Here is a 72,089-nt window from a genome sequence, read left to right as displayed (position 1 = left end):
GTCTAAAACATCCCTTGTGGGGTGTCCAACTTGAGTCCAGGACAGGTCCCACAGTCTCTCACTTCAGGTAATGGGGTTGACTAAATCCTAGAGGGATTCTTGGCTTAACACCTACATACATGCTAGGTACACTTAGGGGCATTTAGTTAGGGAGGCATTGTAGGAGTACGCATCTTTTAGCATGTGTTTTATATATTCGTATGTATTCAGAATTATAGTAAGATGGTAGAACTATACCATCCATTTACCTTTATAGTACTGCTAATCATTTATATTTTACACTGCCTAGCGGTTGTTGCAGCTCATCTATTTTACATCAGAATAACAACTGTTCAATAAATTCCTATTGAAAACACCCAGCCTGTTTATTCTGTGTATTTCTCTGAGACAGACTAAGTACGCACGAGTGACTGAGCGAAAGGTAGTATATTGTTTCTACGGTCCTGAGGGATCAGGGATGTCATGTTCGATGGTTGCCAGGAACTATTCTTTCCTTGGTAAGAGGAGATTCTAGTGGCACTGTGAGCTAGTTGGTACAAAAGGCCAACACACCCAGTAGGAGTGATCAGAGTTCGTCTGACTCCAAACCTACAGTGTGTGTTGTCTAAACGCGCAGATCCTGTATACATTTTTAGGAACTACACGACATGGCACCACCAATGTTGGTTGGGTACTTATTTAACAGTAGAATCTGATTAGTTCAGTCGTGCTATTCTCAGAAATCCCTATTCACAAAACACCAGAGACGTCTGGAGTGGTTAGGCTAAAATCCGCCACAGCTGAGTAGGCGAAAATACTATTTATTAGCTATTGGTTAATCAAGCTTGAGGGACACAGTGTTCCTAAAATTGTGCAAAACACCTTACCTTAGTTCCCTTGGAACTTCTTCCATTAAACAATGAAGGAAGACGCAGATAAAGTGGGAGGAGTTGTGCAAAACATGCACCTCACAGATGACGAGGAAGATGCAAATGCAATTCAGATTGCAGAAAATCTTAGTAATGCAGTCATCCTGAAACTGCTTGCGCATGGTTTAACACCTAGTGGTCGCATAGTAGCTTTTTTGATTGTGTCACACGAATTATACAGAACAGAGGTATTTTTTTTGTGGGTTACATTCCCAGCAGCAAATGCAAGAACAAAAACATTTCACTTCTACACAGAAGGTGATGCACCAGTGGAAAATTGTCCGTATGAGGACATTGAGCTTCCGCTCACATACCAGGAACATTTATACTGATTTAAAGGTGCCCTCCCCATACAAGAAGAAGAGTGAGACTCGGCCCGCTTGGAGGAGAAGGGGCAACATGGTCAATATTAGCAGCCTACACACGACATCCTGACATCGAAACAATGCCAGGACCAGACTTACTCATACTTCACAAGGAATTAATAAAACTTTACAGAAACATGACGCAATACGTCATGAGGACACTTACGGCCCAGCCAGCGATGGTAACAACTAATACAGCTCACGTTCAAAACACAGCAACTAAAATTACACCACAAACAGTACATGGACTAATGGGTAAAATGCCCGGAAAACGTGAACAAATGCCATTCTGGATAGCTCAGAAAATAATACAGCTAGAAGCAGTATTCCCAAATACTAGCCCTTATGAAAAACACAGAATAATGACAATCTGCTTACCCATGGGAATAACACCACAGATAGAGGATTGTAACTCTTGAGGTACAGTTTTTGCTGCCATATATACCAGAACTCATGGTATACCGTCCTTAGAAGTAATGACAGATGTATTAAGACAAATACAAAATGAGTACAGAGCAGAACCTGCTATGAACTTGGGGATGAAGTTACTAGGTAACTATGCCCAGGTATCAGCCATAGTATTAGCAAATATTAAAGGGGAGGCAGTATCAGTAGCCATCTGCCAACGCCTAAGGGAGTTCAGTCCTTTACAATAGGAGCACAAACTACCCAAAATAATTGAAACTGCGTATACAGAGTTAGGCTGGGACTGTTTGGGTGAAAAAGCGTTAAAACCACAACTGATGGGTAGTCCCAAGAAGGAGACTTCCAAGCAGACATCTACTTCTTCTAAAAAGAAATAAGATAATAACAAAAAACTAAATGTTAAAGAAAACAGATCTCAGTCCAGAGGTAGATCTCCTCCACAGGAGCCCTCCGAAAGGACGTTATAACCTTAGGAATAGGGATAATATTAGGAAACCTGACAGGTATCAGGATCGGATACACTTTCCTCTCGTTCCTTTCAGGGTTCAAAGAAAACTCAGAGAGAGAAGGACGGTTAGACAGACAAGAAGAGCATACAAAGTCCAGAGACAAGCAACACGCTCAAGAATATACTTCCAAAAAAGGAGATAAAGCCAAACCAAAACCACAGCTCAAAGAGGAGAAGGTTGCAGGTCTAAAGATCAGACACGCCCAGAAGTCTGAGGACTCGACTACTGAACGGGGAAAGGGCTCTGACGATGCTAGACAGAGTGGCAGAAGTAACAATAGCTCATCAGAACCTGATGGAATTTCTGGTGACAGCAGACTTGAATGATTATATCATGGTGGAAACACCTGAGACTAGGGTAAGTGTCCCACACAAGGTATATGAAATTACACTCCGAGTCCAAATGGAGGGAGACAAATGCATGACAGTTACAAATCTCTTTTGGTAGAACCTAACGTTTGGCTATGACAGTTTGTTAGCTGAACAAGATTGGCCGCCAGCATTCGTCATTGATTGCCCTAGGGGAGAAAAGGTAATTTTACCAGCATTCTCTGACCATGTTCCCAAATATTTAAAATATACATATACGCGGGAGTGGGCGGTAGCCCAGGCAACAGCATTATACAAAAATCATGTTGAATGGGATGAGGATTCAACCCACCACATAGTTCCATTAAAAAATACTCCAACTGCACAAAGCAGTATCCAATAGAGCAAGAAGCTAAGAAACAGGTCAGGGAGATCTTAGATCAACTTGAATACCAAAGAGTTATTGAAACATGCACCTCTCAAATGAATAACCCTTTGTTTCCTGTATCGAAACCAGACAACACACATCATCTAGTTTTAGATTACAGACATTTAAACACTTGCACTAAGACGTTTGCAGTTCAAAATGCACACAGTGCCGCATTAATGAATAACATTGTGCGGAAAAAATACAAAACAGCACTAGATATCTCAAATGGATCTTTTTGCCAAAATATAGCACCTGAGAGCAAATATTTGACAGTATTCTCAGCGCTAGGGTGTCAGCATCAATTTTGCTGACTTCCCCAGGGGTATACGAACAGCACAGGGTTGTTTTCGGCTAGGGTAACTGAATTACTTCAAAATCTGGATGAAGAGGCATTGTCCTACGTAGATGATATTTATCTGACGGATGATGACCTGGAGGAACACTTGAACAGAGTAAACACCATAATTTTGGGATTTGCATCGGAAGGTTACAAATTCAACTGCCAAAATAGAGAATGCCCACCTTAATGTCCTTTTTTCTAGGATATGAGCTTTCAAGTGTAGGAAAAAGTCTAGCAGCTAACTTTTTGGAAAAATGACCGCTGCTCCAACCTCCAAAATCATATAAAAAAATTACAATCAATCCTGGGATTCCTGAACTTTAATGTAAATGTAAATGTCAAGGTACTTATAGAGCACACTGTCACCAGACGGACACCTTGCGGTGTCGCCTTTGCAGTTTCCTGGCGCTGATACTCATACTGCTGTGGAACCCCTCCTGGCTTTCCCTGTGAAGTGTCCACTCCTGGGCATCCCCAGGGCAAAGCCAGGCATCCTTAGCGCTGTTGGGGCCGGTGTGGAGGCTAAGCAAGCTATTGCCCAGAGTTGCAGCGTGGGGCCTGTGATTAGAATAGGCACCAAGGTGAGAATAGACAGGTCCGAGGAAATTGAGCCCGAGCCCTGCTGAGGCGGGAATCAAACCCTGGTCCCTGGCCAGAACTCTGCTTCAGGGTCTGCCGCTCTAACCATTGAGCCACACTCCTCCACTTTGGCAGAACATACATTTTAGATTACATGGAAAGAGTAAAATCTTTCTACGATTTAATAAAATCTGACTTTTCAGTTAGACAATGGACACAGGAACACACAGATACTCTTCGTTCCTCACAAGCTGACATGATAGCTACAAAACACTTACAGACACGCGTAAATGTGTGCAACCTAGTGATCTGTATAATTGCAGGTCATCTGGATACACCTATCTAACATATAATGAAGATGAGACAGTACCAATAGCTTACAAATCACATTTGTACACAAATGTGAGATGCGTTTTGCATCAACAGAAACAATTCTAACAGCTGTACAGACTGCTGTACTCAGATAAAAAAGCACTGGCTCAAGGGAAACATATAATAGTCATTACCCCAGTTCCAGCCTTAGAGGCTGCAACAAAGGCAAGCGTTCCCAACGCTAAAGCCTCACGTCCAAGATGGATACAATGGGCTAATTTTCTCACTGCAACAGATGTAGAATACAGGTACGACCCAAATCTAAAAACACAAGCATTTCTGCAATACGAACAAGAACATCCTCTACCTAATGAAATAATACCTCTAGATGAGTATGAATATATGAATTACACAGAAGGTTCTGCACAACCGGTCATAGAGAGCAAACAGCAATACAGGATGCATGCAGGATGGAAAGTTTCACCCGAAAAGCACAAATCACAGTCTCTAGGAGACTGCATGGCGCAGCTGGCAGAACTAAAAGCACTAATACCGGCACTGGTATATACGGATTGAGAATTCCCCATACTAATCATATGTGATTCCTTTTACTGTGTACAGTCATATAATAAATATTTACATCACTGGGGACAGAATGGGATTAAAGAGGCAAAAGGTGGCACAATTAAGCAAAAAATGCTATGGGAACAGGTAGTGGAGTTGAAAAACGAACTACCAACGGCTCACGTGATACACATATTGAGTCATCAATGTGATGGCGTTCACGTTGAAGGGAATTCATTGGCTGACGAAGCCGCAAAGGGGGCTATACACACGGCTTCTGTAGCTGCAATCACTCGTCCCAAAACGAGGATAGATGGTGAGATAATGGTTGCCGTTATTGCCACACGCAATAACTCAGCAGTACAGAAAAGATTTCAACTCAATTACTTCTACAAGTTAGATGCAAACAATGTTCCATTTGCTCAAATTCCTGGAGTGGGGGATAGAGTAATACCAAATATGGATCGTAGGTTAGGATTAATTCTAGCACTAAACGAGGGTAAAGGGTCTGCACATGCAGGAGTTACAGCAACTGTTTCTGTACTGAAACAGAGCTATTGGTGGCCAGGAATAAAAAAGCAGACTAAGGACTATGTCTTAAAATGCAACATGCAACATCTGTCAGCAGATGAAAGGCTCCACCATAACACGTCCAGTGCAAACACCATTATTAATATCAGACAAACAACTTGCATGTGTTTATTTGGACCACTGCGGCACCTTACAAACTGATGGAGCTTACAAGTATATCATGGTTGCAGTGGATTCCTGCTCTTGGTTCCTATGGGTGTGGCCCCAGCGCTCGGCTGACATTCGAACTGTTATAAAAAAATTGTGAGTCTTTATATGGACATACGAAATTGACACATTACTCTCTGACCGTGGCCCCGCGTTTAGCTCTAGGGCTTACAGAGAAGCCATGGGAAGTTTGGGTGAATCATTGCGGTACTCCTCTCCGTACCACACCGAGGGAAATTCGGTTGTGGAGAGGAAAAAACTGGACTTAAATCAGTCTTTAACAGCTAGAGTATTAGGCTTGGGTGGAAATTGGGTAAACATCTGTATGGAGTTCAAAGGCATTAAATAATCAGCCAAGAAGCTCTCTACGGAGGGGTCACTCCTTATGAGGTCCTACTTGGGACGAGAATGTGGGTACCTGATCTTGATTGCGAAGGCACAGTGGCGGATGATAAATCTTTTGACAGCTATAAACATTTGGCTGTTTTACAGGACCTGAAGGAATCCAGGGCACTGCAGAGTAATGTCCAGACGAAAAGGACCACCACTGGGGAAGTAAAAAGTGTCACAGCAAGACCTGTCTGGATCCCTAAAGTCGGGGATCTGGTCAGAGAGAAAATAGCAGACAAAACGAATTTGGGCCATCATACAGAAAGCCTGTACCTGTCCTGGCAGTTGAAGGAACAAGAACAGTACTTCTGCCACCTCTTGCAGGTAAAAAGGAGAAAAGATTGGCCTCAATTGACCTAATCAAACCACACTATGTGGCCGATACTGAACAGTAGGCCACGTGGACTACGGAGGAACAGACACCCTCCTCTCCTAACTATACAAGAATTCAAAAGAGAGAGACTCATCACGTTTGAAGGGTCACCTACACGGGATGAAGGACTAAACAACAATGTGATGGAACTAATTCCTCTTGAAACTAAAGTTCAAAATGAGAACTCAACAGATAGACAAATTTTAATTCGACCAAACACGGATATCTACATCAACATGCTAGAGTTTCCACAAAACCTGCGGAACTACCAAAAATTGATCGAACTGCATGTGGCTATTTCATTGACTTTCACACGTTTTTGTTGGATCCAAGTGAACCTGAAACGACGCTAGGCAAAAGAACTCGTTTACAGCAATTTAAAGATTTTATGTACTTTCTTAACAAAAAACTTACCTGGTATCACCTTGGGTGGAGCTCTGGGTATCTACAGGGATACTTTTCTTCCTTTTCGGGATAGGCCTAGTTATTGTATTTAGTATGCTTATTAATGGAACTTATCTTCCCTGCAGCACAAAAAGTGAATGTAATTCTGAAACTGTTATATGGCCCTTAGGGACATTGTCGACATTGCTGAGTTAGCATGAGCTTTGCTTCCATGATGCTGCTTTTGCGTACGTTACTACATGACTTTATTTTTGCAAGACTCTGTTTATGCCATTCCCATGAGAACCGTCTGCTTTTCATGTTCTCTGCTGCATTCTTGGAGTTTAGTCTGAACACGTTGTACAAGGTCGATAAACAATGCCCCTTGTTATTCTGTTCTGGTCAGTCCCCAACACCTAGACATAACATGCTAAACACAGCTGCAATGCTGGAGACTAGTGCTTTGATATTATGGGGATGCATGTTGTTTTAACACACACTTGGAGAAAGCCTTTACATGGAGAAGAGCTATGCTGTTCCTATGATGTAAACCTTACATTTAGGCTTTAAGGTATGGGGTCTGCTGCAAAGCCCAGAGATCTTCTTTTATATAAATAAACTTCTTCCAGTCAAGGGGAGGGTAGTTAGGCCTTATAGTCCTTTTTCCACTGTCTTTATAAAATGACTTCCCCCTTTGTATTCTATGGAATTGTAACAATGCTGATTGTTCTGAGTGTATGCATTTTGCTGCTGGGTGTGGCTTGTATACTGTATTGTAGAGCACAATAGTTAAAATAAGCATTTTGAACTATTACAGTGACTCTGCCAACTCCTAATGTGGACAAGTACGAGTGAGCAAGCGAAAGAGTATGTCTTGCTACAACGATTCCTGAGAGAGTCGGGAGTGTTGTGTTCTGAGTTGTCTAATCATTGTTATTGTTAATTTATTCTTATTAGCCGCACAGCTACCCAAGGGTTTCCTGGCGCCACCTGACAAGGCAAAGAAAGACAAAAAAGGCTCTAGAAGTTAAACAGCCAGGTTTTTAGGCCCTTGCGGTAGTTCACGTAACTGATTTCAGTCCGAAGTGCCCTCGGAAGGGAGTTCCACAACCGTGGGCCAAGATAAGAAAACGACCGGCCGCCCATCCGGGACAGTCTGATTCTTGGCACAATAAAATTAGCCTGTGAGGCTGAGCGTAACGTACGTGAGGGAAGATAGCGCTGTACTAAAGCTTTTAAATATTGTGGCGCTTTGCCACAGTTGATTCTAAACATATAGCTCAAGGCTTTGAACTTTAAACGGTTCTCAACCCTGAGCCAATGCAGATACCGAAGAGCGCCTGAGACAGAAGCACTTTTGGGGATCTTGCAAAGCTGCCTGGCCGCCTCATTTTGGACCAGTTGCAGCTTACGTACTTGCCTCCTTATTGGCTCCAAGATGAAGAATGTTGCCCTAATCCAGCCTAGATGTAATAAGAGCATGGACCACAGTATGTTGTGTAGATAATGGCATCATCCAAAGGATTTTTCTAAGCCATTTGAGGATGGTAAAGCAAGTGGACGACACTTTCACCGCTTGCTGCCTCATTGAAAGTTGTTCATCAATTATGACCCCCAGATTCCGAACCTGCCAACTGGGCAGAGGTAGAGCACCCATCTCAGATGGCCAATGTAGGGAGCCCCATAAATTATTTTCCCTGCCCAGTAGCAGCACCTTAGTCTTCTCTCCATTAAGTTTAAGCATGTTGGCTTGCATCCATCCTGCGAGGTTTCTCAACCCCACTTGGAGAGAGGAAGGATTAGATGTTCTGTCAGCTGATAGAGAGAAGACAATCTGGGTGTCATCGGCATAGGAGAAAAGGGAAAGCCCCGAATTTTTCCACAATAAGTGCTAGAGGCCTAACGTAGATATTAAATAACAGCGGCTCAAAATGGAGCCTTGGGGAACACCATATGGCAGAGGCCTAACGTAGATATTTAATAACAGCGGGCCCAAAATGGAGCCTTGGGGAACACCATATGGCTCAGAGTACGTTTTTGAGCTGGATGTAGGAGAAAAAACTTGGAAAATGCGATCCACCAAAAAGTCTTTTAGCCAGTTGAGTGCTACACCAGACACTCCAAGAGATTGCAACGCTTGCAGAAGCAGTGCATGAGAGACTGTGTCAAACGTGGCACTTAAATCGAGGAGTATAAGTGCCATGGTATCGCCATTGTCCACACGGTTTCGTATAATTTCCGTGACACCTAATAAGGTGGTCTCCGTAGAGAAACCTGGTCGAAAGCCCGACTGTGAACTATGTAGGAAATTATGTAATTCAAGAAAAATGACAGTTGAGTATTGACATGTTTTTCCAGTATTTTCGAAAAAGCCGGGAGCAGAGAGATAGGCCGGAAATTAGATAGTTGCGCCGGATCGGCATTAACTTGTTTTAAATGAGGGAGAACCATAGCATGTTTCCACATAGATGGTACCTTGGCTTCCATTAAGGAGGCATTAAGCAGCTCCATAATTAGCGTCAAAGATGAAGTTTCAAGTTTCTGGAGCACAGAAAGAGGGACAGGGTCCTTAGGGGAGCCAGACTTCAAGCTATTCAAAATTAGCGTGAAGGAGTTAATATCAAGGGTGCCCAAGTGATTAGATTGCTAATGGCTATCAAGGGCATTGTGGCCTGGGAGATAATACTTATGATAGGCTGATCGGGAGTCGTCGTATATTGTTGGCTATCCACTGGCTGGACTTGCTTCAGTGTAGCATAGATATTTTCTACTTTATTGAGAAAGAACTTGGCAAGCTCATCACATTGTAATACAGTGAGATCAGGAGATTTAGGCAGACACTTTGTGCCCGATAATTCTTTTACAAGTTTAAATAATACTTTGGCGTTATTTTGAACTTTAGTAATGGTGGATGTCACAAACTCAGCTCGCGCGGCTTTGCAAAGTGCATGATAATTTCTTTTTGCCAATGTATAGGCTAATTTAGTCTCAGGGGCATAGTTTTTTCTCCAGTGTCTCTCAGAGGCTTTACATTTACTTTTTTCTTCTTTTAGTCTCTCAGAAAACCAGGGGGCTGGAGGCCGGAGGTTTTTAATTTTTTTATACGAAAAAGGTAGGCAAACGTCAACCAAGTTGAGTAGCCAATTATGTATTTCATTCACATTAGCTGCCGAAATTGGGCTAGTAATTAGGGCATTTCCGGTTAAAATTTTATTAAAAGTATCCATGTTAAATTTGGCCCTGTTTCTAAAGTTTCCCTTATTACTAGGTGTAGTAGGAGCCGAGCTTAGAGAAGCTTTGCTAACACGAAAACACAACAGAAAATGATCAGACCAGAGGACAGGAAGAGCAGGAGAACAGTTAATATTAGGCAGTTAAGAGAAAATAGGGTCAAGTAAGTGGCCTGCTACATGAGTAGGATCCGAATTACATAACAACATATTCATAGCTGCTAGATCTGAAATGAGTATTGCACTTTTGGAGCATGCTGAGTCATCGAAATGCATGTTAAAATCCCCCAAAATGGTAAAATTGGCAGAATCCAAAAGATACGGGGCAACTAGGCCAGGAAAAGAGTCCGCCCATGCCCCAGCCGATCCCGGGGGGCGGTATAGCAAGATGCCAGAAAAAGTAACCTGAGGACTAATAGTGAGTTTAAATACTGCAGATTCGCAGCCACTAAAGGGAAAGTCTTCAAATTTACAAGTATAGCAATCTTTATAAATGATTGCAATACCACCACCCACTTTTATAATCCTATCTCTCCTAACTATTAAGTAATTAGGAGGTAAAGCGAACACAATGTCCGGTCCTGAACACTCCTGTAACCAAGTTTCCGTGAGGTAAATGGCGTCAGGGTGCTCATTGATCAAAAATGTCAGACTTGTGTTTGGGAAGTGATCGACAGTTTATGTTGTAAAATACATAATCATTTCCATAATTTTTGTGCGGGTTACTAAACGTCTTAGCCTGAGCCTTATGAGACCCTATAAGGGCGGCAGGTGAAGTATAGCCTTTATGATGGTCAATATTAATTATAGCACTGCAGCAAGGGCAGGTAGAAGGCAAGGATTCAGGGTATAAAAGCTCACACCCCGGGAGTATAGGACTTCTAAGTCTCAGCAACTGCTCGTTTGAATACCTTATGGCAGAATGCCCAATCGGAGCAGAGGACCTGATCCCTGGCCCCGGTTGGACGCGGACGGGCGCAGACAGGCCTGCCATAGGAGCGCCTTCGACGCGCCCGCTGCGCGTTGGGTCCCGGCCCATTATATGAGGTAATGGGAGGGTGGCGTGCAGAAACTAGTGCGCTAGCTGTAGGGAATGCGTCGCAACCCGCTAATGGCTGCCCGTGAACTCACGGTGAAGGGAAAAACAATTGTGCGGAGTATAACACACTTCAACCACAGGTAGGATTCTAAAAAGCCCCAAAACCTTAGCACGAATCCAACCCCCCAAAATAACACAGATTAACAATAAAATAGTTTTAAAAATGTCTTTTAAACCTATTATAAAATCAGGATGCGAGAAAAGCATGATAAAAGCTCTAGAGAACCTCTCAGGCGCTGCACGTCCGATCCCTGCCCATTATAATCATTTGTAGCTTTGTGATTTTTGGGGGACAACGAATGAGATAGCTAGTCGGTTTTGGGATTTTGGGTACTAAGGTGATAGATTGGTTCACACCTATAAACTGAGGTCCTGTTTTCCTGTATATAGTTCTGTGTAGGTGCAGAATCCCCGCAACATGGCGCCAACGTTTGGTCTGGTTCTTATCTGCGAGAGTAGTGCTTGTGCTTGTCCACAAACCCTTCACTTCTCTTTCCAGAGACAGCTCTGACCGTGTAACCTCCTATATTAATGTTTTATAGGTTCTTTCAAGCTTGAAGTTTTAAAAGGTTTCTTCTCTTTATTCTTAACCCGATATTGCGCTGCCACACTTTAGGTTGTCATTCTTGGTTATTCATTATGGCGGTTAATATTATACCACCTAATCGAGCGGTAGTCACAGCTTATTTGACTCAATATGGAGTCCCTGATACTGGTGTTGCACTCATTTTTGTTGTAGAAGCGGATGCCGCTTACCGCATCGAGGTATTTTATTCTTGGATTACCTTTCCGGCAGTGGATGGAACAGATGATTTGTTCCACCAATATACTGCCATGGCCCTTCCGCAAGTTTATCAGCCATAAAGGGCTCTCGAGGTTCAGCTAACGGCTTGGCAACACAAAATATGGTTTAATGGCACCCTTCCTCACCCAATAACGCCGTCCGTTTAGGCCATTTATCAATATCCCGTTTTGGCTGGGTATACCCCACACCCACGTTATCTGACAACCGCAACGCTTACAGAACTCCGTGTATTACATACCTCTTTGATACGTGTGCATAGAGCTGTTATACTATTCATATCGCGCAACTTCCAGGTGGCACCACCTGGCGTTGCTGTGCAACCTGCGGGTCCTGGTGCTGTAACCATCAGTCCCCTTATGGTTAATTCCGTGATGGGCAAGCGTCCACAGAATAAGGATGAGTTACCTGATTGGCTTGCTGAGAAATTTGGACAACTAGAGGCTGTTTTTCCAAATACCACTCCTGTGGAGAAACACAAGATATTGACCATACGTTTGCCTAAAGACTTACTTCACGAATTAGCTGATTGTAACACTTGGGGAAAGGTGTTTGCGGCGGTATATTCAATGTGTTTCGGCATTCCCTCCATGACCGTACTCCCTTCAGTGATTAAACGTGTTCAAGACGAACACGGAGCCGAAGCAGCTGTAGAGTTGGAAATGAGACTGTTGGGGGTGTTTGACGTGGTTGCTGATATGATCTTTGCCAATGTCAAGGGTGATGCCGTGGGCTTTCAAGTGGCAAACTGCTTGGAGGCTGTACCAGATGCAGACAAGCCACGCAAATTACCAAAGATTATTGCCAAGGCGTATAAGACCATAGGCCGCAATAGTCTGGGAGTTAAGCCTTTTACTCAAACGCAAACACAAACTCAACAAAAAGCCCAGTCTGATAAAGGCGGGCGCCTGTTCTTTCCTAAAAGTACTGGAAAAATAAAAGACAGGGGCAGCAACATCAGAAGCAAAGTTTGGGTGCTGGTTCGCTGACACCTAAGTCTTCTGAGCGTACTTATTACTTCCCCGAATGCGTGAAAATTAGGACTCCTGAAAGATTTCACGTCCCTGATCAGCGGGGAACAACCTTTACAACGCAACTTTTACAACGCACTACACTTACAACGCATTTTTTACAACGCAACATCCACTACAACGCATTCCATTACATAGCATGACACTACAACGCATTTTTAAAAACTACCTTTACAACGCATTCCATTACATCGCATACTACCTTTACAACGCATACCATTACAACGCATAATATTACACTACACTATCCAACACTTACCCTAATGTTGCACCCCCTGGAGTTAGAATAGTAATTTTTACCCCTATACTATCCAACACTTACCCTACTGTTGCACCCCCTGGATTTAGAATAGTAATTTTTACCCCTATACTATCTAATACTTACCTTAAATGCAATTTAATATTATGCGCTGTAATGGTATGCGTTGTAAAGGTAGTATGCGATGTAATGGAATGCGTTGTAAAGGTAGTTTTTAAAAATGCGTTGTAGTGTCATGCTATGTAATGGAATGCGTTGTAGTGGATGTTGCGTTGTAAAAAATGCGTTGTAAGTGCATGCGTTGTAAAAGTGTGCGTTGTAACGACATACATCCCTGATCAGCGCTCTCCTCATTCTTTACAGAACACATCGGACTCTCAAGTCGGTGGAAGGGAGCGCCAGGATCGTGACAAAGGCCCAACTAAAGAACAGGGACGAGATCAACCTCGACAGTTTGACGTTAAAGCCAAACAAGGGGATCTGCCTCATTTTCGACCCCCGTATCAGAAGAAAAAGGTTGTCGCTTTAACAGTGAGATATGCCTCAGACGGTGAGAACGCGTTTCCTGGACTGGACATGGGCTCTGACTCTGCTCGACAGCGCAGCAGAGGTTACCATAGTGCAGGAGGCACTGCGTCCCTGTCTGGAGGCCACAGCAACTGATACATTCATTACAGTAGAAACAGCAGATACCCGGGTTGCCCCCTGGACAGACTCTATGAGATTATTCTCCAACTTGAAGGTGATATACCACGTCCAATCAAAGCGGTTTTCTGGGAGAATCTAACCTCCTCATATGACATTTTGTTGGCAGAGGCGGATTGGCCTCCACCCTTTCTGTTAGCGACTTCTAGAGGGGAGGACGTGATACTTCCGAGTTTTTCGCGTTACGTCCCTGCAGAGCATGCAAAGGCTTTTGCAGCTGAGTGGGATTTGGCCCTTGCCCCAGCGGTGTACTGTAATCAGGTGGACTGGTATGTTGAGTGACCAGCACATGAGATACCTTTACTCTCTATGCCGCAGCCGCAGCCACAACCTCAATATCCAATCAAGCGTGAAGCTATGGCTCACGTTGTAACATACTAACGCAGTTGGAATATCAAGGAGTGATTGAATCATGTACATCACTAATGAATAATTCTCTCTTTACCGTATCAAAACCTGATGGTTCATATCGGATTGTGTTGGATTACCGAAATTTGAATAATCATTGTTGCACTTTTGCTGTGCAAAACACACACAGTTCTGCGCTGGTGAACAATCTTGTTCATAAAAAATACAAAACTTCACTGGACATTTCCAATGGTTTCTACAGTCATAATCTCGCACCTGAGACTCGTGACTTGACAGCATTTACCGCCAACGGAAATTTAAAAAAAATTCCGCGTTTATTTTTGGGGTATAAGAATAGCCCCGGGGCATTTGCAGCTCGTGTTGTGTCTTTGTTGCACGACATAGATCCAGATGTGTTCTCGTACGTTGATGACATTTATCTGATGGACGATGAGCTTATGCCGCATCTTGTCCGAGTCGACAGGATCATTTTATCATGGATACAAGTTCAATTTTGCAAAATCGCACATCGCACACTTGGCAGTTCTCTTTTTGGGTTATGAACTCAATAATGCAGGGAAGGGGCTAGCCCCCCACTTCTTGGAGAAATGTGCACAATTGCAACTCCCTTCTACACTGAAGACACTTCAGTCCTTGCTGGGATTTTTTAATTTTGGGAGGACATACATTCCCGATTTTGACCAGCGTATCAAACCGCTTTATGCGTTGATACAACCTACATATTCTTCTGCCAGCTGGCATCTGAAAGAAACACATTAGCTATAAATTCCTTACCTTAGAATTACCCCCAGGCGTCAGACTGGATCCGGAAAGTTTTTTCGTCAGCAGTACCTCTGCGCGGCGGAAGGTGGCGTTGGTCGGCACCCCGTCCTTCGTCGGCGTCGTGGTCGCCGGGATGATGTCACAGCAGCTACTTAGATGCCGCCCTCGCGTGCTAACGTCAGTTCTTTCTTTTTCCGCGCCAGCCAGTGCAGATCTGGGAAGAGCGGTACCTCAGTCATTTTTGGACTATTTTTTTCTCGACTTTTGTCCACTTCTTTTTTAGAGTCTTCGACTCCGAAAAGGTGCACGAGGGATGCCCGGTTTCAAGGCCTGTGGTTCCTGTCATCTCATGATGTCGGTGATGGATCCGTACCGCATGTGTCTTTTTTGCCTGTAGCGCGACCAGGACCCCAAGTCGTGCTCCGACTGCCTGTCGATGGCGCCGAAGGCTTTGCGGGAGCGGTCCCGAAAGCTGCTTAACACCGGCAGTCGACTTCGTGCCGTTCGAGGTCCCGGTCGAGAGGGTGGTCGAGGGACCGGTCACGGAGTCACCACCATTCTGGTTCGAAATCATCGCAGTCTTCGCACTCGGGGTCGGGTAAGTCGAAGCATATGAAGAAGTCGAAGAAGCATCGTCGCTCTTCGACTTCTGCTCGTCGGTTGGCCGATACGACGAGACACGCGGGTAGTGACCCTCCCGTGGCTCCGTGCGCAGAGCCCAAAGGGTCGACTCAGAATTTCCCTCCCTTTCCGGGACCCAGACCAACTCTGCCCAGCTTCGTACGTTCTACGAGGCGATGCATGCTATCTTTGGGCAGAACAACCCCGCCGGCACGCCTTTGAGCCCTGCAGACTCAGTTGGGGGGCCTAGGTCTTCGCTGCCGGCAGAGCTGGCCCCGAAGGCCCCCCTTAGTTCCAGGCCTGGATCCGGATCGGCACCGGTTGACCTAGTTACGTCTCCACCGGCGCCGCTTCCGATGGCAACACTATCGCGTTCGCCGCTGGCCGGCCCCCCGGCCGGCGTCGACCCCGGCCTCCATCCTGACGTGGACACGGAGCTGGACCTGTTTCGTCTGACGCCGGATCCAAAGCTTGGTGGGGTTTTTATGCCCCTGTTCACTCTGTCCCTTTTCAAGCACAATGGCACCCAGAGGATGATGAGGAGGACTATGAGGGGTCAGGTGACCCTTTAACTGACCAGTTGGACAGTGAACAGGACTGGAGAGAGGAACTGGGGGATGCCAGTGGTTTGGACACCTCCCCTGACCTTGGCATGTTGTCTCCTCCTACTGTGGCTACGGAGGAGGGAGCGTCATACGCAGTGGTGTTGGGTAGGGTGGCCGAGGCTCTCAACCTCGAGCTTCCTACGGTGGCGGTCAGGACTAACCTCCTGACTGTGTAGTGTAGTTCCTATAGTACCCTTCATGCAGGACCTGCGCTGTTTTTGGAGAACTTTTTTTTTTTACTGTGGGTCTGATGTCAGACTGACTCTGTACACCCCGAGTATGTTAGCCTATTTTTACATTAGCTAGCTCACAGTGCCACTAGAATCTCCTTTTATCAGAGAGATTAGTTTTTGGCAACCTCCGAACACAATAAACCCTGATTCCTCAGACTCGTGGAAACAATATACTACTTTTCACCCAGCCACTCGTCCTTGCTCGTTTTCTTTCAGAGAGATACACAGAAGAAACAGTCTGGCGTGTTTACAATAAGAATTTATTGTACCATTGTTCTTCTCATGTAAAATATATGCGCTGCTACAACTGTTACACAGTAGTAGAGATATAAGGTCAGCAGTACAGTGAATAAAAAGGAATAGTACAGTTCTACCATTTTGCAATAGTCATGAACATATGCATGAATATAAAATGCATTTATAAAATATAGTGTGTACTCCTAAGATGCCTGTCTAGCTTTACCTAAGTGTGCCTAGCATGTGAGTAGGTGCGAAAGAGCTAATAAGCCTAAGAACCTAAGAGTCTAACAGTCTAAGAGCCGAGAATCTTGCTAGGATTTAGTCGAACCCCATTACCTGAATAGTGAGAGTCTGGGACTTCGTCCTGGACTGGAGTTGGACACCCCGCAAGGGATAGTCAGACCACTGTCAGCTGGAGTGATTGCATGTCGTAGCCGCAGCGTATCTGGTCAGTCTGTCAGCCTTGAAGTCTCGGTTCCGTCCTGCCTACTGATAGCAAGAGGTGCTGTATTTATACAGTCCATGTGCGTGTGTTAATCATTGTTCAGTATGAGGATGACGTTGGGGATTAAACCTTATGCGTAGATAGGAGAGGTGAAGTATACCCCCTGTAGAGTGTTCTCATAAATTATTCATATGTGCTAAGAATGACGTCTTAGCAATATCGATTGGGAAAACCCATCCTTGGCATGGAACTAGGTGAAAGGTTTAGTCCTTAAAAGGCGTCAGTCCTTATAAGGCTCTATGTCCCTATAAGGCATTCTGTCCTTATTTGAAGTTATGTCCTTATAAGGCTCATTCATATGAAATGAAGGGGAGATGATGTAGGGAAAGTGTACGATGTTCCCTAGACCTATATTAGGGTACTGATATGAAATATAACAACTGAGGTGCTTCAACCGGCGAGCTCTTCGGAGCCCCTGCTACCGTTTAATGAGGCCCTAACAGACGTCCTTTTGGGCATGTGGTCCAGGCCCAACATGGGGGCTTCCGTGGACAGGATGATTGCCCGACGCCACCGCCCTGCTCCGGGCGACCCCACTTTCCTCTCCCAACATCCCACCCCGGAGCGCTTGGTAGTCCAAGCTTGCACTTCCAAGAGTGCCTTCCCTACCGCTCAACCGGAAAGGGAATCCAAGAAGCTGGACCACCATGGCAAGAAAATTTTCTCTTCAGCCAGCTTAGGACCTCAGTCCGTAAACACTGCATGTCTCTTGGGCCGTTATTCCCTCTCAGTGTGGGATACGGTGACAAAAGTGCTGCCTCAGTGTCTGGAGGCGGCCCGGGCAGTGCTCTCCCAGGCTGTTGCCGCCGGGAGGGATGCAGCACAGTTTATGATACGTTTTGGGCTGGACACCGCCGACTCTCTGGGCCGGACCATTTCAACGTGTGTAGCGTTTCATCGCTATGCCTGGATGAGGTCCACTGGCTTTTCAGGGGATGTCCAGAACACCTTGATGGACATGCCCTTGGATGGCCGTCGCCTTTTTGTCGACAAAGCAGACAACGCTCTAGAGCGCTTCAAGAACTCACAGGCTAAAGCCAAGTCCTTGGGCCTCTCCACCCGTCCAGTGTAGTATGCTTTTCACCCCTTTCGTGGCTACGGAAGGGGTGCCCCACTACATCCCACTCAGAGCCACAGGTCGCAGCAAGTTACCCAACCTTCACGCGGCCAGGGATGTAGGAACCAACGCTGTGGTTCAGGGGGCCAGCGGGCGGGCCAGTCCACCAACCTCCCCCCCCCCCGGCAGCAGCCTCCAAACCCTCCTAGTCCGACCTTTCAGGCCCATCCAACGCCAGTGGGCAACAGGATTCGCCATCTCCTACCCCACTGGTGCACCATCACGTCGGACAGGTGGGTTTTGCAAATAGTCTGAAGGGGCTACTCCCTCCCCTTCAAGCATACCCCTCCAGCCATGCAACCGCGATACCACCGCATGTTGGAGGACCAAGACAAGGACCTGCGTCCTAGCTGGGACATCAGAGACGTCAATCGCTTCCTCCGGAAGGAGAAGTTCAAGATGTTGACGCTTGCTCAGGTCTTGTCTGCCCTCGACCCAGAAGACTGGATGGTAGCGTTGGACTTGCAGGACGCTTATTTTCACATCCCCGTCCTGCCGGCCCACCAGCGTTACCTACGGTTCACGGTAGGCTACGAGCACTTTCAGTTTACCGTGCTCCCCTTTGGCCTTACCAGCGCCCATCGGGTGTTCAGGAAAGTGATGGCGGTGGTCGCAGCTCATCTGCGCAGATCAGGGGTTTCAGTCTTCCCCTATCAAGACGGCTGTTGAAGGCGGGCTCGCCCCGGGCAGTCATCTCCCACCTCCAGACTATGGCCGACCTCCTGCATTCGCTGGGGTTCCCCATCCATCTGCCGAAGTCGCACCTGATTCCCTCTCAGAAGCTGCTCTTCATTAAAGCGGTTCTGGAAACGATGTGGTTTCGGGTTTATCCTCCCGAACAGCGAGTCGGGCTATGATTCCGATCTTTCAGCCTCTATCCCGGATTTCGGCCAGAATGACCCTGAGGCTGCTGGTTGATCATGCCAGGTGGCATATGCGTGCTCTGCAGTGGGACCTGAAGTTCCAGTGGGCGCAGCATCAGGGGAATCTGTCCGATTGCGTCCAGATCTCGGAGGGCACTGCCGAACAACTGCAGTGGTGGCTCACGAACCAGGATTGGGTCAATGGCAGATCCCTCTACCTTCCCCAACCAGACCACACTGTAGTGACGGATGCATCCCTTCTGGGATGGGGCGGCCACATGGGAGAGGGGGAGATCAGAGGCCTCTGGTCTCCGGCCGAGTCCGGGCTTCACATAAACGTTCTAGAGCTCCGGGCGATTCGTCTTGCACTGAAAGCATTCCTTCCCTCTGTCCAGGGAAGAGTAGTGCAGGTGTTCAAGGACAACACCACCGCCATGTGGTACTGCAACAAACAGGGCAGGGTGGGGTCATGGACCCTATGTCAAGAGGCCCTCCGCCTCTGGACATGGCTGGAACATCAGGGCATATCCCTGGTGGTTCAACACCTGGCAGGTTCTCTGAACGCCAGGGTGGACGAACTCAGCCGCAGGTGCATGATGGATCAAGAATGGCGTCTTCACTCGGAGGTGGTGCAAGGTTTCTTTTAACATTGGGGAGAGCCTTGGTTAGATCAATTCGCCACCGAAGAGAACACGCAATGTCAGCAATTCTGTACGTTGGAATTTTCAAGGCAGCACTTGCTAGGTGACGCTTTTCATCGTGAGTGGAGTTGCGGTCTGTTGTACGCCTTTCCGCCTATACCACTTCTGCCCAGAGGCCTGAGGAAGATCAGGTGTGGCCGGGCCCAAGTCATTCTTGTGGCTCCGGATTGGGCACGAAGAGTCTGGTATCCCGAGCTACTCAACATGGCCATCGATCCTCCGATCAGACTGCCTCTTCATGAGGATCGTCTGTCGCAGCAGCAGGGAACGGTCCTCCACCCGAGCGTGTCCAGTCTCCACCTACTTGCGTGGGGATTGAGCGGCGGCAGTTGACGTCTTTTGACCTGTCTCCCAAAGTCTGTGACGTAATCTTGGCAGCCATGCGTCCTCCACTAAGACGGTATACGCCTGCCGGTGGAACAAATTTGTGGCATGGTGCACAGCAAGGGCTATGGATCCCCTTTCTGCCCCTCTTTCTGACATACTCTTGTTCCTTCTCTCTTTGGCCCAGCTGGGCCCTGCTCTGGGCACTATAAAGGGCTATCTTTTAGCCATCTCTGCCTTCCTCCAGCTGCCAGTTCAGACTTCTTTTTCAAATTCCTGGTAGTTAACAAATCTTTTTCCTCCGAACCCCTTCGTTATGCCTAAGTGGGAATTGAATCTTGTGCTAACTTATCTAATATGCGCTCCCTTTGAGCTGCTTCATAACTGTCCCTTACGTCTCTTGACTCTTAAGTCTGCTTTCCTGGTAGCCTTCACTTCTGCTAGAAGGGTGAGTGAGCTCCAGGCTCTTTCTTCAAAACCTTCTTTCCTGTCTGTTCATCCGAACAAGGTGGTTCTCTGGACCCGTTCATCCTTCCTTCCTAAGGTGGTCACTGCCTCCACATCGGGCAGACCATTACTTTGCCCACCTTCTTTCCACCTCCGCATCCTTCGAAGGAGGGAAAGAGGCTCCACCGTCTGGACCCAAAACATGCGCTCTCCTTCTATTTGGATCGCACAAAACAGTTCCGGATGGATGATCAACTTTTTGTTGGCTACGTGTGTGAGAAGTTGGCCTGGTATATGCTGTCCACTAATTATAGTGGGCACCTTGCACCAGTCCAAACAACCCCTTATTGATGATAGGTTAAAGACAATCTTTATTGAAAGCTATCCTAGTGGTAGCTATGGAGAGCAGCCTTCAGGCTAAGTCTTGAGGGAATGTAAAGCAGCTTGTTTTACAAAGTCTATAATTTCTTGAATGGCTAAATGAAAGGCAACCACACCAGGTATATATATAAAATATATGTATTTATTTCTAAACACACCCCAGTAGTCTCTTTATGAGGCTAGAGGTCCAAACACATAAGTTACACTTCAAATATTACAGTAAAATAGCACAAATACACGTTAGGCCCTAGGGGCGAGCCAAACCATATACTAAAACAGTGGTATAAGAACCACAACTTAACTAGACACAAGGCCAAGAGCCTGTAGAATCGCTGGGACCCCACGGAACCACCCAAGGTAGTGACACAGGGGACCCACGGGGCCGTGTGCAGTGTGAGAACACAGCCGCGAGCTCCTGTTAGCTTCTATGGGGAAAGTCACGGTTAGATTTTTAAAGGTTAGGGACACTTAGAGATGAGCTAGGACCAAACCCTTTTGGATTTAGGAAGTTCTAGGGTCAACACCCACGGGAGCACCGGAGTACTCGATTTACCTCACCCAGGGAAGCCGGGTGCATAGGTGTCAATTGGTGTCGGGTCGCGTCGTCGTTTTCTATGGAAGCTGGCGAAGAAGTGCTGCTGCCGGAAAGATGCGAAGTGTCCGAAGAGATCCAAGCCTGGATTGAAGTCGAGAAGAACCTGAAAGCAGAGGGGACAGAGTCTGGGTCACTAGCCAGTGACCAGGGGCACGATAGACGAATGCCCACCGATGTTGGGTGATTTCAGGTGAAGAAGGTGAAGCTTGACTCTTCAGCCACGAGGACCAGGAAGCGTCAAGGATGACCAGGAGCTGGATTCAAGCTGTCCCATGAAGGATACCGAGTGCTGCAGCGTCAGAGCCCGGATTGGACACAACAAGCCTTGGCAACAGCAACCCATGCAGAAAGGAGAAAGATGCTTCGGTGCAGACCAGCAAGGTCTGGTGGACTCACCACGCAGTGGGGAGTCAGGGCACGTCTGGAGCAACCAGGGAAGCCCAAGGAAAATCAGAGTTGCCTTCACAGGGACCCACCAGTCGACAGTGTAGGCCCACAATCTTCAGTGCAAAAGGTGCTCGGGGCTTGGGCTACACGTAACCCAAAGCACGACTTCAAGAGATGTCGAGAAGTCAATGCACTTGCAAATGTGCACGGTGACCAGGAGTTCCGGTTCCACATTACTCACGAGGGCTGCGGGTCTCAGCGTTTCTGCAGACTTGGGTCGGCCTCTGAGAAGTCTGGAAATTCTCTTCCTGGGCTGCAGATACTTCGGAGAACATTGGGAGCTTCGGAGATGCAGACCGGCAATTGCTTTGTTGGTGCCTGCCAAGCAGGGGAGTCACTCCTTGACCCCAAGGGAGATTTCTTCAGTCCTCTAGTCATGAGTAGATCGTCGAAGGTCCAGGATTCAGTTGCAGAGTCTCGTCCAGGGATATCTAAAGTCCTGTTGCCAGGGGTTCCTTACTTATACCTAAGAAAGGGTTTGGACTAACTCAGGGGACCCACCTATGGGTGGGTTTGGAAAGAGGGGTGGCTACACCCATTTCCTTTGTCCAGTTTCGTGCCAGAGCAGGTGCTGGTAGCCCCTGAGCCGGTTTGAGCTGGACTATGCACAGGGACACCAAATTTGCCCCCAGTACAGAACTTCAAAGCACTCTCAGAGTGCTCCCACCCAGCCCCAATACACATCAGCCTGTCTGGGAGGTGGTTACACCTCCGTGTGACAGGAAAACTATTGTCCAGGCCTACCCTGCCGAAGTTTCGGTCAGCAGCAGGAGGCCAGACCCGTGTCTGTGGCTGCAGCATCCCTTTTGTGATGCCAGGGCTCTTTTAAGTTGGTACCGGGTATACCGGTGAGGTCATGTCTCTCCCTCTAGAAGGGTGAGATCATACTCCCACACCAGTTACTGGTGTGGGGGTATGGTTCCAAGGTGTTTGAAACCAAACACGACATGTTTCCGTGCAGCCAGTCCAAAGTTAGCATTTACCGTTTGGTTATAATGCACTTAAGAGTATATGGTCAGGCTGCACTACTGACAACCCCGGAGGATGGATTCCGAAGGCTGCAGAGGGGCTTAGCTCAGGCCTGGGCACTCTCTCAATATAACCAAGCACCCTGCCTTCAGGATTGATAAGTCCTGCCATAGGGGTGACTGATAGGTTTCTATGTGCAGTGATAGGTGAGATATAGTGAACCTATATCTCTGTAAGGGGTGCATGCACCGCCTTACCCAGGCTGCAGTAGCAGATCTGTGGTATCATTTTGGAGGGCTTCCCAGGGGTGGCATAATACATGCTTCAGCCCCTGGTAGGCCTCTGGGGTACCTATGCCCTGGGTACATAGTATACCATATACTAGGGACTTATAAGGGCACCCCAGAATCCAATCTGTGGTGTACCTAAAGTACATGGAATCAATTTAGAGAGGAAGCAGCTAGGCTGGGGTCCTGAATAGCAGGGCCCCAGCCAGACTAAAGTCCAAAAACAGTGTTACAGCAGCAAAAAGTGGGGGTAACCATTAGAGGCAGATCCTACTCTCCTACACAACCCCCCCCCCCAAATGCAGCGACATTAAACTAACCTTGACCAGTTGAGTCTTCATGTTCTCAGTGGAAATATCTGGAGAGTCCCTCTGCATTGGCATGGTTACTCCCAGGTCTATGTTCCACTGTATAGTCCATCCCCTGTAGGGAAATGGACCACCTTAAAAGTTTGGGGTTTTCACCCTTCATCTGTTTTAGCCATAAGAGGGGATTATGGTCTGTCTGAACAATGAAGTGAGTACCAAACAAGTATGGCCTCAACTTCTTCAGAGCCCTAACCACAGCAAAGGCCTCCCTCTCAATGGCTGACCAATTTTTCTCTCTGGGGGTCAGCCTTCTGCTTATGAAAGCTACTGGCTGATCCTGACCTTCATCATTCAACTGTGACAGTACAGCCCCTACCCCCAACTCAGATGCATCTGTTTGCACAATGAACTTTATGGAGTAATCAGGACTTTGCAGAATGGGAGCAGTGCACGTGGCCTGCTTCACGTCAGCAAATGCCTTTTGACAGCTAACTGTCTACTGAACCTTTTTGTGCATTTTCTTAGAGGTTAGGTTTCAGGGGTGTCACTAATGATCCATACCCCTTGACAAATCTTCTATAATACCCAGTCAGGCCTAAGAAGGCTCTCACCTGAGTTTGGGTAGTGGGAACAACCCAGTCCATTATGGTCTGGGTTTTGCTCTGCAATGGTTGAACCTGCCCGCGTCGCTGGGGACACCCCCGCACCCACCAACCACCCACGCAACCTGGGAGTCATCCTCGACTCGAAACTCACCATGACCAAACAAGTCAACGCTGTCTCCTCCACCTGCTTCAACACCCTCCGTATGCTCAAGATCTACAGATGGATCCCGACAAACACCCATGCCCTAGTCAGCAGCAGACTCGACTACGGAAATGCCCTCTACGCCGGAGCCCTGACAAGGCTCATCAACAGACTGCAAAGAATACAGACTGCCTCCGCACGCCTGATTCTCGACGTCCCGCGCCACGACCACATCACCCCTCACCTGAGGAACCTGCACTGGCTCCCTGTTGACAAAAGAATCTCCTTCAAGCTCCTGATCCACGCACACAAGGCACTCCACAAGACCGGCCCAGCTTATCTCAACAGTCGCCTCTCCTTCTACGTGCCCAACAGGAAACTCCGCTCCGCAGACCTCTCCCTGGCTACCGTCCCACGCATCCGTAGAACCACAGCTGGAGGGAAATCCTTCTTCCACACGCCGCCAAGACCTGGAACACCCTCCCCCTCATCCTACGACAAACCAAAGACCTGCTAGCCTTCAGAAGACAACTCAAGACCTGGCTGTTCGACCAGTAGCATCTGCTCCCCCTCTCCCCTCCCTCAGCGCCTTGAAAACCTTGCGGGTATGTAGTCGGCTTTACAAATTATTGATTGATTGATTGAACCTGGCCTCCACCTACAAGGTGGCCCAGGTACACAACCTGACTCTGCCCTATCTGGCACTTAGTAGCCTTGATAGTTAGGCCTGCTTTTTGCAGGGCCTCCAAAACATTCTTCAGGTGGACCAGGTGATCCTCCCAGGTGGAGCTAAAGACAGCAATATCATCAAGAAATGCTGCACTATAGTCTTCCAGGCCTGTAAGGACTTGATTCACCAACCTTTGGAAAGTGGCAGGTGCATTCTTCAAACCAAAGGGCATTACCATTAATTGATAGAGCCCACTAGGGATAGAAAATGCTGTCTTTGGCTTTGCATCATCAGCTAGTCTGATCTGCTACAACACTTCCCTGGGACAACCCTGCTTTGCTCTGTTCCCGGCCACGTTACACAACGACGCAACGTGACGTACGCATCAGTATCACGTGACACGGACTTTACCGCTGCTGCTGAAGTTGAAGGTGCAGCAGGATGCAGTGGTAGAGGGAACGCCGAAGCGCCAAGAGAAGGACGCAGAAATGCATCGGAGATGCCGGGAGGGGGCCTCGGGACGCTGAGGGAAGGCGCACCGGGATTGAGTCTGGCCAGAGCATACTGAGTGAGCCTGGTGTGAGCTGGGGGGCGTGTCGGGCGACAGCCCCCCAGTGCTCCCAGTGCAGGGCACCGAGCGGCACTGAGCTGCACCTGGTCCTGGTCTTGACCCTCCCCTGTATATGGTGGAAGAATAACCCAGCCGCTAATTCAACGGGCTGTGGAGGTGCAGCAGAGAGACAGTAGCGCGCAGCTGTGGAACAGAGGTAAGTGCAGGGGCAGGGTGACTGGGGTAGACTGATAAAGTGTGTAGGAGAAGGTACCAGGCAAGAAAAGGTGACGCAGATCGAAGTTGCGTGAAAGCCTACAGTGACATTTAAAAGGGCAAGAAGAAGAAGGATATTACAGAGTTTCGCCTGTAACATAGGAGGATAAGTGCAAAAGGACACAAAAGGTGATGGCACTTAGCAAATTAAAAGCATGGAAAGGCCAAAAAAACACAAAAAAAACAACCTTAGTGAAATGGGCGGAGAGGATGTAGCCAAGTCTCCGAAAGAGAAAGGAAAGAAGAAAAACAACCATGGTGACACCTTCGGAAGCAAAAAAGACTTACAGATGGAAAACCAACCACCGGCCACAACCCCGCAGATTAGAAGACCAGGGGGGGCAATGGGCGGAGCTTCGGTTACAAACTCAATCAAGGACTTCGTGGGGAAACATTTTAAAGGAATGGGCACGAAAGGAAAAGAATTGTGCGCAAGTGAGAATCTGTTAACCCCAGCCAATGTGGCTCCCCAGGAGCGAGTCTCACCTAATCAAAGTCAATTTTACCTCTCGGGACTCTTTGTGGACCCAAGGCTGTCCTCATCCCCGAGACTCTCTCCCTTTGCGAGCGCTCATGAGTTAGAGTTGGGGGGCGAAATCGAGGATTTGAATACAGACGACGAGGGACAGAGTAATATCCATATTATAAAAGGAATTATGGACAAAAAACTGGATGTGGAAAATTCCCAGGACAAAGCAAATGACATTTCGGGACCCTCTATATTTAATTTGGAGGTAACAGGTACCTCTAGCGCCTCTATGCTGGACGCAATGCTAATTCCACAAAAATCTTTGCAAGGGTTGGTAGAGGTAGCAGTAATGAATAATGAGGTAATAAAAATCCAAAGGGATCAGTTTAAAATCATGATAGGGGAGCTGAAACAAATCAGGGAGCTCATGCCCTCCATAGTTAGACCAGTTGGCGAGGTCCAAGATGAGGAGGGTAGGTATCGGCAGGAAAGTGCACCGCTGGAGTCCCCCTCATAGAACGAAGGGCATGGTGTATATATCACACAGCACCCAATGATTATAAAAACAAGGGGGGAAATGAGGAGCTATAAACAGCATATCCCACGCCCAAAGAGTTGGAAGAGGAAAACTAGAAAGGGCCAGGCTCCATTACAGCAGGGGTTAAAGAAGAAAGTAAGAGAAGAACAAGTGCTTGTAGGTAAGAAGGTAAGGTTAGCCACTCCCAAGGTAAATAATCTCGGAGAAGGAATACCAGTGAGTAACACAGAAGCCTAGGTGGAGAAAGAAAAAGGCCCAGGAAAACTTAGGACGAGGAAAAATAGTATAACTAAAGAAGGAGTAGGGAAAAAAGAGGGGGAAAGGGAAAGGAAGTTGGTGAAGCCATCGCAAGGAGGTACAAGAATTATCAGAGGCCATATGGAGAAAGGCAAGGAGCCACTTTATCAAGGTAGTAGCGAGCACGATCTAAAGGGGGGCCCCCATGAGACAGAGACAAAAAGTAGACAGGACATGTGGTTATTCTTGGAGCCGATCGGCCGGGGTAAAGGAGGGGAAAAAGTGAGGAAATTAGTGCCTTTAAATCGATTTCAACTACTTTCCTCCCTATCTAATTGTGAAAGCCTATGGAATATCAGTACAGAGGACCTGAGAGAAGTCGGCTTTACCCTAAATAGCGAGGGGATGGACGTAACAAAGGTCTTACTTTACTCTGGACTAGTAAAGACTGCAATAATTAAAGCGGAAGATGAGCTTTTTAGGGAAGGGATCAGATTAGTAAAAAGGATAGAATTGCAAATCTATAATGAGGATGAGAGATCTTTTCCTAAAAACCATGCAGGGCTGGGCCAAAGGCAGGTCAGATTGATTGATACCTGCTGGGATAAAAAAGATGAACTTGAAATTACCAAAGAGGTATGGAATGTGGGATAGATGATGAAGGATCCCTAGCAGGAAACAGATTTAGAGTCCTAGCATCCCCAGGATTTGAGGGAGACGGGTGCCTGAGTGAGATAGATTAGGAGCCTGGGTCGTTGCACAGCCTAACTATACTATCCTGGAATATAAATGGTTATAACAGAATAGCGAACCAGGATAGCTTTAAAACGCAATGAGATTATTTGTCTGCAGGAGACTTGGCTGTGCGACAAAACCCTAGTAATAGAGGTAGCAAAAAGGAATCGTTCTGGCAGACCCTCAGGACAGCAACTGACGCTGGTTTCATCTAAAATCGCCAGGAAGGTGGTACCTCTAGATGTCAAATGCAAATGGGCAATAGGGTGTAGAGTATCGCTATTGAACCCAGACCATCGATTTGAAGGCATAGTTATTGTAAACGTATACATTCAGTAGGGAGAAGAGAATTGTTATAAGGCTGAAGTGGAAAAATTAAATGAGGATTCGTTAAATCTAGCCGATAACTATCAAAAAGATGTATTGTTTGTGGTGGGTGATTTTAACCATAATCTATACCAAGGTAGGACCAGCCAATGGTGCAAAGAATTGTTAAGTTCACATAAAATTAGGGATGCCCTATTTCCAAGGGGGGCTATGTCAGCCCATGATGTGTCTCTAGGTCAAATGTTTGGCACCTTGGGTCCTGTCTGTGTGAATTGCAGATTGGACATGGATAGACCAGCAAAGCGCACCTTCAAGTTAGGCCACCAACTCTGCCCAATAGACTATGTTTTTGTGCGTGTTTGGAACTTTGACCTAATTAAATGCTTTGAGGTGGTAAATGCAGAAGGAAGCGATCATTACCCCCTGAAGACAGAAGTATATGGCACAAAGAAGAAAAAACAAAGAGTCACTGTGCTACAGGTCCATGTTGATTACCCAAGACGCATTACAACTAGGTTATCAGAAGATTCTCTAGGAAAGCTAGCAGTCTTCCAGCAGACACTTTCACTGGAAAATGTTCCGAATTCCTGTGATATTATCTGGTTTAAAAATATTATCGGGAAACTGGTGAAAAGTATAAGGGTAAAAATTAAATCAAGATACCCGTAGTGGTGAACGTGCGCTTTACAAATACACGTGTTATGTTATGTTATGTTAAAACCAGGGTGTGGGAGGAAAAACCAACCGCAAAGCATAGAGAGGAAATGGTTCGACGAAGAATGCCGCAAAGATAAAGCAAGTATCAGACAACAAGAAAGAAAACTTAGGGTAAGGTACAAGGTAGAATTGCATTACAGCCTCCAGAAACAAAGCCGAACCTATAAAATTATGGTAAGAAATAAAAAAAAATCTTACAACGAGAGCTGTTGAGTTAAATTGCTAGCTGTGATAGAATCTAAAGATTTGAAAGGCTTCTGGAAATTGGTCCAGGAAAGCTCAGGGAAATCTTTAGGGTCCTTGAACTGTGTTGTACCAGATGATGACTGGGTTACTTACCTGGGGGAAATTTATGGAAATTGGAAAGAAAATGAGGGATCAATCCTAAAACTATGGCTAGGAGTGAGAAAGGAAGTTAAGAATCAGTTTAGTGCCAGCAAGATAAAAAAATCATATGTAATCTAACAGCTGGCCCAGATAACCTCCAGGCAGCGATTATAAAAAATAGGCCTGCATTATAAAAAATAGGCCTGCGTGGTGAGCAGACTTCTTCTCAAAAATGTTTCTGGTGATACTTAATACAGGGAGCATACCGGAAAACTGAAGAGGCGCAATAATAAGACCCATCCATAAACAAGCATTTGCAATGCAATAGGTCTCGCATTAGTAAAAGTTTGAGCTTTTGGCGTTGCAAATAATAATACAACACTAATAGCTCTAATTTTTAGTAATGCGAGACCTATTGCATTGCAAATGCTTTTTTTTAACCAGTAAAGTTAATTTGTATTTAAAGAGTGGACAGATAAATAGGGAGCAAGATGATGGGAGAGAGTGGAAGAAGACTATAGGGAGAGCTAGAGAAAGAGATGAGGGATAGGAATAGTGAAAGGTCGGAAAAGTGCCAGGTACTACTATAGAAATGTGTGATTTTTTTTTAACCAAATATATTTTGGCTTTTTGCAATTTTTTATATTGGCCAATGCCTGACAGCTCCCCCGAAAATTGAAGTTCTACACAAACCAAGCACTGACACAGCCAAAAAGTTAGTAGCAGAGCCAAACATATTGGGTTTGCTAGTGCTCGTTTTAATGTGAAGGGTTTCTCATTTATAAAGATATCACTAAGAAGTTGGACTTTATCTCCCAGGACAAACAAATTGGGATCATCTCTAACCACAGATATTCCGGAGTGCTTTAGCTCAATCCACAGACATCTATGGATGCTCTAGAACCAGTTACAAGAATGCCACTTGTACTGCATCTGTACCAATAATGAGCATGACTGTGACAGGACTGATTACGTATGCTTTTCTGATTGGTTAGTTCCTCTCTCATGTTCTGCTACATAATGCAAATCGCCCTCTGCTGACAGCCGTGAGTTGAGCCTGGGACTGGATGCGTCAACCATCTATTATGAAGTTCCCCGAATGCACCAGGATTTCCCAGTGTTCGCCAAAATCGTACCTTTAATTCAGTTACTCATCAGTAATGTACTCAAGGTGGGGAATGTCTGAAAGTTGGAACAGTTACATGTACAGGTTTAATCTCAACATACACTGTGAGTGACATGGTCATACAAAACATGATAACACAAAGAAGCTTAAATTTGAACTTTTCGAACTAGCACTTTATTTCAGAAAGCTCAGTCACTAAACATTCACTGCCTCATTTCAGTAGTTACAAGACGTTTGACAGCAATGCCCAGTGCCTCCTGTCACATGCCTAGAGCGGCGGTAGAGTAACTGGACTATGGGTGGAAGAAGTAAACTGCCTACTTCAGATGGAGGTCAGAAAGAGGCTACATGCAAGAGCCCCCATCTAGCAGTTTCTGCCTGTTAGACCTGTCAGCCCTTTGGGTGGTCCCTCCTCATCATTATTTATTTTGTCCCACTTTTGCCTCAAACCCTGTTTGAATTTTTCCTTTTTGGGAACCACCAGACTTTTTCGTGTTGCTGCAGATTCAGGGAGCCATTTTAGCTACCCCTGAAACTTCTGTCTGAGGGCCTGGAGCACAAAATGGTGGCCACCTGTGACATCACCAGCATCCACTGGAACCTGCTAGCACCTTCCAGAACATTCCAGAACCCTGTGACAGTTGGAGGCGGTTTAGAATGTTGGGAAGCTAAGACAGAGAGTTGGCAGTTGGAGCTGGCAGTTGGCACCTGACTGGTGAAGAGAGAGCAGCAGAAACTTGAAGGAGGAAGGAGTGAAGCAGCAGGGGTGGAAACTTGTGCCTGGAGTGGGGTCCATAAACCCACCCTTGATACTAGTCCCTACTGACTGAGCCCAGCCTGGAGCCCTGTGTGGGAAGAAGCCAGAAAAACCATCCTAAGGACCTGGACAGCAGGAACAGGCCTTAGAAACAAGAGAACAGCAAGATCCTGACCTGGAAACTGGTTTCCCTGAAGTCCGACGTCGAGTAGCCTGAGACCTGGAGCCCGAGGTGGAGAAGCGGCGCTGACTGGAAAAGCAGGTGAGGTGCACCGGAGGTCGGGAGTGAGGATCGCACTCCGGAGTCGCCGGAACCTGTGAGAATCGTGCCGGAGGTCGGGAGTGGGGGTCGCACTCCGGAGTCGCCGGAAACCTAAGGAGAGGAGCACCGGAGGTCGGGAGTGAGGATCGCACTCCGGAGCCGCCGGAAGTCGACATCGCGTCAAGGCCGGCCGACGTCATCGAATCCGAGGTCGCCATCGGACCGGAGCCGCCCGAGGTCGACATCGAGTAAAGACTGCCCGACGCCATCGAAACGGAGGTCGAGACCGGAGCCGCCTACCGGCGTCGTCAAAGAACTGACATTGTGCCGAGGCCGCCGACATCGAACTGGAACCGCCTCACGGCGTCGACACGACTCCAGCGGCGTCGGAGCATCAGAAAAAGGGCAGTAAGTGGAGTAGGGGGCGCCTAAGGCCCTGTGGAGACCTGAGAGACTGCTCTAAGGGGCTAGGGAGGTGCTGGAACCAACCTGACTGTGCCTGGGGTGAGCTGGGACTAATCTAGAGAAGTTGTGTGGAGGGAGAGAGCCAGGTCTCTGGTATTCCCCCCTTGATCTACCTCAGTTTAGGCCTCAGCCTTGTCCAAGCCAGGGAGTAGACACCCCCAAGCCTTCCACATCCCCACAAGCTGTGCCTGGGCGAAATCAGCCCTTAGGAATTCAAAAGTGAACTAATTCTATGAGTGTCACTGTCAGCTTTTAAGTATTTATTAGGGGCACTGTATTTATTGTATTTAACCTATTTATTGCTTCACTGTATTTATTGGACCACAGTATTTATTGATGCACAATATTGATTGGTTTACAGTATTTATTGCCTCAGAATATTTAATTGCCTGTATGTATTGCATTTATATTTATGTCTTCATTATTTATGATCACCCCTATTTATTGAATCATTAAGCCAGTATTTATTTGACCTGCACTATCTAAAAAGTTTGTATATTGTGATTGTTATTTATTTTATCCAATCAGCAACTAAGAGAAAAAGAAGATAAAGAAAGATATTTTCATAATTTTTACGGTGTAGAGTCGTTTTTGGAACGGATGCACGCATGGTTATTGTATGGGTATGTCGTATGCTTAGCACGGAGCCTGATTCCTGACCACTCGAGCCAAGCTACCACAGTGTGTCCGGAAGAACACCACCACCCTTTCAGAGTGGGAGTGTGGTTTTCCAACATAAATTGGTGTTCAGCGGTGGGATAGAGCTGTGCCTACGTATACTCAACAATAACTGTGGGTAGTCCATAGGCCTACACCGGGAGTTTTCTCAAAGCGGCCTTCCTAATTGTGGGTTTTTGTTTTTTCCAAATTTACTCTGGTGGTGGGAGGAGGTATTATTAAAGGTACCCCTCTGCATAGTTACTGCACAAAACCTGTCCTCTAACCTGAGTGGGCGAGATGGAATTTGTACTAGAAAATCTAGAAACGTACACTGTGGCCCAACTCAGGGAGTTTTGCCAGCGGGAAGGGGTGTACTGTCCCCCAGGAGCAAAGAAGGGTGCACTCCAAACCAGCTTAAGGGCTTGGGGGGAGGCACGCCGAGAAAGCAAGGCTGAGGAGGAGGACAGGGATAGAGAGCCCGACACCGAGGGGGCTGAGATGTACCAACCTGAGGTGGGGAACCTGTCAGCGGGGCCCAGAACCATTTCTAGGAAGGGCAGCAGTGCCTCTAGCGGTGGCTTGTCTGAAGTGGAGTTAACAGACCGGAGGGAGAAAAGACAGCTCACATGGGACTTAGCAAGGCTGGAGAAGGAGAAGGAGGAGCAGAGGATGGCCCATGAATTACGACTGAAAGAAATAGATCTTCAGATCCTGAGAATCGGGGCACAACCTGTTCCTAATGGTGGCAGCCAAACCCAAGAGATCACCAGGGAACCTAAACCATACCTGCCAAAGGACATAGTAGCTAGCTATGGAGTGGGCGACGATATCGCCAAGTGGCTAGCGGCCTATGAGGTCTCGTTGAGGGCCCATGGGGTTCCAGAGAAGTACTGGGGAGGGGGATTGTACAAGTACATGCCTCCAGCTGGTAGGGATGCTTTATTGGCCCTCGAAGAGGATGAGCAGACCCACTACCCCACCATGAAACTGGCGCTCATAAGGAAGTTTGGACTAACACCTGAAAAGTACAGATAGAAGTTCAGGGGTAGTCACAAACTGGGCACACAGAATTGGGTGGACTTCCTGGACTATGCAAAGAAGGCACTGGAAGGTTGGATTCAGGGCAGTGAAGTGAGGAACTACGAGGGGTTGTTTGACCTAGTACTGAAGGAACACCTGCTCGAGAAATGTTTCCCTGAACTGCGGCAACACCTGGTGGATAGCAAGCTGACCAGTCCTTTGGAAGCTTGCTGAGTAGGCGGACATTTGGGCTAGTACCCGGGTGTCCACAAGGGGGACTGGAGGGGATACTCAAAAGGCCGGACAGGGCGCCCCCCAGAAGAAAGAGGGAGGGTAAAAGAAAAAGGAGTTCTCCAAAGGCCCCCAAAATAACTTCCAAGGGAAGGGAACAGGATTCACCCCTAGGGCTAACCCACCCAGAAACCCTAATCCTGGCCAGAGTCAGCAGCCAAGGGTTGTCCATTGCTATGAGTGCGGTGGCGTTGGACACTATAAAGGAGATCCGAAGTGCTTGAAACGACCACCCCCTCCCACTGGAGGAAAGACCCCCGGAGTAGCTAGTGTAGTGCTCGGGGAGGAGATGCCCTTAACTAAGGGAAGGGAGTGGGCGGGTGTCACTTTAGTGTCCCTGGGAGAACGGGAGATGGTTCCTAAGATCCAGGTGCCCGCAAATACCGCAAAGTATGGGCAGTGGGTCACCATCAACGGCCAAAGAGGGGAGGCTCTGAGAGACACAGGAGCCAGTATGACTATGGTGCGTAGCCAACTGGTGTCTCCAGAGCAGGTAATTCCCGATGTACTCCACCCAGCCGCGATGGCTGACGGCAGAACAGGCCACTATCCAGTGGCCGAGGTTCCCTTTGAATGGGGGGGGGTTGCAGGTTCACTTCGAGTTGCCGTAAGCCCTGCCGTGCCAGTCGATTGTCTGCTGGGGAATGACATGGAGCACAACGCTTGGAAGGAGGTGGAATACCGGACTCACACCGAGATGCTGGGTACACCTGACTGGGCCTGTGTTAGCACAAGGTCCGCGACTACCCGAAGAGGGAGTTCATTTCGGCTGGAGCCTGGAACAAAGGCCCAGCCAGCTGCCAGTCAAGGGAAGAACCGAGGACAGGAGGAGCCTGCCTCGGCGTCCCCACCCCGTAGGACGGATAGGCCACCGGAGGTGGTGGACCAGGAGTCTGCGGTGGGGGACGTTACCAAACTGGAGGACCTACCCATCCCGGCCGAGTGGCACGTGGAGGGAGGCCCGTCCAGGGAGGAATTCTGCCAGGGCCAGAGGGAGTGCCCTACCCTTGAGGGGCTAAGGCGACAGGCCGAAGCCCAGGCAGCAGGGAACGTTGAAGGGAACTACAGTGTTTACTGGGAGGATGGCCTCCTCTACAGTGAACCCAAGGCACCCCTACATGGATCGTCACGAGCCTTGGTAGTTCCTCAACGTTATCGAGCCTTCCTTCTGGAGTTGGCTCACGAGATACCATTGGCAGGACACTTGGGGCAAGACAAGACCTTCGCCCGTCTTGTCCCACACTTTTATTGGCCTCAAATGAAAGTGTCGTCCGATACCTACTGCCGGACATGTGTGTCTTGCCAAGCCAGTGGGAAAACAGGGGTGAAGCTGAAAGCTCCCCTGGAACCACTTCCTGTCGTTAGCACCCCCTTTGAAAGGGTGGGCATCGACATTGTGGGTCCGTTAGATCCACCAACTACAGCTGGTCACAGGTTTATCCTGGTTCTGGTGGATCATGCCACACGGTACCCAGAGGCAATACCTCTGAGGACCATAACAGCACCTGTTGTGGCTAGGGCCCTGATGGGAATCTTTACCCGAGTGGGTTTTCCCAAGGAAGTTGTGTCCGACAGGGGGACCAACTTCATGTCAGCGTATATGCGGGCGATGTGGAAGGAGTGTGGAGTGACATACCGGTTCACCACTCCTTACCACCCCCAGACAAATGGTCTGGTGGAGAGGTTTAACAAAACCTTGAAGGGCATGATCAGAAGTCTGCCTGAAAGCCTGCGGAGGAAATGGGACATCCTCCTACCCTGTTTACTTTTTTCCTACAGGGAAGTGCCACAGAAGGGAGTGGGCTTCAGCCCCTTCGAGCTTCTGTATGGGCACCCTGTACGTGGACCTCTCAACCTGGTGAGAGACGGATGGGAAAGAACTCCCAGAAAGCTTCCCCAGGATGTGGTGAGCTACATGCTGGCCTTCCGGAGCCAAATGGCTAAGTTGTGGAAGCAAGCTTCTGACAACTTGGAAGCCAGCCAAGCAGTGATGAAGGCGTGGTATGACCACAATGCTCACCCGGTGGAGTTGGAGCCTGGCCAGAAGGTGTGGGTGATCGAACCGGGAGAGCTTAGTGCCCTCCAGGATCGCTGGTCAGGACCCTTTGAGGTGTTGGAGAAGAAGGGTAAGGCTACCTACTTGGTGGACCTGAAGACCCCTCGTCAGCCCCTGCGGGTGCTACATGCCAACCGCCTCAAACCCCACCACGAGAGGCCCGAGGTCATCTTGATGATGGTGACTGACGGAGGAGAGGACGTGGAAAGCGAGCCTCTCCCTGATCTGTTTGCGTCTCAAGAGAAGGATGGGTCGGTGGAGGGAGTGATTCTCTCCCCATCTCTAACTCCTGAGCAGCAGGAGGACTGTCGCCAGGTCCTGGGGCAGTACTCTTCGTTGTTCTCCCTTGTCCCGGGTAGGACTCACCTGTGCGTCCATGACGTGGACACAGGAGACAGCCCACCTGTGAAGTCCAAGATCTACCGGATGTCAGACAAGGTGAAGGCCAGCATTCATAGTGAAGTCACTAAGATGCTGGAGCTAGGAGTGATCGAACCTTCTAGCAGCCCCTGGTCCAGTCCGGTGGTGTTAGTACCAAAAGCTGCACCACCGGGTGCCCAACCAGAACTGAGGTTCTGTGTGGACTACCGGGGACTGAATTCAGTGACCAAAACTGATGCTCATCCGATCCCTAGGGCGGATGAATTGATTGACCGGCTGGGAGCTGCCCAATATCTGAGTACCTTTGACCTTACTTCTGGGTACTGGCATATCTCTTTGACTGAAGGAGCAAGGGAAAGGTCAGCCTTCTCCACGCCCAATGGCCACTACCAGTTCTGTGTGATGCCCTTTGGGCTCAAGAACGCACCTGCCACGTTTCAGCGCCTGGTAAACCAGATCCTCACCGGAATGGCGAGTTTCTCTGCTGCTTATCTGGATGACATAGCCGTCTTCAGTAACAGCTGGGAGGATCACTTGCGTCACCTGCAAGCTGTTCTCCAGGCCCTGAGACAAGCTGGATTGACGATCAAGGCCAGCAAGTGCCAGATCGGGCAGGGGTCGGTAGTGTACCTTGGACACTTGGTGGGTAGGGGAGCGGTGCAACCCCTCCAGGCGAAGATCGAGGCCATCATGGCCTGGGAACCCCCCAAGACACAGACTGAGGTCCGAGCATTTTTGGGCCTCACGGGATACTACCGCCGCTTCGTGAAGGGGTACGGTACCATCGTAGCCCCCCTCACGGAGCTCACGTCCAAGAAACAACCTCGACGGGTAGTCTGGACGGAGGCTTGTCAGCAAGCCTTTGAGAGATTGAAGAAAGCCATGTGCGAGGCCCCGGTCTTAAGGGCCCCAGACTTTTCCAAGGAGTTCATTGTCCAGACAGATGCATCAGAACAGGGCATTGGGGCAGTGTTATCGCAACTCAACGAAGAGGGTCTGGATCAACCTGTGGTCTTCCTATCCCGGAGACTACTTCCCAGGGAACAGAAGTGGAGTGCAATAGAGCGTGAAGCCTTTGCAGTGGTATGGGCTCTGAAGAAGTTGCGGCCATACCTGTTTGGCTCGCACTTCCTGGTTCAGACCGACCACAGACCCCTTCGTTGGCTGATGCAAATGAAGGGGGAGAATCCCAAGTTGTTGAGGTGGTCTATTTCCCTACAGGGAATGGACTTTCAGGTGGAACATCGGCCTGGAGTGGACCACGCCAATGCAGACGGTCTCTCAAGGTATTTCCGCCTTAGTGATGAGAACTCCCAAGGGGTTGAGTAGCTCTCCCCACTTTCAGCTGGGGGGGACGCGTGTTAGACCTGTCAGCCCTTTGGGTGGTCCCTCCTCATCATTATTTATTTTGTCCCACTTTTGCCTCAAACCCTGTTTGAATTTTTCCTTTTTGGGAACCACCAGACTTTTTCGTGTTGCTGCAGATTCAGGGAGCCATTTTAGCTACCCCTGAAACTTCTGTCTGAGGGCCTGGAGCACAAAATGGTGGCCACCTGTGACATCACCAGCATCCACTGGAACCTGCTAGCACCTTCCAGAACATTCCAGAACCCTGTGACAGTTGGAGGCGGTTTAGAATGTTGGGAAGCTAAGACAGAGAGTTGGCAGTTGGAGCTGGCAGTTGGCACCTGACTGGTGAAGAGAGAGCAGCAGAAACTTGAAGGAGGAAGGAGTGAAGCAGCAGGGGTGGAAACTTGTGCCTGGAGTGGGGTCCATAAACCCACCCTTGATACTAGTCCCTACTGACTGAGCCCAGCCTGGAGCCCTGTGTGGGAAGAAGCCAGAAAAACCATCCTAAGGACCTGGACAGCAGGAACAGGCCTTAGAAACAAGAGAACAGCAAGATCCTGACCTGGAAACTGGTTTCCCTGAAGTCCGACGTCGAGTAGCCTGAGACCTGGAGCCCGAGGTGGAGAAGCGGCGCTGACTGGAAAAGCAGACGTCGTACCCGGAGCCGCCAGAGGTCGAGAGAGGGCGCCGTCAGAGGTCGTGAGGAGTACCAGAGGTCGAGGAGGAAGTCAACCGAGGTCGAGTGAGCGGCGTCATCGGAGGAGTGAAGTCCGCCCTCCGGAGTCGTCGGAGACCGAGGTGAGGTGCACCGGAGGTCGGGAGTGAGGATCGCACTCCGGAGTCGCCGGAACCTGTGAGAATCGTGCCGGAGGTCGGGAGTGGGGGTCGCACTCCGGAGTCGCCGGAAACCTAAGGAGAGGAGCACCGGAGGTCGGGAGTGAGGATCGCACTCCGGAGCCGCCGGAAGTCGACATCGCGTCAAGGCCGGCCGACGTCATCGAATCCGAGGTCGCCATCGGACCGGAGCCGCCCGAGGTCGACATCGAGTAAAGACTGCCCGACGCCATCGAAACGGAGGTCGAGACCGGAGCCGCCTACCGGCGTCGTCAAAGAACTGACATTGTGCCGAGGCCGCCGACATCGAACTGGAACCGCCTCACGGCGTCGACACGACTCCAGCGGCGTCGGAGCATCAGAAAAAGGGCAGTAAGTGGAGTAGGGGGCGCCTAAGGCCCTGTGGAGACCTGAGAGACTGCTCTAAGGGGCTAGGGAGGTGCTGGAACCAACCTGACTGTGCCAGGGGTGAGCTGGGACTAATCTAGAGAAGTTGTGTGGAGGGAGAGAGCCAGGTCTCTGGTATTCCCCCCTTGATCTACCTCAGTTTAGGCCTCAGCCTTGTCCAAGCCAGGGAGTAGACACCCCCAAGCCTTCCACATCCCCACAAGCTGTGCCTGGGCCAAATCAGCCCTTAGGAATTCAAAAGTGAACTAATTCTATGAGTGTCACTGTCAGCTTTTAAGTATTTATTAGGGGCACTGTATTTATTGTATTTAACCTATTTATTGCTTCACTGTATTTATTGGACCACAGTATTTATTGATGCACAATATTGATTGGTTTACAGTATTTATTGCCTCAGAATATTTAATTGCCTGTATGTATTGCATTTATATTTATGTCTTCATTATTTATGATCACCCCTATTTATTGAATCATTAAGCCAGTATTTATTTGACCTGCACTATCTAAAAAGTTTGTATATTGTGATTGTTATTTATTTTATCCAATCAGCAACTAAGAGAAAAAGAAGATAAAGAAAGATATTTTCATAATTTTTACGGTGTAGAGTCGTTTTTGGAACGGATGCACGCATGGTTATTGTATGGGTATGTCGTATGCTTAGCACGGAGCCTGATTCCTGACCACTCGAGCCAAGCTACCACAGTGTGTCCGGAAGAACACCACCACCCTTTCAGAGTGGGAGTGTGGTTTTCCAACACTGCCTGTCTCAGCTTAACCCGCTTTCCGGAACTATGCTTCAACCCAAGAACTTTACTTAAAAAGAAAAAAGTAAAAGACAGGTCTTTTCACATTTCTACCGAGGTAGACACCTTCAAGTTGTAATGACCGACACAACATCACGCAGTAAACCCACACACTGCTTGCCATAGCTTGGCACCTGGGATAGAAACAGCACACAACACGTAGAAGGACACGTGTTTATTAAACACATGCGGCATCGTAGTAATGTCAAATCACGTGCCACTCCCTATCTCAAAGACGTTATCGCACAACAGACTGCCACTAACGAAATGGAAGCACTGAGAACCGAACCCGTAAAAATAAACCATTTTCTGTCCATTGGCACACGTCGATTAAGACACTACAAAGCACATTTGTACAATAGCAAGTAACACCCGCGAACGATAAAATAACCTTTTCCGACAGTCACCTGCAGTCCAGTAGTTGACAGGGGGTCTCGAAACGCTGGAGCTATCGGATGCTGCTTGAAGGTTTGGAACACTCCGACATCCAGGTCTTAAGATCGCTTCTAAATTGCTGGAGCGATCGGGCAGCCCTGAGGTGCAGGGGGAGGACACTCCAAACTATCGCCTGTGCAATGTATACTGCTAACGACTACGCAAAAACACTTCAACTTTTATTAATCGCTTGCCCAAATAAATGCATATTAGATATCGTGCAAAGCAAGCAGTGAGCAGACAGCTCACCAGGGATCCTCTTCCTGAAAGTCAGCCCGAAGAACCAGCGCAGCAGGGAGAAAGAACCACCTTTTAGGATGAGCCGTGCCGCAGGCGCACGGCCTGCCATTAGTGCGGCTTCGTAGCGCTGGTGCACGGTGAGTACATTCCATTCTAAAGACCGAGTTCAGGCCGCACCTCGCTGCAGGCCTGGGTCCGAGGTCGCAGAAAGCGCACACACTTCACTGTACATCACATCCCGCAAGACACCGATGCCGACGCAGTGAGCGTGCACATGTGGTGCTCACGCACCACAGAGGTGCGGGGGCGACAAGGCTTGTTTGTTTAATCAAAATATACTATCCAAATGTACAAGGCATCAATCATACCCCAAATATTCAAATCCCTCTCAACTCCAAACTGGCCAGGTTGGCACCCACCTAACCAAAAAACAAATATATCAGAGATTAAGGGACCAAAGGCAGCATAACAGAAATGCATATTTTGTTAAAGTACGTGGAGGAAGGTTTTAATCATTTTAAGGACACAAAGGATTAGCTTTGCTTTGCTGTTGGTAGTATTTGGAATACCAGTTTGTTCATCTTTATGAGGATTTATTTTTTCACAGGATGCACATGAGGGCGTGTGTTTACGAGTTTGTTTACTGGGAGCGAACAGGAACCTCCAGAGGGGACAAATAAAAAGGTACATAATTGACCAATTTAAAGGTATGCTCAGTTTACTGATCTCGGAAGGACAGGACGACTTTACTGAGATTTGACCTTGTGAGCCATGGATTATTGCACATTTCAGTGGTAATTTATCCTTAAAAGCATGATGTCAGGTTCTGAGGCCACATATTACAATAGCACCGAGGTGCTCGCACCAGCATGCACAGACCATCAAATGTTGCCCCCTCGGCGTACAAACGTGAGCAATTTTTTCACGTAACGCACTAAGGTGTGTACATATCAACTAACGGAATACCTCTGCAACAACTACAAGTCAATTCACAAGTACAAAAGTGTACATTTTGTGAATAAAGCATAAAACAATCACATACCCGTAGGCCACAATTCAACATTGTTGGCAGTGGTAAGTGGAAAGCCGATTTGGTTGTCTTACACTTACAACCTGACACTTAAATGCCTGAGAATGATTTATGGCGATTCCTGTGGTACCTATTACTAACAAAGGTTATCCCTAAACAAGGCCCATATACCAGAGCCAGCCATGCAACATAAACGCAAGAGCACGAGACCCGCTACGCCAGCGTGTCATAAATTGAGCCCTGCCATAGTGTGGCAGAGTGCGAAGGAGCAAGCCATGCCAAAAAAGGGAAAGGTGCTATAGAGTTAGGCCTGACACACAAAGCCAGCGCTCTGCAGACCGAGCCTCGCGCCACAGCGCTACAGGAGAGCACGTTTGAAGTTGCGGTGCCAGGAGAACATACCTGCAAATAAAAAGTATTGCGCCAACACTGAAAGCACACCTACCTCCTACACACAGCATCGGCTGTCGTGACAAGCGGGTAGGAGGGCGGGTGGAGTGATTTGCGGGGGCGAGGAGGATCGCATGGGGAGTCTTGATTGTGGGAGGGAGGGAAAAAAAATCCAAACAAACTTACTTAGTCCATTTTTTTTACTTTTGAAATGTTCCCTCCTGCTGGGAATGAGACCACGCTTTCATTCGGAAGAAACTGAACTGAACGTTGCTGCACTGATAGCAAAAAGGAACGCTGAGAAGTCAGGGTGCGTCATCAGGAAGTCAGTACAAACAGTAGCGGCCGTCATGACTCGTGGGTAGGGAGGAGAAGTGAGGGGGAGGTGGAATCGCATGGTGGTCGCACAGAACACCAGAAAGAACACAGAGGAGCGGGGGCGAGGGAGCGTGGCAGTGAGGCGAACGCGCGCTGCTGTGCGTAACAGACACGAATGGGAATGGGCACGCAAAAGCCAATTGCAGCCGGCGAAAGCAAAAGTACACGCATGAGCGCGTGCGCAGCTTTCTGAACCCCCTACATGAGGTCTCGCGCTGCACAAGCAGTTCTGCGCACTGCAACGCTAGGCGCGAGACCTAAAAAGGAGACATAAATACACCCCAAAGAACTATCGATTAATCAACCTCTAAGATATAGGTGAAAGAGTATTCGCCAAAGTAATCCTGGAGAGTCTTAAGGAGTGGGCAGAAGTGAACCAGATTGTGCCCCCGGAGCAGGGGTTCAAGGAGGGACACTCAACGGTCGACCACTGATTTACGCTCTGGTCCATTGCGCGGAAGTCCATTGAGCAAACGGGACGTATCTATTGCTGCTTCGTGGACTTCTGCGCAGCATTTGATTTAGTGGACCGTGAGAAGCTGTGGGAGATGCTGATTGGTTATGACATCCCAAGAGACCTACCAAGCCTGATACAAGAACTCCATACTTCCAACTGGGCACAAGTAATTCTAGAAGGGACCTGTCTCAAATACAGATTGGAAATGGGCTGAGACAGGGGTGTGTACTGGCCCCCCTATTATATTCCCTATTCTTGCAGATTTACCCTCAGTCATAGGCAAAGAACGGGGGGCCAGCCCAAAGGTAGATGGGAAACATATCTCTTGTCTTATATATGCAGACGATCTAGCAATAGTAGACCAAACAGAGATTGGTGTACAAAGAAAGCTGAACAGCTTTAATAAATACTGTGGGCATAAAAAACTATTCGTGAACATGGACAAAACAAAGATCATGATATTTGGGAGAAAGAGAATAAGGTTCAGGTGGTACTTGGGCTCTACAAAGGTGGAAATAGTAGATGAACATAGATACTTGGGTATGTGGTGCTAGAAAAATATGAACCGGTCTACCCATCTCGAAGAATTGAAAGTAAGGACATCAGCTTCGTTGGGGGTTTAAAGAAATTCAATGGAGTATACGGGGAAAAGTCGGACAGACCAGTTTTAAAAGCATATACAGGTATGGTCCCTCCGCAGTTTCTATATGGAGCTGAACTTTTATACCTGAGAGGGAAAACAGGCTGGGACGGTGAAGAGGGAAGGGCCCTGAAAAACGTATTATCCCTGCCCAAATCCTCAATGGTGCAAGCGGTGAGGCTAGAAACAGGTATTACCTCATGGAATATAACAGTCGGCATGGCCCTAGTAAGATTCTGGCTGCGCCAGGGACTAGATGAGGATAATAAAGTCTCACAGTGGTGCAGAAACAAGATATTGAGGAGCAATCTATCATGGGCTAAAGGGGTAAGAAAAACCCAGATAAAAGTTTGTACAATGATGAGGCTCAAGTTCAACCCCCTGTCAAATTCAGACTGAGAGGAGGGAACTTAGGTCTCTGGGAAAAGAAATCTTGCAAGTTAAAGAACAAGAGTACCTAATGGGAAAAAAATCGGTATGTTTTATGTCTACTGCAAGGTAAAATGAATCTAATTTCCCATATATTGATAGATTACCCTGCCGACGTCTGAGAAGAGAAGTTTTAAAGTTGAGAATCGGTGTTAACCCCTGCTACTCCAATAATGAAGTAAAAAGAGCACTGATCGATAGTAAGGGGAAATATAACGGTTCTATGGGGACAACATGTGATACCATACACATTTTACTGGATTTCCAACTGGTTTTAGATATACGGAGAGAATTTTTACGTCCGATTTTTAAAAAGTATAGCATAAAAAATAGGGCACAGGGAGCAGAACTTTTACTAGAAATTAGGGATTTGGATATAGCCTGTGCTATGGGAAGGTTTATGCAAAAAGTAAAAGAATTTTTGAAATGCGATTAGCATCCCAAAGTGCGCCTGTTTGCAGGATATGTGTAGGAAGTACAGCCGAAAATAGGATTAATGATCTTACCCTGGAATCGTATGGTGTTGCATTTAAAGTTGTGCCTTAGGGGAGAGCATGCAACAAGCTTAAGAAATTTGAAATGCACCCAATAATGATTCTTGTTTTAACCTATGGTACGTGTTAGGATATGTTTTATGGCTGGAAGTTAAGAAATGAACAATTTAAACTTGATAATTATGATGTTGTTGTACTGTTTATTGTGTAAATTGTGATTTTTAGGCACTGTTTTTATGACGATTTTTATATGTTTAAGGACTGTATAGTCCAAATAAACTTTGTTTTGAACTGAACTAGTCTGATCTGCCAGTAGCCAGGTGTCAAGTCAAATGTGCTTAAAATTTGGCTGAGGCCAAAGTATCTATCAGCTCATCTGCCCTTGGGATGGGATGGGTATCAATCCTAGTGACTGCATTGAGACCCCTGTAGTCCACACAAAACCTCATCTCTCTCGCCATCTTTGGTGTGAGGTTTAGGCACAAGGACTACTGGACTAGCCCAAGGGCTATCTGAGGGTTCAATATCTCCCAAATACAACATCTTTTGGACTTCTGTCCTTATACAGTCCATGACATGATTAGGTGCCTGTAAATCTTATTCTTCACAGGCAGACTGTCCCCAGTGTCCACTTCATGAGTGCACCAGATGGTCTGACTTGGAGTCAGAGAAAACATATGTCTAAACTGGCTGAGAAGTTTTCTGCAGTCAGTTTGTTGCTGGACAGTGAGGCTACCTGCCAAGGCTACACCATCTACTGATCCATCATCAGGGTTCTGAGAGAGCAGGTCAGGGAGTGGGTCACTCTCTTCCCCCTGTCCCTCATCAGTAGCCATGAGCAAGTCCATATCTGCCCTGTCAACATATGGTTTTAGTCTGTTGACATGAAGTACCCTATGGGAACTCCTAGGGGTTCCAAGGTCTACCAAGTAGGTGACCTCCCCTTTCTGTTCAACAATTGTATGGGGGCCACTCCATTTTTGAGGGCTGCTGGGCCACAGGCTCCAACACCCACACTGTCTGCCCTGGCTGGTAAACAGCCATCACAGCCTTTTGGTCATGCCAGGTCTTTTGCAATTCCTGGCTAGCCTCAACGTTTTTAGTTGCTTTTCAATATACTCAGCCATCCTGGAGCAGAGACCAAGTACATAGTCCACTGTGTCCTGTTTAGGGGGTTTGAGAGGTAACTCCCATCCCTCCTTCACCAGGCACAAAGGACCCCTAACAGGATGGCCAAACAAAAGTTCACAAGGGCTGTAACCAACCCCCTTTTGTGGAACCTCCCTGTAGGCAAACAAAAGGCAGGGCAAAAGGATGTCCCATCTGCGCCTAAGCTTTTATGGGAGACCTTTGATCATGCCCTTTAAGGTTTTGTTGAATCTTTCAACTAAACCATTGCACCCAAGACTGCTCTTGCCACCACAGGCGCTGTAGTGGTCCTAAATGGAATGGCTTCTGGGTACCTAGTGGCATGGTCCACCACCACCAGGATAAATCTGTGCCCAGATGCTGTTTGAGGATCCTTGGGACCAAAAATGTCAATCACAACCCTCTCAAAGGGAACCCCCACCACAGGTATTGGTATCAGGGGGGGCTTTGTGGTTCCACCTGCCTTTCCACTGGCTTGACAGGTCACACAGGAGTGACAAAACTCCTTAGTGTCTTCAAACATATGGGGCCAGTGAAAGTGAGGGACAATTCTGTCCCAAGTCTTGTTCTGGCCCAGGTGTCCTGCTAAGGGAATATCATGGGCTAGTGTTAACAGGAAGCCTCTAAACCTCAGAGGTATAACCAACCTCCTGGAAGCACCAGACTCTCTACACTATGGATAAAAAAGGAGTCCATCATCCCAAAATATTTTATGGGTGCCACTAGCATTCCCAGCAGCCTCACCAGCAGCTTGCTTTCTGAGGGGTTCAAGTGAGGGGCAGGTTTTCTGCTCCTGGCTCAGATCTGCCCTGGAAGGGCCCCTGTCCCAAAGAATTAAACCTGGTCAGGTTCAAGCTCCTCTGGGACAGTTCCTTCTTCAGGTTCAAGACCATCTCCCTCAGGAGGCTGATCTGTATTCTGAGTCAGGGGGGAAGGCACTGCCTTAATCCTACTGCTCCTCCTCTTGGGAGGCACCTGGTCCATTCTTCCAGTCCAGTGTTAGGCATTTTAGCCTGTGGCCTAGTCACAGCAAAGACATGAGCAGGGATCCCTAGCATTTCTGCATGTGTCCTGAGCTCCACTTCAGCCCAAGCTGAAGTTTCCAGATCACTGCCAAGCAAGCATTCGACTGGTAGGTCTGCACTCACCACAACCTTCTTAAGGCCAGTTACCCCTCCTCAAGAGAAGTTAACAACTGCCAGAGAATGGTCTGTTATGACATTGCTAGCATTGGTCACTTGGTGCATTTCACCAAGTATAATCTGCATAAGATCCACAAGATCTTTTGTCACCATTGTGACACTTGCGCCTGTGCCCCTGAATGCCAAAGCCTCTTTTCCATTAATCAAAGGCTGCTGTCTGTATTTGCCCAAGTTACTGAGACTCACAAAGGAAGACATGCCCATGCCTCCATCACAGACCAGGACAGACTGAGTTGGAACTCTGACTAGGCCAGAGTCCATCTCAGATCCCAGGGTTAACCCTACTACACCCTTGGTCTGAGTATTACCTCCACCAATTGTAGCTGCACTAGGGGGAACAGTTGCCTTAGGGGCAATGGTGGCTGTTGTTGAGTCTTTGAACTTGGTGCAATCACTAGTCCAGTGAGGTTTCTGCTTACAGATCTTGCACCATGGTTTCTTTTGGCCTTTTCCCTTGTTAGACTGTGAATACCCACCTGAAGAAGATTCTTGGGGACCTTGTGAAGACTTCTGATCTTTACCCTTCTCCCACCCTTGTCAGAGTTTTTAGGATCTTGCTTCTTTGGGTCACTACCTTGGTTCTGTACCTTCTGCCTCACCCTGGTTCTGACCCATTTGTCTGCCTTCTTTCCCAATTCTTGGGGAGAGGTCAGATCAGAGTCCACCAGGTACTGATGCACCAGCTGGTTTTGTCAATTATTAAGGATCTGCTCCCTCATAATTAAATTGTACAATCCTTGAAAGTCATGCACCTTGCTGCCAAGTACCCAACCCTCCAGAGCCTTAGTAGCACAATCTACAAAGTCCACCCAGTCTTGATTTTGTGCCTTTTGGGTATCTCTGAACTTTAACCTATATTGTTCAGTGGTTAGGCCAAACCCTTCAATCAATGCACTTTTCAGACTGGTATAATCATCAGCATCCTCTTCTCTAACAGTGAGGAGCTTATCTCTACCTTTGGCTGCAAAGGAGAGCCATAAGATTGCTGCCCACTGCTCCTGGGGGACCCTTTGAACTTTACAGGCCCTTTCCAGTGCAGTAATCCATTTGTGGATTGCATCCCCACTCTGGTAGGGAGGGACAATCTTATTTAGGTTTCTATGGTCATGAGACCTTTCCCTGACACTAGGGATGTTGCTGCCACCATGGGACTCTAGTCCCATCTTTTTTCTAACTCTGTAGAGCTCTAGGGACTCCCTTTCTAGGGCTATCTGCTGCTTTTTGATTTTAAGCTGGGCTTCGTCATACTTCAGCAGGATTGATAAGGGGTGCCACTAACTACCTGTTGACAGGTGATAACACCACAAACCTGGTGATACGTATAGTACCAGGGGCGGTGGGATTCACTTACCTGACGTTCAACGAGGGAGACACAGTACCTACTGCATACAAATCACATTTAAACACTGCAGCTGAAATGCGCTTCTCCACTGTTGAATTTTTTTTGACAGTGGTCCAGATGGTAGTTCTGAAAGAATGCTCACTGGTGCAAGGTAAACGCAGTCTTATGGTCACGACCTTCCCTGTTTTGGAGCCTGTGACTAAGGCGAGTGTACCTAACTCGAAGGCACTACATCCCCGTTGGATACAATGGGCTACGTCTTTGACATCTTCTGATGTCACATTTATCTTTGACCATGCACTTCATACACAGGAGTTTTTACGGTATGAACATGTTCATCCTCCTCCGTTGTCTTTGCTTCCTTTACATGAGTACGAATATATCATTTATACCGACGGCTCGGCTCAACCGGCCACCGAATCCAAACACGCTTATTCAGCGGCTTGCGCGATTGTTGCTGGCTCAATTGTCAATGGAGAGTTTAAGTCTTCCATAGTGCATACTCAGGCACTTGGAGACTGTACGGCCCAATTGGCGGAGCTGCTTGCTCTTGCTCTCAAGTTTGCTGATCCTAATGAGAATACTCTAATTGTATCTGATTCTTATTACTGTGTTCCGTCTTTCAATGACTTATTCTTTTGGTCTCAAAATGACTATAGAGACTCTAAAGGCAGCGCAATTAAGCATAAAATGCTTTGGGCTCGAGTGGCAGACCTTAAACAACGTCTGCCCCTCACACAGGTTATCCATACTCTTGGCAATCAGCGTACGGGAGCACATGCTCTTGGTAATTCTTTGGCAGACAAAGCGGCTAAATCTGCAGTAGCCACGTGTTCTGTAGCAGCAGTTACAAGGTCCATGACTAAAATAGATAATGATATTCTGGCAGCGGTAGCTGCAACGAGGGAGGGAACTGTTTATCTTCAGGCTTTTCCTTCTAAATACTCTTATCATATAACTCCCGAACAGGTTCCTTATGCTAAGATTCCTTCGGTTGGTGATCGGCTGATTCCCAACTTGGACCACAGACTATATCTGATTAAAGCTGCACACAAGGGCATGGCTTCTGCTTATGCCGGTGTGTCAGCGACGGTCTTGATTTTACAGCAACGTTAATGGTGGGGTGGTTTATACAAACAGACCCGTAATTCTGTACTTTCTTGTGACATTTGTCAACAAATTAAACCGTCTATAGTCGCGCGCCCACCTCAAGCACAGCTGTGTATTTCTAATCAGCCATTTGGCTGTGTATATTTTGATCACTGCGGTCCATTCTTTTCTGCTACTGTGTGTAAATTTGTTGCAGTTGATTCGTGCACTAGATTCCTTTGGGTATGGCCACAACGCAGTGCTGATGCTCAAAATGTCATCAGGGATTTGCTTGTCTTTGTCGGGATGTTTGCCTGTGGCGCCTTTCACTCAGACCAAGGTCCAGCTTTCGCCTCTAAGGTGTACAAGGACGCGATGAAGTCGATGGGGGTGCTGGTGCAGCTTTCGTCTCCATACAGGCCTGACGGCAATTCCATTGTGGAGCAAATGAACCGTGACTGAAAGCAATCCTTGACAGCTAGAGTCTTAGGTACTGGCAGAAACTGGCTGGTCCATTTGTAAAGTGTTCAACGTACGCTCAATAATCTCCCTAGAAGATCTCTGGTTGGGCGGACCCCATACGGAATGCTTTTTGGCATTAAAATGTTTGTGCCAGACCTTGATGGTCTAGACATTATGGCGGCTGCCGCAATTTTTGACGTAGATAATCATTCTACTGTGTTACAGGATCTACAAAAGACCCGTGACAGCTACACAACTGAACATTTACCCTCTTCCAATGATTCAGCACTGCTGATTCCGGTTGCTGGATGGCTTCCCAAGATTGGAGATCTGGTACGAGAAAAGCTGGAGAACAGAAATGAATTTGGTCCCTCTTATCGTGCACTGGTTCAAGTGTTTGGACTAAAGGGTACTCATACAGTCACTTTACCACCTTTACAGGGTCCCAAAGACAACAGATACATCTCAGTGGACAATGTCAAGTTACACCGTCTGGCCGATTCAGAATAGTGTCACACCTGCTGTTTCGTACAACGCAATTTCATTGAATCCGCTAACATCATCCTCTTCCACTGATGCTCCTGTGGCTGAGAAAGTGGTGGACACTGCTATTGATCTTTCACCTGTCCTGCCTCTGTCCTCCAATACAGAAGTCGAGTACACTTATACACCTGATGAGTTCAGTAGTGGGGTACTGAGCAGTAATCGACAACATCAAGCTGACCCGACACTACCACTTCTGATTAATAGAACAGCGAGAGGTTACTTTGGAGATCATGCCAGATTCTCTTCTGACTCATCCTCCCCGACTTCCAGTTTGGCAGTCCCACCGACTAAATTAAGTGTTTTCTTCTCTTGGTTCAAAAATACTTACCTGGTCCCTCCATGGACCTACATTTGGTTGGTGCTGATCCTGATTTTCCTCTTCATGTCAATTGGATTTGTGACAGTGTTCTTTTTACTCATCAATGGTCATTATTTGCCAGAACGCTCTGCTGTGAACTTGGTCGATGGAATTCTGGCCCCTCACAAATCGTCCCATATCATTAAACGTGATCAGACACTTGTGAACATTTCAGCATTCCTAGGTGCAGATGGCATCGTTTGGGACAAAGTAGCTTTTGAAATTCACAGTTCGACCGAGGTGTTCTGGGTGCCATACGTGTTTCACGTCTCTCTAGGGGATGTGGTAACACGGGACATACATTCTGACGATTGGGATGTGCAAGCAGTACATGCATTGTTTTCCAATTTAAAATATTATGCTGCATTTGATGCAGAAGATTTATATTTAATTTCTGCCAATTATGCTGATCTCTTTTGTTATCAACATTATGGGCATCATTTTTTCCACAAAACAAACTCATTGAGACCTGTACAAGGGAGTTCTAAAACTCTAATAGATAAGTTAAGATATTTTATAGATAATTACACATCTAATCCGGAGTCCTTTTACTTCAAACTTAATTTGCCATCTCAGTCCAAATTTATCTTGACCCACACTAAATTGATTGACTCCAACTCTTTTAGGACTAAATTTGCCACACAGGGTTATGATCACTGGAAAGATTCCATCGAGTTAGACTCAATTTGGGGCACTAAACAGTGGCAGGTTCAGGAAATTGAAGCATTACATCCTGCCTGCCTGATCCCAACTCAAATTTTATTTCTGAATGATACAGTTTACCAAACCACTTGTTTCGACTTGGCCACTGTAAAAATGGTACTTTCAATGTCTCTGAAATTGATTAATCTGGATGGTTGGTGTGGCAAACAATTTCTAATGCATGTCAATTGCGTTATTATAATGTAACACCTGGTTTCACGCACACTAGACAGGATCTTCATTATCCACTTACACATTCGGTCACCACATACTCGGTGGGAAAATCATGCCAACAATGGTTAGAACATTCCACCTTAGCGTCAGTGAAACAACACCTAAAACTCTTGTCGAATGACATCAATTTGGCTGATTTCATCCTAGGGCCCAGGAGTCCTAGATCAAAGAGATTTATTCATGCCGCTTACAATGAAATTTAGAAACTATCGCAGATTGAGGCAGCTCTTCGTCTGCGCCTAGTTGATCAAGCAAATTTAGAGAAAGTCCTTACCATGGTCGACAATAGCATCAATACGCTTTCATCACGCATTTATACATTGGATAATATTGGTTCTTCTGTTATTGATATTGTTCAGAGTGATGTATCTGTGTTGTATCATGGTCAAAATCAATTAAGATCTGTTATGCAGTTTGCATGGATGTTGCAAACTCTCAAAATGGGAAAAGTACCTTGGGATTATTTGAATGCTTTTGCTTTGTTTCTACCGTTTAATCTAACTGATAAACAAAGATTTATGTCCATAAAAGATGCTGTGTACACACTGTTGCATATTGAGTAATTGGAGCCTTTACCATTTTCTGTAGCGGAAACAGACTCTGCCGTTTGGTTAATTCATGGGGGTATATCTCTCCCTTTTTCACTGTTTCAATTTAAGTCATGCATGCAACATTTTCCGATTGGCCGCTTTGAACCACTGGGTAGTGCATTTCTCCACAAATTATGGTCCCTGCCTTTCACTTACAGATGTCAGTGGGAGAATAAGGACGTTTTTCTAACAGGGGAGGACTGTGATTCCACAGTAGGACATTCCTTGGTTTGTAAACATGTTAAATTGCACGGCGCGTGTAACGTATCAGCGCCTAATCTTGCTTGTTTTTTTAAAGGAACTCCAGTGCCATCAAAAATTCCCGCTTTTACTTTGCTTACAAATGACAGCTATCTTATTTTGAACAACCAAGACTGCTGTGGTTTACGGGCAGGAATCCCGCATTTAGTAACAGTTTCACAGAGCATAACTTGTTGTAGCAGTGTGCTTTTTCTGCCCCCGCATGGGAGTGTAGATAGTTCAATTTGGCCTTCCATTCCCACTTTGAAAACAGATTTCAACAAATTGAGCAGGCTCAAAGCACTATTATTCCAATGAGAAGTGGCCCTCACTTCGGCTCAAGAGACCTTCGAATTACAGGTGGCAAGGACATCTAGGGAGATACAGTCCCTTCTGAACACTAACCTCCCACTTCACTTTGTGGAGCTTATACATCAAATATATAATGCGTCTGACACTAAAGGCCTTACATATTTTCTTTAACGTGTGGGATCCAACCTTGTGACTTCCTTTCAGACGATATTTGGAGTAATACAGGCTTTTATTCATTCAATTTTTTCTAGCGTTTTTGGAGGATTTCCTTTATTACTAGCATTAGCTGTTGGAAGCCTGCTTCTTCTGTTCCTGCTGCGCAATGGCTGCTCATCTTGTAGTACTGCACAGACCAGGCTAATTGCAGCTGTACCGTGAGCGAATGCAACAAGTTTTTGGATGCTTGCCTTTAGCAATGCTTGGCGTGAGTTATGGATTAACTTTTCGCATTGCCTGCTTTACTTGGGTGCAACCAGTGTTCTACTGTCGACTGTGCCCCATCTATTGGGCTATGGATTTATGCCTCGCCAATACACCATGGCCAGTCCCGGATTTTATCCAGCTAATGAGTCCCTTAGAGGCTCATGACCGGGCTTGTTCTAGAGATGGCTATATGATCTTGATTGTGAAGGCACAGTGGTGGATGATAAACCTTTTGACACCCATAAACGTTTGGCTTTTTTACAGGACCTGAAGTAATCCAGGGCACTACAGAGTAATGTCCAGAAGAAAAGGACCGCCACTGGGGAAGTAAAAAGTGTCAGGGCAAGACCAGTCTGGATCCCTAAAGTCGGGGATCTGGTCAGAGAGAAAATAGGGGACAAAAAAGAATTTGAGCCATCATACAGAAAGCCTGCACCTGTACCGGCAGTTGAAGGAACAAGGACAGGTACTTCTGCCACCTCTTGCCGGTAAAAAGGGGAAAAGATTCATCTCAATTGACCTAATCAAACCACACTATGTGGCCGATACTGAACAGTATTCCACGTGGACTCCAGATGAACAGACAACCTCCTCTCACAACTATACAAGAAGTCCAAAGAGGAAGACTCATCACGTTTGAAGGGTCACCAACACGGAATGAAGGACTAAGCAACAATGCGATGGAACTAGTTCCTCCTGAAACTAAAGTTCAAAATGAGAACTCAACAGAAAGACAAATTTCAATTTGACCAAATACGGATATCTACGTCAACATGCCCCAACAAGAGCAAGCTAGGGTTTCCACAAAACCTGCGAAACTACCGAAGATTGATCGAACTGCATCTGGCTATTTCATTGATTTTGACATGTTTTCGTGAACCTGACACAACACCAGCCAAAAGAACTTGTCTACAGCAATTTAAAGATTTTATGAACTTTCTTTAAAAAACTTACCTGGTATCACCTTGGGTGGAACTCTGGGTATCTACAGGAATACTTTTCTTTATTTTCTGGATAGGCCTAGTAATTGTATTTAGTATGCTTATTAATGGAACTTATCTTCTCGAAAGCTCAGCAGCACAAAAAGTGAATGTAATTCTGAAACTGTAATATGGCCCTTATGGACAACGTCGACATTGCTAAGTTAGCATAAGCTTTGTTGCCATGATGCTGCTTTTGCGCACGTTACTACATGACGTTATTTTTGCAAGACTCTGTTTATGCCTTTCACATGAGAACCGTCTGCTTTTCACGTTCTCTGCTGCATTCTTGGAGTTAAGTCTGAACACGTTGTACAAGGTAAATAAACAATGCCCCTTGTTATTCTGTTCTGGTCCGTCGCTAGCACCTAGACATAACATGCTAAACACAGCGGCAATGCTGGAGACTCGTGCTTTGATATTACAGGGATGCATGTTGTTTTAACACAGACTTGGAGAAAGCCTTTCCATGTAGAAGAGCTATGCTGTTCCTATGATGTAAACCTTACATCAAGACTTTAAGGTATGGGGTCTGCTGTCACAGCCCAGAGATCTTCTTTTATATAAATACACTTCTTCCAGTCAAGGGGAGGGTGGTTAGGCCTTGTAGTCCTTTTTCCACTGTCTTTATACAATGACTTCCCCCTTTGTATTCATGGAATTGTAACAATGCTAATTGTTCTGAGTTTATGCATTTTGCTGCTGGTAGTGGCTTGTATACTGTATTGTAGAGCACAATAGTTAAAATATGATTTTTGAACTATTACAGTGACTCTGCCAATTCTTATTGTGGACAAGTACTAGGGAGCGAGCAAAAGGGTATGTCATGCTACCACGATTCCTGAGAGTCTGGAGTGTTGTGTTCTGGGTTGTGTGATCATTTGTAGCTTCGTGATTTTTGGAGGAGAACGAATAAGACACTCTAGATAGTCGGTTTCGGTATTTTGGTACTAAAGTGATAGGTTGGTACACCCTTATACACCGAGGTCCTGTTTTCCTGTGCATAGTTCTGTGTAGGTGCAGAATGCCCGCAAAAAAACCGCATCTATCATCACATCGTGAAAAAAGAGACCTATCATCAGTGAACATTACAGCAGTTCCTATACCTGACGCTATAGTATGGGACAAGGTTGATTACGATATATTTGGCCCGGCTGAACTTTTAAAAATACCACATTTGTTTAAGATTTCATTAAGTGATGTCATTACCTCCAGTAAATCTTCCAATAATTGGGATTATGAAACTGTAAATAATATGTTGTCTGATTTAGAAAAATGTGCTGCTTTTTCTGATAATGAAATGTTAGAGGGCACATCAGACTTTGAAACAATGTATTGCTATCAACATTATGGTCATCACTTTCTGCATAAATCTGCTAATCCCAGAAATATTTTCACATACCACCAATGCGAACATTGCCCGACACCGCCGAAAAGCAGTTAAAAAACGTTTGCACAGAAATTTCCATATTTTTCAGGGTTTAACAAATCAGACCAAGCCTCATATTATTATAAAGGTGCACCAACACCAGCATGGAAAAATATGTTAACAAACACCAAACAGATTTATTCTGCTACCTTTATTGCCCAATTGTCTGACCAGGATTTCGACTTATGGAAACACACCATAGACTTAAAATCAGTCTCGGGTACTAGGGACTGGCAGGTACTGGGAGCAGAGGCACTATTTAGAACATGCCCAATTCCGCAGCAAATACTATTTTTGAATGAAACGGTGCAGAAAACTACCTGTCTTGCATTAGCTAAGAATAAAGATTTGAACACACCTTGGATGTCCACACCCTTACACACTAAGGGTAATATAACATTGCAAGAATAGGTTACACTAGATGACATCATGCAATACAATAGATCAGATCCCGATTGGAAGGGATGGTTGATTTAGCCCACAGACACCAATAACTGTCAGGAAAGATTCTTGGGTAAGACGAAAGGATTTAGTATCAATAGGCCAGATCCACGTTATGTACAGAGACGAACACCCAGGGGTAGTGACATCATACACTGTTGGGAAGTTATGCCTCGATTGGCTAAATACCTCAACACTTACACAGGTGAGACAACACTTATCCTTACTTTCACAGGATGTGGACCTACAGGAATTTTCATTAGGTCCTAGGAAGCCACGTCACAAACGTTTCTATTATGTTGTCTACAATGAGATTTGGAAAATATCACAAGAGGCCGCAGAAAGATTATGAGAAATAGATTGTATAAACCTAGAGAAAGCTCAAGCAGTGGTCAACAATGGGTTAACCACACTAACCTCCAGAATATATTCACTGGGCAACATTGTACCATCTGCTATCGATGTACTAGAACTAGATTTGTCCATATTACAACACGGGCAATCACAATTGCGTTCTAATATGTTGTTAAGCTGGATGCTGCAATCTTTGTGCGCAGGCTATGTGCCATGGCGTTTTATAAACAGCACGTCTCTGTTTTCCTCGTACAGTCTGACGGAAAAACAGATAGAAATGGCACAAAGAGGAGCGAAGTATACAATGCTGCACATTGAAAAACTGGACAGATTGTCCTTTACAGTGGCAGAGTCACAGTCCACAGAATGGTTAATCCATGGCCACATAACTCTTCCGGTCACTACTTTTCAATTTCAATACTGGCTTGAACAAATGCAGGCAGGCAGATATGAAGAAATGGGATTAGAATTCATCAAGGAATCTTTGGAATTACCATACAGATTTCGATGCCTGAGTGGGGGAAAAGAAGTGTTTCTAAGCGGCACAAAGTGCAAAAATACTATAGGTGGATCACTTATATGCCAGGATGTAATGCTTCATGGGGCCTGTAAGGGTTCAGTAGCAAACTTATCCTGTCACTTAAAAGGGTGCCCCAGCTGCTGTGATCACTCCAGTGTTCAGGCTACTTTCAAATGGGAGTTACTTGGTGCTGAGTGATCAAGGTTGCTGTGGGATGCTTCCGGGCATCGCATATCTGGTAACTGTGAGATCCACGGTTACCTGCTGTATGCAAGTATTGTTTCCACCAACACATACAGTCAGGGAGGCGCCGTTATGACCTTCACTAAATGTTTCAGTAATACGGTTTCATACTTTGAGTAGAAGGAGAGCCATGCTTATACAGAAACCTGTGCTCTTAACCTCAGCTTGTGAGACTTTTGATCTTCAAGTAACAAGGTCTTTGGCATGGATACAGGCACTTATGCGTACAAATTGCCCTTTCCATTTCTCAGAAATGGTAAATCGTATATTTAACATGTCTGATACGACAGGCATTGTCCACCTATTTAAGACCATAGGTTCTGGACTATTAAGCACCTTTCAGAAGGTCCTCGGAGTTATACCAAACTTTATACACTACGTATTTGGAAGCATATTTGGACAGCTGCCGCTAATCCTTTTTCTAATAGCATGTATCCTGATTGTCGTGTTTCTGCTACGCAATGGACGTCCCAGTCACCAAGGAGATGGAAACAGTACTCCTGGAGAGAAAATACCGTGATCGCATGGTACAACTTCTAGGCACACCTCGCCTAAGGGCACAAAGTGCTTCTTGGTTCTTGTCATTTAGACAAGTCTGGATGGACTGCATCTTACCTGTCCTCCGATGCATGTTTTGATGCAAAGAATGCATGCTCGATCTCTGTCTGACACTTCCATCATGTGCGCAACCAGATGTTGATGCCATACTGGACCCGATAACGGCCCATGTTCTGTAGTGTCCCCAGCGTATTCCCATGTTGATGGCGGCATTCCTAGAGTCACCACAGGTAGTATCTGCTCCTGTTGGTATCGACACCGGCTCCTCCTCTCACACCCAGGCCTTGGATTGAGCACAGACTGCCCTAGCACAGGCTGTGGACAGTACGGAGGATCATCTGTGCTCAATTGACATAATATGCGAGGTGTTACAGGGACCGCCAACTGCGGAGGCAAGCAACGAAAATGTTGCGTCTACCAGCCAGGACATATAAATATTTGACTAATTTTCCCGTCGTGAGCTGGGAAGAAATTTGACTTCTGGAAACAAATTAAAAATTAGAACTCCGTATCAAAATTGACATTCTTTTTGAACATGCATGGCTTTCAAATGCTTGCAGTAGTTCGAACTATACCTACGGACATATTAGAACTATAGCTTGTCAATTTATATTTTGTGCCTCTTTTTGGATATTTTTATTTATTTGTAAACATATTTTTATAAACGTTTTAAACATTGTTTTTAAGAGTAAAAATAAAATAATGTTTTTACTATTTGCATACCAGTATCTAGTAAGCCTAGTAGTACGTTTAGAATTTAACTATGTCGTCCATTCGGAAGAGGACTGGGTGTTATATTCCATATAGATGTCATAATGTAGGCCCAGGTAATCTCACTACCCTTCAACTATATTCTCTCCCTACATTAACTTGTCACGGTTTACAGGGACTGACTTTTTGCCTAGATATTACACTGCATTCAGAACGTGGGTTTTCCCTAGTTCGAAATCTCATACATTATGCATAAGGATTCTTGGAAGCACAGCAGGACTACCATCTCCTGTATAAAATCTATGTACAAAGTTCATGCCCAACGTTATCCTTAGGCCGACACAGTAATACAGCAAGGTAGGACCCCTGGGGAGACCTATGGGTTTACATACATCACATCTTGCTAAGATAGATAGAGGAATTCCCGGCCGACACACTGACCAGAGACTCTGAGGTTCCTGCATGCAGACCCTCCAGCTTGCAGTGGTCTAAAACATCCCTTGCGGGGTGTCCAACTCGAGCCCAGGACGGGGTCCCACAGTCTCTCACTTCAGGTTATGGGGTTGACGAAATCCTAGAAGGAGTCTTGGCTTAACACCTACATACATGCTAGGTACACTTAGCTACATCTAGTTAGGGAGGCATCGTAGGAGTACACATCTTTTATCATGTGTTTTATATATTCGTATGTATTCATGATAATAGTAAGATGGTAGAACTATAACATCCATTTACCTTTATCGTACTGCTAATCATTTATAGATTATACTACCCAGCGGTTGTTGCAGCTCATCTATTTTACATCAGATTAACAACTGTTCAACAAATTCTTATTAAAAACGCCTAGCCTGTTTATTCTGTGTATAAAGCATGTGTATTGCTGTTTGCGTGGTTTATGTGCAAGCGCTCTATGAATAGCAAGTATGCATCAATAGAAGTATTTTCATATAGCTGCAGTGCTGAACATCAATGTATTGAAGAGATGTGTCATATTACAAAAGATGTGACTGAATTATGCTGACATCTACAGTGACTTAAATCCATGCAATAAAACCCTGGCTTCCGTCCTTTCACAGACGGTAAACTGAGTACAAGAAAGATGGCATTTTAATATCATCTATTTGTAATGCTGAAAGAGGGCAGACCATAAGAATCGCCATGTAAAACCTGCTACTTTTCATCCTTCACAACAGGCTCCCACTTCTGGTCTTTTCAGCTTGAATCTCATCCTCTACCAGGGGGTATGGGGAAAATCAACAGGCACAACCACAACGTACAGCAGGCGGGGGAGAAGCACACAGGTGAAAAAGCAACAGAGGTGTACACTGGGATGAAGCAAAATCGGGGGTAGGAGCACTCTGGCAATATAGAGTGCAGGGGGGAGAAAAAAGTATACAAGAGAGTACACGAGGAAGACAGCTAGAAACACATGCAATTGGATGCAGTGTTTAACCGAAAAGAAAAAAGAAATATTTGAAAAGAAAAAGGTAGACGCATAGACACCAGCCAATCAAACAAGATAGGAAAGAGGTATTGCTCAATGGGAAATACAAACACAACAGTGGCAGGCTGGAACCCGAAACAAAAGTGGTCAATGAGAGCAGCAGGAAAGTCAACCAATGGCAAGCAACAGGCAGACGCCAAGCTCTGTATATTCGTGGTAAACCCGGAATATATCTTGCAGTAGACAAAGCATGAGCTGTCTAGTAGGCTCGACCTAAAAATGTTGACTTAAAAATATAGTTGTAAGCAATATAGAACAATACAAATGTATGCAAAGACAGATAGATAGATCTTAATTCAAGTTTACCATACAAGGTAAAAAAAACAGCATTTTACTAAAATTTTACCAATTGAAACAGTTTCCTAATTTAAAACTATTATAAAAAGGGAATGAAAATATGCAACAAACTGCTTCTGGAAAGCATTTCTCTGCCCGACCAATGCTCTAAACAGGACTGCATCACTCTGGTAAGTAAGAGCTCAATCAAACACGTATAAACTAAGGGGCATATTTACAAGCCCCTATCGCCACAGGAATATCACTTTTAACAACGTTCCTGTGTTGATAGGAGCTTTGCCTTATTTACCAGGCAGTGTTAAGCCACTTAACATGGCTTAACTTCGCCTTGTAATTAAGGGCCACTTTCACACTACACTTAGCATGAAAGAGGTGGGCAATGGGTGCTGTGGTGGCATTCCGCCTCAACACCAATTGATTTTGACGCTGCCCCCTATTTACAAAAGTCTCATAAATAGCAGGCAGCGCCAAAATTAAGACCATGGAAAACCTGGTTTTAACATGGCAAAAAGAGGAGAAATGCTTTATTTCTCCTCGTTTTTGCTGTTTCTATGTGTGCAGCATTGTGCAGCAAAACGCCATGAATGATTGTTTATGTGTCAGAAGGTGTCCCTTCCTACACATAAACAATCATTTAAAAATGACGATTTGCAACTTCAATGTGTGCTGCACAATGCAGCACACATTGAAGTTACAAATCGACATTTGTGATTGTTTATGTGCAGGTAGGGACACCTTACTGCACATAAACAATCATTCCCTCAATGCGGGCACCCTGGCACTACAGTGCCAGGGTGCCTGCGTTGGCACTAGGTAGCTTAATTTAGCACCAGCACTAGGGGAAGCACAGGGATGTGCCATATCTGTGTAAATACGACACAACCCTGCAGTTTCAGAATGGCGGAGCTTGACGTTAGCATTTTGTGCTTAACGCCACGCTCCACCATTCCCTTGTAAATATGCCCCTAAGGGCCTTATAAAGAGTTTGGCGGTGCAGGAGTGGGACCGCCCATGTATGAACCTCCCTCCAGATTAGGAGTTTTCTTCTGTCTGGCGGGCGGCTCTTTGACATTTCCACCACAAAAGACGATATTGAAAAAACTGTGAGGGAACATAATCATCCCCAGAAATCACAGAAATACAAGAAATATCCTATGGGACTTAATGGAAACAATCACTAGCTCTGCAACACCTACAGGAATATTTCTTAAAGAAATAATTCCCCAAGTTCCTCAGTAGGCCATATGACAACTCCTACCAATTGCAAACCTAACACGCATTGGCACAGCCAACAGGTCTCGCCTTTGGGACCTTATGTGTTTAGCCAGAACCTTTGGCTATGTTGTGGAGCATTGTGGCTGCTGAGCATCATGTTGAAAAGTTATAATAAAAAGTGTTAAGCATTTTTGTTGCCTTTATACAAACCAAGACGACAAAAGGGAATAAGGATAACCCAACTCATAAGTTCACTAATCTTGTGCTCCTATTAGCCAAAAGGAACATTACAACACGATGGACAGCCAAGAGGGCGCAATCCTTACAGGACGGGCATGCAGAAATGGTCAGATGGGGTAAATCAGAAGGGGCTGAATTACAAAGAGAAGAACACAGGGGGTTACGGAAAACACCAATATCTATGGCTCCGAATGCACTGTTGGAGGAATATGGGGCGATTGACATACAATCGTATTGAGAAGATATAGTTGCGCCCACCCAATTCCCATACTGAGAGCTGTATTTACACACACATACGATGTCAACATACTTATTACGGTACGGGCTGGGAACACAGTAGAAATTCGCACAGAGACACTATGTATACGGGACTACGGTATGAGCATGTGTATGTATTAAACCGGGGAAGTTGTTGCTGAGCATGTGGAGGGAGGGGCGGGGGAGTTTTCTTATGGTAAGTTAGATGTAACATATCAAACGTATATACTTAGTTCTACAATATAAAATGGTGTATACTGACTGACTCATGAAGAGTGCATGTGAGTTGTACTGTTGTAAACTGGCTTGCAAGTATAAACCTGCCATATTGTACGCAAGAAACAACCCACTATCAATAGAGACATGTACGAGGTCCTCAGGAACCATGCAGGGATTTGTTCTACAAGTGATGTAACTGCATATGATGTGAGATGCACAAATACTATGTCAAAATCTTCTCTTATATGTGATAATGGTGAATAAAATCAAGAAAATATGTTTAAAAAAAAATACAAACCAAGACGACATTATATACAACTGAACAACCTGATTAAAAAAAGATTTCAACATAAAAAATGTCTTCTAGTATTTTTGTACTTGCACTGCTGGCAAGTTCTTCCTGCCTGCTCTCATGCTTTTTTGTTATAATTGTTTTTGTTATGGGGGAGCGGGACATAAATAACGGGGGAGTGGAGGTTGGAAAACATTAATTTAATTAGAACGCGAGCAGCGGACGGACACAAGGTGAGAATCAACAGATGCCAGATTCCGAGGGCAGACTGACGTGATGCTTTGGTGATGTTTAGTTGACGCTTAGGTGATGCTTAGGTGGTGTGCTGAATGCTGATGCAAAATGGTGGTGGCGAGTGATGTTTGGTGCTCAGGTGGTGCCACTATATGGTGTGGATTGGAGGTACGTTGTGGATTGTGGAGTTGTGGAGTTGAAATGTGTTGTTTGGTGTGTAATTATGTGGTGTGTATTGGAAATGTGTGGAGTTGAATTGTGGGGCCTGGCACTGTGGTTTTGAGTGAAATTATGGTTAGTGAAATTGTGTCATGGTGTGGAGTGCATTTATGGTGATTGGTGGTATGTGGCATAGAGTGAATTTATGTGGAGATTATTTATGTTGCATTGAGTAGAGTGCATTTATGTGGTGTGTAATTATGTGGCACTGAGTTGTATTATGTGGAGAGTATTTATGTTGCATTGTGTAGAGTGTAATTATGTGACATGCAATTATGTGGTACTGAGTGGTATGTGGAGTGCATTTATGTTGCATTGAGTAGAGTGTAATTATGTGGCGTGTAACTATGTCGGACAGTGGTATTTTGTGGAGTCTATTTATGTTGCATTGAGTAGAGTGTAATTATGTGGCATGTAACTATTTGGCTCAGTGGTATTTTGTGGAGTATATTTATGTTGCATTGAATAGAGTGTAGTTATGTGACGTGTGATTATGTGGTACTGAGTGGTATTATGTTGAGTGTATTTATGTTGCATTGAGCAGAGTGTAAATATGTGGCGTGTAATTATGTGGCACTGAGTGGTATTATATGGAGTGTATTTATGTTGCATTGAGTAGAGTGTAATTATGTGGGGTGTAATTATGTGGCACTGAGTGGTATTATGTGGAGTGTATTTATGTTGTATTGAGTAGAGTGTAATTATGTGGCTTGTAATTATGTGGTACTGAGTGGTATGTGGGGTGCATTTATGTTGCATTGAGTAGAGTAAATAAGTGGCATGTAACTATGTCACACTGAGTGGTATTATGTGGAGTGTATTTATGTTGCATTGAGTAGAGTGTAATTATGTGGCATGTAATTATGTGGCACAGTGGTTTAATGTGGAGTGTATTTATGTTGCATTTAATAGAGTGTAATTGTGACGTGTGATTATGTGGTACTGAGTGCCATTATGTGGAGTGTATTTATATTGCATTGAGTAGAGTGCAATTATGTGGCATGTAACTATGTAGCACTGAGTGGTATTATGTGGAGTGTATTTAGGTTGCATTGAGTAGAGTGTAATTATGTGGCGTGTAATTATGTGGCACATTGTTATTATGTGGAGTGTATTTATGTTGCATTGAATAAAGTGTAATTATGTGATGTGTAATTATGTGGTACTGAGTGGTATTATGTGGAGTGTATTTATGTTGCATTGAGTAGAGTTTAATTATGTGGTGTGTAATTATGTGGCACTGAGTGGTATTATGTGGAGTGTATTTATGTTGCATTGAATAAAGTGTAATTGTGATGTGTGATTATGTGGTACTGAGTGGTATTATGTGGAGTGTATTTATTTAGCATTGAGTAGAGTGTAATTACGTGGTGTGTAATTATGTGGTACTGAGTGGTATTATGTGGAGTGTATTTATATCGCATTGAGTAGAGTGTAAATATGTGGCGTCTTATTACGTGGCACTGAGTGGTATTATGTGGAGGGTATTTATGATGCATTGAGTAGAGTGTAATCGTGTGGCATGTAATTATGTGGCGCTGAGTGGTATTATGTGGAGTGTATGTTGCATTCCGTAGAGTGTAATTATGTGGCGTGCAATTATGTGACACTGAGTGGTATTATTTTGAGTGTATGTTGCATTGAGTGCAGTGTAATTATGTAGCATATAATTATGTGGAACTGAGTTGCATTATGTGGAGTGTATTTATGTTGCATTGAGTAGAGTGTAATTATGTGGCGTGTAATTATGTGGCACTAAGTGGTATTATGTGGAGTGTATTTATGTTGCATTGAGTAGAGTGTAATTACGTGGTGTGTAATTATGTGGTACTGAGTGGTATTATGTGGAGTGTATTTATATCGCATTGCGTAGAGTGTAATTATGTGGCGTCTTATTACATGGCACTGAGTGGTATTATGTGGAGGGTATTTATGATGCATTGAGTAGAGTGTAATCGTGTGGCATGTAATTATGTGGCACTGAGTGGTATTATGTGGAGTGTATGTTTCATTCAGTAGAGTGTAATTATGTGGCGTGTAATTATGTGACACTGAGTGGTATTATTTGGAGTGTATGTTGCATTGAGTGCAGTGTAATTATGTAGCATATAATTATGTGGCACTGAGTTGCATTATGTGGAGTGTATTTATGTTGCATTGAGTAGAGTGTAATTATGTGGCGTGTAATTATGTGGCACTGAGTGGTATTATGTGGAGTGTATTTATGTTGCATTGAGTAGAATGTAATTATGTGGCGTGTAATTCTGTGGTCCTGAGTGGTATGTGGAGTGTATTTATGTTGCATTGAGTAGAGTGTAAATATGTGGGGTGTAGTTATGTGGCACTGAGTGGTATTATGTGGAGTGTATTTATGCTGCATTGAGTAGAGTGTAACTATTGTGGCTTGTAATTCTGTGGTCCTGAGTGGTATGTGGAGTGTATTTATGTTGCATTGAGTAGAGTGTAAATATGTGGGGTGTAATTATGTGGCACTGAGTGGTATTATGTGGAGTGTATTTATGCTGCATTGAGTAGAGTGTAATTATGTGGCGTGTAACTATGTCACACTGAGTGGTATTATGTGGAGCGTATTTATGTTGCATTGAGTAGAGTGTAATTATGAGGCGTGTAATTATGTGGCCAGTATTATTATGTGGAGTGTATTTATGTTGCATTGAATAGAGTGTAATTATGTGACGTGTAATTATGTGGTACTGAGTGGTATTATGTGAAGTGTATTTATGTTGCATTGAGTAGAGTGTAATTATCTGGAGTGTAATTATGTGGCACTGAGTGGTATTATGTGGAGTGTATTTATGTTGCATTGAATAGAGTGTAATTGTGATGTGTGATTATGTGATACTGAGTGGTATTATGTGGAGTGTATTTATGTTGCATTGAGTAGAGTGTAATTATGTGGTCTGTAATTATGTGGCACTGAGTGGTATTATGTGGAGTGTATTTATGTTGCATTGAATAGAGTGTAATTGTGACGTGTGATTATGTGGTACTGAGTGGTATTATGTGAAGTGTATTTATGTTGCATTGAGTAGAGTGTAATTATGTGGTGTGTAATTATATGGCACTGAGTGATATTATGTGGAGTTTATTTATGGTGCATTGAATAGAGTGTAATTGTGACGTGTGAATATGTGGTACTGAGTGGTATTATGTGGAGTTGATTTATGTTGCACTGAGTAGAGTGTAATTATGTGGTGTCTTATTATGTGGCACTGAATGGTATTATGTGAAATGTATTTATGTTGCATTGAGTAGATTGTAATTATGTGGCATGCAATTATGTGGCACTGAGTGGTATTATGTGGAGTGTATGTTGCATTCAGTAGAGTGTAATTACGTGGTGTCTAATTATGTGGCACTGAGTGGTATTATTTGGAGTGTATGTTGCATTGATCGCAGTGTAATATATAGCATATAATTATGTGGCACTGAATGGTATTACGTGGAGTGTATGTTGCATTCAGTAGAAACCCAAGGCGGACCCCAAGGACCTCAAGAACTTCCGACCCATCTCCCTGCTCCCCTTCCCAGCGAAAGTTATTGAGAAGATCGTCAACAAACAGCTCACCCGCTACCTTGAAGACAACGACATCCTGGACCCATCCCAGTCCGGCTTCCGCAGCAACCACAGCACCGAGACGGCCCTCATCGCCGCCACCGACGACATCCGAATCCTCATAGACAAAGGAGAAACAGCCGCCCTCATCCTCTTGGACCTGTCAGCAGCCTTCGACACGGTCTGCCACTGCACCCTAACAGCACGCCTCCATGACGCCGATATCCGAGAGAAGGCCCTGGCATGGACCACATCTTTCCTCTCCGGCAGAACCCAGAGTGTCCGCCTCCCACCCTTCCACTCCAAGACCACCGAGATCATCTGCGGCATCCCTCAGGGATCTTCCCTCAGCCCGACGCTGTTCAATATCTACATGGCACCACTCGCCCACGTCGCACGACAACACTGCCTCAACATCATCTCCTACGCCGACGACACCCAGCTGATCATATCCCTCACCGAAGACCCCCACACCGACAAAGCCAACCTACACAAAGGCATGAAGGCCGTCGCAGAATGGATGAAGCACAGCAGACTGAAGCTGAACTCTGACAAGACGGAAGTCCTCATCCTTGGCTGCACCCCCTCAGCATGGGACGACTCCTGGTGGCCAACATCGCTGGGAACAGCCCCAGAACCCAGCGACCACGCACACAATCTAGGGGTCATCCTCGACTCCTCCCTCTCCATGGCCAAGCAAGTCAACGTGGTCTCCGCATCCTGCTTCAACACCCTCCGAATGCTCCACAGGATCTACAAATGGATCCCCTCGGACACGCGAAGAACTGTCACCCAGGCCCTCGTCACCAGCAGACTGGACTACGGGAACGCCCTCTACGCAGGAACAACAACCAAGCTCGTGAGACGGCTGCAACGCATCCAGAACGCCTCAGCACGACTGATCCTCGACATCCCCCGACGCAGCCACATCACACCCCACCTGAGAGACCTGCACTGGCTCCCTGTCAATAAGAGGATCACCTTCAAACTCCTCATCTACGCGCACAAAGCCCTACACAACGCCGGACCAGAATACCTCAACGACGACTCAACTTCTACACTCCCACCCGCAGCCTCCGCTCTGCCAACCTCGCCCTCGCCACAGTCCCGCGCATCCAGAAATCCACCGCCGGCAGCAGATTCTTCTCCCACCTCGCCGCCAAGACCTGGAACACTCTCCCCACGACCTACGACAGACGCAGGACCTGATTGCCTTCAGAAGACTTCTCAAGACCTGGCTCTTTGAACAGTAGCAGCCCCACCCTTCCCCCAGCGCCTTGAGACCCTCACGGGTATGTAGCGCGCTTTACAAATGTCATGATTGATTGATTGATTGATTGATTCAGTAGAGTGTAATTATGTGGCGTGTAATTATGTGGCACTGAGTGGTATTATTTGGAGTGTATGTTGCATTGAGTGCAGTGTAATTATGTGGCGTGTAACTATGTCACACTGAGTGGTATTTTGTGGAGTGTATTTATGTAGCATTGAATAGAGTGTAATTATGTGATGTGTAATTATGTGGTACTGAGTGGTATTATGTTGAGTCTATTTATGTTGCATTGAGTAGAGTGTAAATATGTGGCGTGTAATTATGTGGCACTGAGTGGTATTATATGGAGTGTATTTATGTTGCATTGAATAGAGTGTAATTATGTGGCGTTTAATTAAGTGGCACTGAGTGGTATTATGTAGAGTGTATTTATGTTGCTTTGAGTAGAGTGTAGTTATGTGGTGTGTAATTATGTGGCACTGAGTGGTATTATGTGGAGTGTATTGATGTTGCATTGAATAGAGTGTAATTGTGACATGTGATTATGTGGTACTGAGTGGTATTATGTTGAGTGTATTTATGTTGCATTGAGTAGAGTGTAATTACATGGTGTGTAATTATGTGGTACTCAGTGGTATTATGTGGAGTGTATTTATATTGCATTGAGTAGAGTGTAATTATGTGGCGTCTTATTACGTGGCACTGAGTGGTATTATGTGGAGTGTATTTATGTTGCATTGAGTAGAGTGTAATTAGGTGGCGTGTAATTATGTGGCACTGAGTGGTATTATGTGGAGTGTTTCTTGGATTCAGTAGAGTGTTATTACGTGGTGTGTAATTATGTGGCACTGAGTGGTATTATTTGGAGTGTATGTTGCATTGAGTGCAGTGTAATTATGTAGCATATAATTATGTGGCACTGAGTGGTATTATGTGGAGTGTGTTTAAATTGCATTGAGTAGAGTGTAAATATGTGGCATGTAATTATGTGGCACTGAGTGGTATTCTGTGTACTTGTGCTGAAGCGGCAGCATAAAGGATAGGCTGAAGGGAAAGGGAGTGCAAGATATTGTGATGTAGTGTCCTATAAAGTATGGGCTAGTGATTTAGAGGGCATACTCGCGCACCCCTACGTTGCCTTCTTTCGTTAAAGGCATTGCGCCCACCGGGACTGGAGTTAGTAAGTGCGCAATGGCATGTCATTTCTGCTGTATATATCAACATTTCCATGTAGAAAACTAATATTGCTCTAAAATGGTCTGTGCTTTTGTAGCAAGTGTTCCATCCTTTCTCACACCTCCTGAACACTGTGCCTGACTTCTTGGAACCTGTGTTGCTTCTGAGGTGCAAAATAAATCTTTTAACAGCAATTGGATTATGCCAGTTTCTTTACATTTAAAGACTGTTGCACATTGTTGCACAGATTACACACTACTCTCCCCTAACATTAAAAGTTTTAGTGTTTATTTTTTTTAAAGGCGCCTTTTGAACTGGCAGGAGCTCTAAGCATCAAGGAGGGAGAAAAACAAAGTTTAAACAAGCGCGTCCATGAAGCGGCTGTGCTTTGTTTAATTAGTAATATGAGCCAAGATAACGATAAGGGAGGAATGCAGCTGGCACAATGCACAGCCGCTTCTGACTCCCGTGACCCCTAGGCCACGGGAGTGAAAGTTTAGAGGAAAGGCTGGACATGCACCCGTCTTTGGCCATTTGCGTGCTTTCATTATTGAAAGCCACATGCAAAGGCCAATGGAATGTGTGGGAGGAGTCCGACCCACACAGAGAAGACTCTAGGAAGTCTGGAGTGATTCCAAGAGGCCCTCTCCTAGAGCAACGCATGCGCGCTGCACTAGGCTCGACCTAAAAAGTCTAAGAAAATGAACCAGGACGGTTACAAGGCAAACCCTAAGAGCACTTACGACAAACCTAAAAATAGAGATTCCTGAAAATGTAAAGTATCACACACTAATCAAGAGTTCTTAATGTGCGACAATGAAAAAATAACGAAAAAGAACTCTTGTCTATGCTACAAATACTAACATTGTGCCAAAACTAGATAACGTAACGTTTAAATCTTGCCCTGCCCACCCATTTCATAGATATATACAATACATGGCCAGTAATGTAACACAAATGTGCCATTAATATATGCACTGCTCTCAAACTAGTACAACATACAACAAACTCTTGGACAATATTAAAACAAGAAACAACTGCAAACCACAAAAAATCATTAAAGACATTGAATAAGTCATGATATCCACTGATATAAAAGTCTATCCACACACAGCCAAAGGTGAGACTACAATTTTAACCAAACTACATGTCAACGTCTACAAAAATCAACACTTTATTATGCCACACACACTCAATTTGCCTATGAAATAAAATCGTTGATAGCTTTAGCCTATGATGCTGCCACAGAGATGGTAAAATACTACGCTATGCGAATAGAATCCCCATTCTACCATCTAAATGATCACAAACTGTGTCCCCTCTAAGACTATTTTCAAGACACTTGGCGTGGTCACCTGCATTGATCAGGATGCAGATACCAACCCACGTTTCAAATTCCAAGCTCGGGTGCATATCACAGTAAATTCTCACATAAGGCAAAAGCCAAGAACACGGTGAAAGAGTGGCACAATTCCTTCCAAAGAAGGATTGAGAGAAGCCACCCTACACTCTAGAAAATCCTTGACAATTACGAAAAAAGAACAAAGCTGAAAAGAGCTATGACTAGAACACTCCCTAACACAACTTAAAACAAAAATATACAGGCCAACAAACAAATGCATGAAATCATAGCAAGCAATGTCTTTTTATTTCCTAAACAACCTAGGCCTGCCCTATCTTGAAATAATAGCCAGGAAACCAGGCTAAACACACTATAGACTATAAACATCAAAATATAAATTACATTAAGGTAATAAAAACAATGTTATAAATAATAAAAATATTAATTTAATTTTATCGCTCACACAAATTAAAAAAGATTTTAAAAAATTACCTATTATTTATAGAAAAATACAAGTATAACAGCGCAAAATAATCACATACAAGACACAATTCCAAGGAACCTTATTAAATAACTCATAGTTAAAAAAAACACATAATATAAAAACACATAAAAATATGATAATCCCAACCAAAATAATCAAATACATTTTCAGACTCACGTTTGAAGCAGAGGTTCTGTAGTAAATCCAAATACTGACTGCCGAACTGCTGTTGCAGTGGTCGAGAGAATTCCACCAAGCCAGTGGCATGCAGACAACCGCATTCCAAGTTAACCGCCAGGCTGGGGTGGTCCTGAGGCGGCTGCATGCTTTGGCTCACAGATAGAGCCTTAAGGCAATGCCGCCACACTGCAGTGCCTGCATTGTCGTGCGCGCACTGTTGCCAGGCACCATTTCGTGTATGGCACACAGTGCGGGCACAACAGTGCAGGCATAGGGGGCACAACATATGCCCCAAGCCACAATGCCCAATGGGCAAAAGCACCCGGGAAACCTGTTGGGACCCCTTCCCTGCCTTTTCGCCGACCTTTTCATGGCAGACTACCTGCCAATGAAAAGGTTGGCGGAAATCCAACTCCTAATTGGCACAGCGGTGCTGGCATCGGCACGCCTTCGATCCTGCCCGCCTTCCCAACCACTGCGGGATCTAGCATCCGGGCGATGGTGGTGGGCGTAGCGCTGGGGGTACGCACCGTACATACACGGGTGGGGGTACGACTCGAACGTACACGGGTGTACATACACGGGGGGTTCGACACGTACACGGGTGTACATACACGGGGGGTTCGACTCGAACGTACACGGGTGTACATACACGGGGGGGTTCGACACGTACACGGGTGTACATACACGGGGGGTTCGACTCGAACGTACATGGGTGTACATACACGGGGGGGTTCGACACGTACACGGGTGTACATACACGGGGGGTTCGACACGTACACGGGTGTACATACACGGGGGGTTCGACTCGAACGTACATGGGTGTACATACACGGGGGGGTTCGACACGTACACGGGTGTACATACACGGGGGGGTTCGACACGTACACGGGTGTACATACACGGGGGGTTCGGCGCGTACTCACGGGGGCTGGGGGGGGTCGGCGCGTACTCACGAGGGCTGGGGGGGTCGGCGCGTACGTACGGGGGCTGGGGGGGGTTCGGCGCGTACGTACGGGGACTGGGGGGGTCGGCGCGTACGTACGGGGGCTGGGGGGGGTTCGGCACGTACGTACGGGGGCTGGGGGGGGTTTGGCGCATACGTACGGGGGCTGGGGGGGTCGGCGCGTACGTACGGGGGCTGGGGGGTGGGTCGGCACGTACGTACGGGGGCTGGGGGGGTTCGGCGCGTACGTACGGGGGCTGGGGGGGGTCGGCACGTATGTACGGGGGCTGGGGGGGGTCGGCGCGTATGCGGGAACGTCTCCATGGTTGCTATGGGAGTTCGGTGCGGACGGTGTTTTTTCCATCCGGTTGTAACATCGGACGCACGGGATGGATCGTGATTCCGCGGTCGGACTTCACTTTTCACATTTGTACGGTAAATCGTCCGAGGACGTGTCGGACACATTTTCCGACCCGAGGACGTGTGGGGAATAATTCCCAATGCGATTCGTATGGACTTTTTACCATGCGAATCGTGATTGCCAGTTTGTACGGCACTTGTACGATTCGTACGGTAAAAAGACCGGATACGAGTCGTATGGGGAATTTTTTTACCGGATCGTGATCGGCACCAAAATATGAGACCAAAGGCATCTTCAAACCACACTGCCAAGATAAACAGTCCAGTATAACGATGAAAACATTCCAAAATACATTGACAAAA

This window comes from Triturus cristatus, chromosome 2_1 (assembly GCF_964204655.1).
Source record: "Triturus cristatus chromosome 2_1, aTriCri1.1, whole genome shotgun sequence".
Lineage (NCBI taxonomy): Eukaryota > Metazoa > Chordata > Amphibia > Caudata > Salamandridae > Triturus > Triturus cristatus.
The sequence above is the reverse complement of the archived record's forward strand: the minus strand, read 5'-3'. Positions refer to the sequence as shown.